The 67828-nt window shown below is 34.2% G+C and overlaps 7 protein-coding genes and 1 long non-coding RNA gene across 8 annotated transcripts; 6 read left to right on the forward strand and 2 right to left on the reverse strand.

Moving 5' to 3' along the window:
- The first annotated feature begins 860 nt into the window (after positions 1-860).
- On the forward strand, positions 861-9209 carry LOC108197172 (protein REDUCED WALL ACETYLATION 3). Its single transcript, XM_017364707.2, has 17 exons — positions 861-1210; positions 1300-1354; positions 3680-3771; positions 4429-4566; positions 4662-4718; positions 4794-4866; positions 5297-5455; positions 6172-6321; positions 6418-6673; positions 7222-7337; positions 7415-7501; positions 7585-7673; positions 7806-7868; positions 8020-8076; positions 8267-8363; positions 8454-8613; positions 8781-9209. The coding sequence occupies exons 2-16, from the start codon at positions 1322-1324 to the stop codon at positions 8607-8609; spliced, it is 1623 nt and encodes a 540-aa protein (XP_017220196.1). The 5' UTR covers positions 861-1210; positions 1300-1321; the 3' UTR covers positions 8610-8613; positions 8781-9209.
- Positions 9210-10197: 988 nt separating this feature from the next.
- Positions 10198-13913, reverse strand: LOC108198821 (DNA-directed RNA polymerase V subunit 5A). Its single transcript, XM_017366598.2, has 4 exons — positions 13535-13913; positions 12010-12186; positions 10857-10970; positions 10198-10667 (listed from the first exon to the last, which is right to left on the reverse strand). The coding sequence occupies exons 1-4, from the start codon at positions 13814-13816 to the stop codon at positions 10539-10541; spliced, it is 702 nt and encodes a 233-aa protein (XP_017222087.1). The 5' UTR covers positions 13817-13913; the 3' UTR covers positions 10198-10538.
- Positions 13914-16766: 2853 nt separating this feature from the next.
- Positions 16767-17560, forward strand: LOC108198269 (blue copper protein-like). The gene is made up of 2 exons (XM_017366032.2): positions 16767-16938; positions 17337-17560. Exons 1-2 carry the CDS (start codon positions 16767-16769, stop codon positions 17558-17560), a joined length of 396 nt encoding a protein of 131 aa, XP_017221521.1.
- A 2586-nt stretch (positions 17561-20146) lies between these two features.
- Positions 20147-29660, forward strand: LOC108199624 (probable starch synthase 4, chloroplastic/amyloplastic). Its single transcript, XM_017367530.2, has 16 exons — positions 20147-20483; positions 21525-21891; positions 22181-22262; positions 22369-23422; positions 23502-23553; positions 24903-25025; positions 25116-25191; positions 25264-25448; positions 25549-25743; positions 25837-25908; positions 26429-26638; positions 27179-27304; positions 27406-27555; positions 27673-27734; positions 27849-27924; positions 28965-29660. Exons 1-16 carry the CDS (start codon positions 20362-20364, stop codon positions 29139-29141), a joined length of 3129 nt encoding a protein of 1042 aa, XP_017223019.2. The 5' UTR covers positions 20147-20361; the 3' UTR covers positions 29142-29660.
- Positions 29661-30652: 992 nt separating this feature from the next.
- Positions 30653-36737, forward strand: LOC108197355 (chlorophyll a-b binding protein, chloroplastic). Its single transcript, XM_017364943.2, has 3 exons — positions 30653-31515; positions 31787-31796; positions 36221-36737. Exons 1-3 carry the CDS (start codon positions 30725-30727, stop codon positions 36620-36622), a joined length of 1203 nt encoding a protein of 400 aa, XP_017220432.2. The 5' UTR covers positions 30653-30724; the 3' UTR covers positions 36623-36737.
- Positions 33672-34702, reverse strand: LOC108197448 (chlorophyll a-b binding protein, chloroplastic). Its single transcript, XM_017365073.2, has one exon. The coding sequence runs from the start codon at positions 34575-34577 to the stop codon at positions 33783-33785; it is 795 nt and encodes a 264-aa protein (XP_017220562.1). The 5' UTR covers positions 34578-34702; the 3' UTR covers positions 33672-33782.
- A 1567-nt stretch (positions 36738-38304) lies between the features above and the next one.
- LOC108197830 (mitochondrial ATP-independent inner membrane protease subunit 1a) lies at positions 38305-43019 on the forward strand. Its single transcript, XM_017365539.2, has 5 exons — positions 38305-38490; positions 38586-38810; positions 38978-39088; positions 40455-40521; positions 42667-43019. Exons 1-4 carry the CDS (start codon positions 38374-38376, stop codon positions 40500-40502), a joined length of 501 nt encoding a protein of 166 aa, XP_017221028.1. The 5' UTR covers positions 38305-38373; the 3' UTR covers positions 40503-40521; positions 42667-43019.
- A 15756-nt stretch (positions 43020-58775) lies between these two features.
- Positions 58776-60459, forward strand: LOC135148382 (uncharacterized). Its single transcript, XR_010286548.1, has 3 exons — positions 58776-58905; positions 59412-59464; positions 60203-60459. It is a non-coding gene; the product is annotated as an uncharacterized LOC135148382 (long non-coding RNA).
- The last annotated feature ends 7369 nt before the right edge of the window (positions 60460-67828 follow it).

The following is a 67828-nucleotide window of genomic DNA, read 5'->3' on the forward strand; positions in this document are numbered from 1 at the left end:
AGCTCGAACACAAAAAATTGTTCGTTAAGTAAACGAGCTCGAGCCGAGCTTTTAGTATGTTCGGCTCGAGCTCGGCTCGAGCTCGGCTCGAGCTCGTTCGGCTCGAGTTCGGCTCGTTAAAGCTCGAAAAAATGTAATATTTTCGGGTTTTTTTTATAATTTATATATGTTATTGGACTCAGAATTCAACATAATATATATATATTTTAGTGATGTAAACAAAATTTTAGGAAATAATAATTTTATTTGGTTTTTAACAGGCAAGTAGAAGTTTGACTAGTACCGCTAACTAGTTTTTAATCCTAATTTAGTGTTTCAATATTTTAAAAAATATTTTTTACCGATCCAACTGTATGGATGTTAACATATATACATTTTAGTGATATAAACAAAGTTTCAAAAAAAATGAAATTATTAGGTTAGCTATTTTAAGAGTCAACTAGCGGTTTGTCCTTATTTTTTTTCTGGCTCGGCTCGACTCGACTCGACTCGGCTCGACTCGTATTTGTTCGCGAACAAGCTCGTGTTCGGCTCGTTAGTTAACGAGCCGAGCTTGAACACAATTTTTGTTCGATTAAAAAGCTCGGCTCGGCTCGGCTCGTCAGAAAAAAAATTAAAGCTCGGCTCGGTTCGGTCAAAACTCGGCTCGGCTCGGTTCGTGAACAGCTCTAAATTTTGCTAAACAAACTTGAACTCCAAGATCAAAGAGAGAAACCCAAATAGTAAACTTTCAATTCACTTAAAATCTGACCTCTTCTCTTATAAAAATAATAAAAAGAAAATCTGGCCTCTTAACAAAACACGAAAGCAATGCTGCATCAAACTTATAAAAACCAAACCCACAACCACCATTAACGGTTGGTTCCAATAACTCCAAACATATACATACACGCTCTTGTATGTATACATTCACATAGAGTACACAATATAATTTCACATCTCTTTCCAAGTAGGAAGGAGTGTTAGCAATTCTCGAAGCAAACGATCTCACATCATCCTCCTCCTTGCTTCAGATCTCTCCTTTCTTCTATTTAATCACAAACAGGGAGAGAGAGAGATATAGAGAGAGACAGCGAGCGAGAGAGAGTAAGAGAGAGAGAGGAGACAGAGAGAGAGAGGGAGAGAGAGACAGCGAGAGAGTAGATGCGATTTCTGTTTAGGTGTATATACGTGCATATATACATACAGATACTACAGGAATCTCATTAAGGTACACTCTGTTCTACTTTTATACGTATTAGTATGAGTTTAATTGATGAAATGTGACCTAATTTAGCTGAATTGATTTGTTATGGTTAGCGTTCGCAGTTTCGTAGCAGAAATGGTGGTTCCTGGACCTGTTACGGCTGGACAGGTATGGATACTACTGCAATTATTGAGAACTATTGAAATTGAATTAATTTTAGGTGCTCCAGTTGATGTTAGACATGTGATCATGATTCAGTGATGTTCAGAATGTGTTGTGGTTGCTTAGATTTGAGTTGCATTAGAGTGATTTTACGGAAAATTAGTTATTTGAAATGTTTTATATTTGTGCATGATGTTCAATTTGAAAGTCCTAATTGATGTTAAAGTGATTATTTACTTGTGTTATTATAGTCCTGCTACATTGTTTATTTTATATCTGCATCTTATTTTGTATGTTTTATTTGGTTAAAGTAATTGAGTGATGCAAGGGATATATGTTAGCATATGTGTATATTTCAAGGGTGCACATATGTTTCTTTTGTAGTACGTTGGGGTCTACAGTGATGGCGTCATCTACAGTTTTACTTGCATTTGGTTATCTCTTTTCTGGAAGTAAATTCAAAAAAATGAATTATCTGCAGTTACATGGCTGAATAACTGGCTCTTTTTGATCTGCAATGATAACAATGACAAGCCTAGTATTGAGTTTAGTTGAGCGAATCAGGTTGAGTTCTATTAAAATAATAAAGTATGTCCTTGGGATCTCTAAGACTCTAACTTATGTAATTGCATGTAAGGTTTTCCTTCTTTTTTGCAACTGTTAGTTATCATAAGGCCATCTTTTGAAGTCTGGCTTTGTTCATGAACTAATGTTGTGTTTGGTTGGGGTTGGAGAGAATGGAATGGAAGAAAGTTTTGAAAAATTTTTGAGGGAGTGCAAAATTGCTATGATGAGATTTGAGAAGAGATTGAGGATGAGAGAGAATGAAAAATTCCATCTCAAATTGAAGGTGTAATATCTAGCACATGATGTAAGGAATGGAATGGAGGAAGGAATGAAATTTCTTAAAAATTGTCTATAATATAGTTCATTTTTCATTCCATTCCTTCCGGAATCATTCACCCCAACCAAACACAACATAAGTTAAATATGCACTTTGTATTAGAGAGTGGCAATCTGTATGCTTGCCTAAGATATAGTAGCAGATCAGAGCAGTTTAAATAAAGTCTAGGGTTTAGGATATTTATCATGAATATTTCAAAGTGACCTGATATATAATGATAATATGCGTGTACTATATAATTATAGTAATTTGGAATTAGTAGAAGACAATATGATTATTGACACTCTTGTAAACACAATATTTGGGTGGTCCAAATACATGACAAATATTAGAAATTATATTTCTTGATGACTTCAAGGTACAATTGGCTTCCTAGTTATTATTCCAGCATTAGCTCATAATTCCTGTAATTCCTAAACTGAAAGAGAAACATTATTATGTCCACCACATCCTCTAAAAAAATAATCAAAAATTCCATTAAATTCTCCCATTCAAATCCGTAACTGACACACAAATTAATTATTTAAGATTTTGTAACTGATTAATTATTAATTTTGTTGATGATTCTGTTGTCTAACATATCTTTGTGTATATTATCTCACCATTCTACTGTCTTCTCTTTTAGGAATATCAACAAAAATAGTAACCCATAATCAAAATATACATATATACATAAGCAGTGCATTGGAACAATCTTTATTTGCTGTCTTTCACAATTTATTTTTGAGTTTGAAGTGTTATATGTGAATAATCAAATCCATTTTCACTTGCATTGAGGGATTCTTCATATGAAGCTGGTTAATTTAATAGTCTTTACTAATAAAAAAGAGGATTAAAGCCTATAGCATATATGGGAAAAGAACATGATATATGCGATATGGTGGATAATGCCTATGTTAATAACAAGTTTAGCAGTTATCTTCTCAGAGCTGGGACTTAAAGCATATCCAGCAGTGGTGCTAAATATTTTTAAATTAGGAAATCAAAAAATGATTTTTTGATATTAAAGTGGAACTTGTAGTCCAACATAGTTTATAAATGACACCACATAGAAATTCAAATTTAACTATATAACAATTACCTAACTTCAAAATGCCCAATTATGTTTGTCACTATTATTTTAATAATCCAATTATTTACATTATTCACTTGCATGCTTATGCGGCAATTATAGCAACATATGTACTTGGTTTTGTATTTAGCACCAAGTATAGCATTTTGTTATTCACATACATGTCTAGCATTACGGTGGAGTAGAGTTTTTTTTCTTTAAGTGCTAGCATTAAGTTAAGCAACACCATTAGCTTGCTCTTAAATGCTGAATGTTGAATATTATGGTTATTGTTGTGTTCGAAATTTTGGTTTCCTAGTTTCTCTACCTTTGATTTCTTTGTTAGTTTAGTAAAGCTTGCACCAATACTGTGCAGGTGTCATTCTTGCTGGGAATCATCCCAATTTTTATTGCATGGATATATTCTGAATGGTTGGAGTACAGGAGGTCTTCATTTATATCAAAAGTGTAAGTGCCCTTTACAAACGCGAGATGCATGGACCTTGATATGAAACCTCTGTTTTTTTAGCAGAATGCTTTCATCTCGTCTCTCTCTCTATATATGCTCTAAGTTTACAAATACTTTTTTTGCCAACCTACGGTGTACAAATATTATACACTACAATATGGTCACCAGATATTTACTTTTATGTGCTAATATCATAATTTGAGTGACTTAGCTATAAGAAAGAAAGGTCTGGTGTTCGAAGCCTGCTGTGTAGCTTACTAAGTAAGACATGCGGGTTTTAGTGCTGAATGGCTGAAGTGCAAACTTGCATGCCAATAATCTTAATTTAAACATGTTGATGTTAATAATATTAAATCCGTAAAATTTTCACTAAATATGACAAATTAACTACAATAAGGGAGTAGATTCTGGTGTAGCTTTTTACCAGTTTTGTTTGCCATAATCAGTAGTAGATTAAGAATATATACATGTACTATTCAGGTATAATAAAAAAATGTTTTTAGGAAAATTATCTCAGCCTTTTAAATTAAGCAAGCTATATCAGTAATACTAGTCATTTTATCATTCTACTTTATCTAGCAGTTGCCTAAAATTGTAAGTGCAAACACATATTTTGTGCTATTACTATTGAAATGACCAATTACTGTTGTGGGCAGTCATTCAGATATTAATCTTCCTGAAATGGGGAATGAAACTGTCACAGAAGATGATCGGGTGCTTTTGCTTGAGGGAGGGCTTACAAAGTCAACATCTGCAAAGCAGATGACCTCATCAACTAAAACAATATTAATTAGGTACTTCTAGTTTGAGTCTGCAGCATTTTGATGGGTTATCTTTTTCAATATGTTCCTACTAGCCTTTCTTACCTTCTGCAACATTTGACTTCCAGGTTTCTGACAATGGATGACTCTTTTTTGCTAGAGCATCGAGCATCTTTGAGAGCAATGTAGGTTGTATCAATGTTTTAATTTTGGGTGCATATAAATTGGCTGCTTCTTATGCATTTATCAACTGCTTGTAGGTCTGAATTTGGTGGAATTCTTTTCTATTTTTACATATGTGACCGCACAGATATATTTGCTGATTCAACCAAGGTATTTATATTTCTTCTAAGCTGTCTATAATAGTTTCCGACTCTCTGTGTTGAGTTGCTAATACTTTAATAGAAGTAATATATAGGGCTTCAATATGGACTACAAGTCTACAACTTTGTACATTTAATGCATACGACGCAAATATTTGAAAAATAAACTCATTTACACACAGACATCCTAGCATATTCTCAAGGTATGCCTGAATTAGTCAGTGTGCTTTATGGCTGCTATATAATACAAACCTTATGGTGTGCATCTTTATCAAATTCTAAATCGTAATATTCCTATAAGATATGCACTTATAGAATTTTTCCATGTGGTGGGAAGTCATATGCTATAGATCCTATATAAGATCATGGGCCCTATAGTATGTATCTTATTGTTATTGTGCTATATGTAACAACTTTTTTGTTTGATTTTCCTTGGACAGAGCTACAGTCGTGATCTTTTCCTTTTCCTGTTCATTCTTCTTATCATTGTATCGGCAATGACTTCTCTCAAGAAACATCAGGATAAATCATCTTTTTCTGGAAAAGCTTTACTTTACTTGAATCGGCATCAGACAGAGGAGTGGAAAGGATGGATGCAGGCATGTTTTTTAATTCCTCTTTATTACTAAACAATTACTTTCTGTACCTACTTAATTGTGATAGCATTTCTTGTCAAAATTCGTTCTACATATACACTTTCTGTTGCTTTTCTGCTTTAGTTTATATTTTTCACTTCGACTTTTTTAATACACTCTCAATTCTAGAAAAGGAATTCTATTTGACACTTTCACTTTCTTTGGTGATAGTAGTGCAGTACTGGTACAAAATTATAAAAGCTTGATACATACTTTAACTTCTTGTGACATGAATTAATACTGAAAACTTTTAATCTTTACGTTACACTTGAACAAAGTTTACTCCTGCTTAGGCAAATCTGACAATGCCACTTTCTGTTGAAGCAATGAAGTATCTCAATTTCTGCATTCAAAGACTGGACGTTTAACTAAGCATATATCAGAAAATCAAATAATATATAGGTCTTTTTGGAGGATAAGTATTTGCATTCCAGTATATGCTTATCCAAACACCCTCTATGTGCCCACATACAACACCCTTTATAAGGTGTTTTCCTCTTGCTTGTCCCATATGTGTAAATATATGGATAATTCCTCATCTCCTTTGACTATTATTGTAGACTATTATAGCAGAATGTTAAAATTATAGTCTGCACAAACTATACTTCTTCCCAATACTCATATACATACTGCACAAATATGCAATTCTTGAGGTGCGAGTGTTGCTGTGTTTTTAACAGGTTCTCTTTTTGATGTATCATTACTTTGCTGCAACTGAGATATACAATGCGATACGTATGTTTATTGCTGCATATGTCTGGATGACTGGGTTTGGAAACTTCTCCTATTACTACATCCGGAAAGATTTCAGTGTTGCACGATTTGCTCAGGTAACATGTATTATCTAACTACTAAAGAATATCGTAATGTACTTAAGTTTATTTAGTCTGCATGGATGTCCCTAATACCTATATTCCTCTGTGCAGATGATGTGGAGGCTAAATTTTTTTGTCGCATTTGCTTGTATAGTTCTTAACAATGATTATATGCTGTACTATATATGCCCAATGCACACGCTTTTTACTCTAATGGTGTATGGAGCTCTTGGAATTGGCAACAAATATAATGAGATAAGATCAGTCATGATTTTGAAGATATGCACCTGTTTTCTTCTTGTCATTTTGATCTGGGAGGTACCTGGAGTTTTTGACCTTCTCTGGTTTCCTCTGACTTTCCTCTTGGGTTAGTTCCACACCCAGCCTTGATCTTTAGTTGCTCGTTTTATATGTATATGGGATCTTACTTTAATGAAACCAGCTAAAATTAGAACTGCAAACTAGTGATTTGTGTACAATTAAACCTTGATAAATGAGTAAACGTAGGAACAGAGAATTGTATTCATATATATGCATTAATAATTCATCCAAGTTAAAAATACAGACCCCATCATATTGGTACCGGAAGAAATTAGTTGCTGGCACCGGAAAAAATCATTGTTTGTCGACCACAAAGAATACGAAGTTTGATAAAGTTGTGAACTTATTTAGTAATTGCAATTTTTTGGAGAGACGGTCCTAAATTTCTTAAAATTTGTACCTGCATTTTAAGGAGAGACGGTTCTAAATTCCTTAAAATTTTTAGTAGTAGTTTCAGCTTGATATTTGACTCGTGTTTTTGAAATCCTACTTGTTATAATGGGAATTGTAGGGGAAGAGAAATGCTTGCTATGGGATATACAATGCTTTTTAATTTTAGTTCTGCTATTTATTTCAACAATTCTTCTGTTACAGAATACAATGATCCAGCAAAACCAGATCTCCCTCGCTTACATGAATGGCACTTTCGGTCTGGACTTGATCGCTATATATGGATAATTGGCATGATATATGCCTATTGTCACCCAAATGTAATATCTTCATCCTTCAAAAGACCAAGTTATAATAACTTTAATGTGAAGTGCCGTATATGTATTTGATTTTATAGGTTGAGAAGTGGATGGAGAAATTAGAGGAGTCCGAGATAAAGCGTAGACGTACAATCAAAACATGTATAGTTACAGTCGCCCTATCCGTAAGTTGCTTGTGGTTTTTTACATAGTTGTCCTTATCCTCCACCTCACTATGTTTAAAAGTTTTAAGTAGTGAATTTTTTAGGTTGGGTATCTATGGTATGAGTATATTTACAAGCTGGACAAGGTAACATACAACAAATTCCACCCCTACACATCGTGGATTCCAATCAGGTCTGGTGTATGTCAGTTTTTACTATGAAATGTATATGTTCATGAGTATTTGCTTTTGTGTAAAACATTTCTAAACTTTTGTCTACTAGTTTTAGTATCCTTAGTTTGACCTTTATCTACTTCTATATTCAGTGTGTACATTTGCTTGAGAAATTGCACCCAGGAGATTCGGAATTTTTCATTAACTCTCTTTGCGTAAGTTCATTTCTTTTTCTGAAAAGTTCAAACCTTTACCTCTTTTCTCTTTTTGGCTGTATTAGGAACTTCAATTTTAATTAAGTGTTGCTGTTATCATAGCCTTTTCTGCTCTCTCTCTAATTTGTACAATTGTTTATGTGCAAAATAGTTGGCTTGGGAAGATCACTTTGGAAACCTATATCTCTCAATTCCACATCTGGCTGAGGTCTGTTTGTTAACACTATAAATTGCTTTAGGTAGAATTTTTTTTAAAATTTTTTTGCAAGCAAGGATTATAAATTATTAACTTTTACTTTTGGAGCTTGTTGTCAGTTCTTTGGCTTCATACTCTGATTATAAATTTGTTTATAGTGTCAATAACTAAGAGACTAAGCCCTTCCCTCACATCTGTGCAGGTCAAATATGCCTAATGGACAGCCTAAATGGCTTCTCTGTCTCATTCCAGATTATCCTATGCTCAATTTCATGCTTACAACTGCCATATATATCTTGGTGAGCAAGCATTTATGCCCCTATGAATTCAGGATTTGAAGGCGGTAATGAAGTGTTGATTTAATAGTTTTGTTTCACTTGCTTATGCAGATATCATGTCGCCTTTTTGAACTGACTAATACTCTTAAGTCGCTCTTTATACCAACAAGAGACAATCGTCAGCTGATGTATAACTTCTTTGCTGGAGCTGCAATTTCAGCCTGTTTGTACTTCATCGCATTTATTCTCGTGCAAATTATTACTTAAACCTGTAAGTCTCTTTGTCCTCTTCAACAACTTTAGCATAATAAACACATGCACTGGCACACTGAGACAGAGTCAAGACAAGAACATGCCTGTCCACATGCTTTTCCATATATAACACTATTACGGATCTCTGGTTCACTGTTATATATACAATTTTTACATCTGTGGCAGATCAACAGGCATTAGTTGTAAAAGAAGATATCTCATGGACATACAAATGGAATACAAATATACCCAAATTGATCCAGATTTTGGTTGTCTTGTTGTACTGACATGAATACATTGAGGAAAATCCTCACCCAGGGGGGGTGCTAGTCTTACAAATATATGTGCAGTTTATCCAGTTGATTTTGGCAGAGGGAAGATTCTAGGAGCAAACTTAGTCTTCCAACAGTATACACAATTTTTGTTATGAACCTGGATTCTGCACATCATATTTTTTTTTTTACTTTAATGTACTCCTCAATATTTTCTTTCAATGTCAATCATTGATTTAAAAAAAACTGCAAACTTGTTTACAAGAAATGCTAGTCTTGTTCATAGAGATGTCATTTGTGAATTTGCGATCTTCCCAATAGAAGCATTACATTCTTTTCTCTCTCTCTTTTTTTTTAATCTGGGAGTTGGATCACTGACTACAGTTGTTTTATTCTGCACAAAAATTGTGTTTTGTGACCGTATAGCTTACTGTTTCCAGTTACAGGATACTCGTGTGTTTCCAGTTAACAGGAAGTATAGAATAGAGCTGTCAACTGTAAGATCATTACCGCGAATGCCTAAATCCCTATATCATGTGGTGCAGTAAACTTTCTGAGAATTACTAGTAGTTTCGAAAAATGGATTTTCAGTATTTACTTGAACCTGTCAACTTCAACACCAAAAACAGGTAGCCTCGTATCAACAACAAAAATGAAACATGTTCTAGTGTATGCTATAGGGCAAAGGCCCATGTCAGAAATTTTTTATACAAGTCAATGACTAGAGGTGATCGGTTCATAAAAAACATTTTTTTATTAGTTCAATTATCAGTACAAATTACAGATTAAACACAATTCACGCTCAAGTAACCAATTATTGTGTGTAGTTGAAGGAAAATACATGCATTTGAGAAGGTTCTTAAATTTATTTTCAAAATTTAGGTTTTCCACAGCCAAGTAACCAACTATGTCCAATAATAAAATGGACATGTGTGAACAATATCCTTTTTTAGGATAAGAGTCCATTTCTTTAGAATAAATATGCGGCTCAATTTAATTTTGACTTAAAATCAAAAAATGTCCCTTTCTTAATATAATAAAGCCGAAATTATGTCAAAGTTAAAAAATTATGTTATTTTCTTTGGGTCTGCCGATTGTTCTAAGGGCATCTCCAACCATCACTCTAAATTTCATATTTCTTCCCTTTTAACTTTATAAATAGAGTAATCCATCTCCAATCATCCATTACTTTATCTTTATATATAAAATCATGCATTGATGCACTATCCTACTCTATATATGAAGTTGAATTTGAAGATAAAGCACAAATTGCTTTATTTATAAAATGAAGTAATGATTGGAGATAGAATAAAGATATAAAGTGAAAAAAGTGAAAATAAAGATGAAGATGTTTTATTTATAAAATTATGATTGGAGATGGTCTAAGAACCACACAAGTATAAAACCCCGCAATTGAACCTCTCAATCTTGTACACATAAATCCATCTAGGATGAAGTTAAAACCATATTAAAACAAGCATCTTGCAGATAGATAGATGTGATTCTGTCAACATACCAGATAACAAGTCGAAAATATCAAACAAAAACCTGGAAAGTATAAAACAGAGACCAACAGCAAACAAGCTTGTCATGAAACATGTTGAAGCTAAGATTGTTTTTGCAAAAGAGTGCATAACCATCTGAATGGTGTGCAACGACAATGAGGATGGCATCACATTACACAACGGTAAGTGACAAATGGACCAGTTGATGAAGGACCTTCATAAGTGACCTTCAGAATCTGGCCCTTCTCCAATCCGTAGTACTTCACGATTGCATCAGTCTCCAATATACGGGGCATCTACAATGTAAGTAGGAAAAAGCAACAGATATCAGAAAGAGAAAACATGAATCGTAATTTATAGCATAAATGTTGCTACTCGACGAATATACTGCTTGACCCTAGATCTGTGCAGTAGAAGCATGACATAAAGACAAATGTTTCAAATATCTTCTATTTGAGTTCAGCATAAGTTATTAAAAATATAACCTGGCTCGGTTTCACATCAAGCTTCTTCAGAAGGTCCTGCTGCTCCTGAGGAGTAAGTATTTCATGCTTTGGCAACAACAAATGCTTTGTGATGTTAACCAGCAAATCAGTAATCTGAATATATAAAAAAGAGGACTTTTAGATTGTTGCAATATATCAAATTATCTAAAATTAAGATGCAGTACTGTTCAAATCCGGACCCTGTGTCAGCTTATTAACTCTGAAAGTTTACACTTCACAACTCATAACCATAGGTTACAACACACCTGAAAAGACACTGGGACAACTTTAAAGGCTTTCATAAGGTAATTTCCGTTTCCAGCTTTGAGATCCTAAGCTTTCGAAGCTAATACCAGTGGTGTACACGTGCAGGTCGGGTTGGGTTGGACGGATTGAGAGCATTTTAGCATCCCAGCCCAATTAAATCGGTTTGAAAATTTTCAACCCAACCCGTTAAAAATAAATTCTTGACCCAGCCCTATTTATTGTAGGTCGGTTTGGATTGGGTTGGTCAGTTTCGTCAACCCGTGTACACCCCTAGCTAATACTAAGTAAGGATTAACTGCATTCATTTCAGAAAATCACTATGATTATTAAATAAACTCGCAATCAGCAAATTTAACTTGATAGATGTCAACCATATTTCATGATAAGAGCATATACACAAAATAAGGTAGAGTTACATCCACTTTGTGCTAATACCAAATCCCTGGGTAAACACTACCTGTAGTTGCAAATAGACACAAGGGTACATGGAGCATTTGAAGAATAATGTTGCTGTCAACATTTGAGTTAAAACTGCTTATCATACTCCAGTCATACATGTATGAACACTTAAGCAGCATGTTTCTCCGATTAGTTAAATACTTAAATTGATTCGAGATATATGCATATACACTATGTTTAGGGTACTAAAACTGAAAAGATGACAATTCATACATGTATGAACACTTAAGCAGCATGCCAGAGAACTAGAACATATCTTTTGAAAATAATATGCATGCCAAAAAATATATTTGAGAGGCTATAACTAGATTGTAGAGCAAACTTACAAAAAAGAACAAAATAATATAAAATTAATAACAACTCAAGTTGCAGAAAACATAAACAATATATCGAACAACAATGTAAGAACCGACAACATTAAACTCACAAGAAAAGTCTCAATCTGGAAGGATGATTCCGCAGCTAGCTTCCGAGCATGAGAGTTCATTTTGTTTTGCAAAACTAATATTATCCGGGGCCGAGAACCATCATGACTAAACTGGAGCAGAAGTGTGCTCATTGCTTGCTTTCTGATTTCATCTGTCCCACAGAAAACAACCAGAACCTAGACAGAGGAATAAAGGTAAGGGAAGCTTGGACAGTAAGCATTACAGATTTTCCCCTATTTTATTAATAACAGGGTAAACTATCACACTAAATGAAATACAAATGTGAGCACCACGAGAGGTTTTATCAGTTCTACGCCTATCTGCAGAGTGTCAATTTTACAGGTGAATTTCAAGGCAGAGAAAGCTTCCAGAATTTCTTCATCTATTAATATATTAAAACCAATGTCACAATGATATTGTAATAAAAAAGGCACCAAAAAGTATTGAAAAGAATAAAAATCAACTGACATCTTTCAACTGAAATCATACATAGATAAGTATGCACATATTCTCCCAACACCTTGTGTTGTTTGGTTGAGATAAATGAAAACCGAGGGAATGAAATTAAAACTCGAGCTATAATATAGTTAAATGTTTAAAATATCATTTCATCCACCATAATGTTCCTATAACCTTTACCTTTACCTAGAGCCCAAATTCGCTACTTTGTAAAGGAATGCTTCATTCCTTACCATCCCATTTTCTATCCAAATTTAATTCATAGAAAATTTGCATCCACTCATTTGATTTTCACTCATTCCATTTCATTCTATCCATTCATCCCAACCAAACGCAACATTAAACTTTTAACAGAAATAGTGATTTAACACAAGATAGAACTATTTTGACCCAATCGCATATTTTTATATCGAACCCCAACTCTCAGGTAACAAGGATTGTGTAATTTTACCTATCCCAAATTTTGTTCCCAAATTTTTTTCCCAAATGACCTTATAAATAGATGGTTGATTTTAATTGGATGGATTACGTGCAAAAGACCGTCTCATTATTACTAGTGTAAGTGAAACCAATCATAAATTACCGACTAGATTTGGGATAAACAAGGTAGAGTTTTTTTAAAACAAGAACAGAGGTCAAGAAAACCAAACAAATTTCTCCCATGATCCAGCTGGTTGTCTGGCTTTAAAGTCATTTTTGAGTTTAAGTTACATAAAATTTTGTTTGTTACATATATAAACTGACTTGAAGTTGTAAAAAACGTATACTTCTCCGTTTGCTGCAAGTCATAAGTTACGAGTATTTGTTTTAACTTTATCTGGGCTCAAATCACAAACATAACACTTGAATAGCTTCACAACAACAACAAAATGTTTTCTCCTGAAACTCAACTATATCAATATTAACAACCCATGAATGTACAAAACTAACACACAGAAACCCTAATAAGTACTACTATCCTTGTGTTTAGAAACAACTCCTCCTAAACAAAAACAAAAACACAAAAATAATAAACACCAAAAACCCACATACATAACTGTAAAAAAAGTGTGTGTGTGTTTATACCTTTTGAGAAGGGCTGGAGACGCGAGAAGCAGAGAAGCGCAGCCGATCAAGCAAGTTCTGGGACAAGGACTCACCAAACTTAGTACGAAACTCAGCGAGTGACATCTCAATCTCACCATCGTCAACGCCATAGCCTCTGTCCCTAAGCATTTCAAGAACTGTACGGCGAGCTAGATACAAACGGTGTGTCTCTGCAGTCCCTGTATCTATATATTTGGCTACGCAGTGCTTCAGCTCTGATTCTGGTACCTCAACGACGTAGCCTAACCCTGCCCTAGCCATCTCTCCCGCTCTCTCAGATAGTAATTATCTCTCTCCTCTCTCCCTCTCTCCCTCTCTCTCAGTAATAATCTCTCTACCTCTCTCTCTCAGTAATTATCTCTCTCCCTCTCTCCCTCCCTCCCTCCCTCTCTCTCAGTAATTATCTCTCTCTGTGTTTATGTTTGTATTTATGTGTGTGAGGGGAGAAAAGGAAAGAGAAGATGAAACGTGCGAGGAGATCACTACAGTTATTTGCCGTTATTGGTACTATGTAGTACTGTCTTTTTTGTTTGTTTCTGTTCCCACGCGCTTCACCATGTAGGTGGTGTACGCGCGCTACCTTCTTATGGGAATTGACAGTTGTCATGGAGATTTCGTGCTTCATTTGTTTTACTTGGAACAAATTTGGGAGCTGTAACTTTTTTACCTTTTAGAACTGATCTCCGACGGATTGTTTGGTAAATTGAATATGGAGATATTAATGTATGAAGAGTTTACTATCTGTCATTAATCGTAATCTTTCGGGTTTGGTATGAAAATTAGATTGAATGCTCATATTATTTGATTCGTTTGGGTAAATTATCGTTTAAAACGAAGAATTATAATATTGATGATAAATCATGGGAATTGATAAATAAGCTCCTAACTTTACTATTTAAGCTTCAGTTCAATTTTTTCATTTATCCAAATCACATTATCACGACTAATATGGATGAAACATGTGGAGAAGACATGGGTAAATATGGTATATATTTTGGATTTGGAGTTTAAATAGTAAAATGTGGAGCTTATTTATCAATTACCTAAATAATTTAAATTTACAAGTTAAGAAGTATTTAGATAATTAGTAAGTTAGTAGAGTGTTTGGTACTTTAATCTTATACGTCCAAGACACGTGATAATAAAATAAGTTAAAACTATTAATATCCATTCTTTTGTGAAAATAAAATTGTCCCAGATTATTACTTTTAATGAAAAGATGATACAAAGCACACGTGAAAAAGAATTGTGTTTAGATACGCTACAACAATTTTGCGCATTTGCGATGGGCAAACTCATGACAGAAAATGCGGAAAATGCGGAGGCGTTTAATTCGATAAAAATCTAAACGTTGTATGAAATATCATAAACATATGACAAACATAAAGCTATCCTCCTTCCAAATGATCTATCAAATAAAAATTGATATAATATGTTGTAAGTTAGCCGTTGTAAAATAATTTTTTAAAAAATATGTTTACGTCATAAGTTAAGTGTCGCAAGTTTAATATATGCAAATTATTTACTGTGCATAAAAAAGTATAGGCATCATTTTTGAAATTCGATTTAAACTAAATTCAACGAGTTATAAATTATAAAGTGTAGGCACCATTTTAGAAACAATGCAACAACTTTGATCACCAATTTATAAATATGAAATTATAATCACCATCTAAAAACTAGGTGCGGACTATGACCACCGCGTCTTCCTCCAAAGTATAACTTGATACAAACAGCACCAGACAAGTGTCCGAATCCATTATTCTCAGGGTTCCTCGATTCATATAGAAATCCAGGGTTGATATGGTATAACCCGGGTTGGCCAAGCCCGGGTCCACACAAGGATCCCGATCCCCGGAAAGCTATCAGCTACAGCAGACGACCGCTCAGCCCTACCATGGTACACCTCCCGAGTGGGACCCCGACCCGGGTCCCGTCCAAATATACCCCTTAACTAGGGTCCACACGAAGTCAAACTGACAACTGCACAACTACAGACTGACATAACGAAGACAAAACATAACGATCAACTACTGGCAATAGAGACAAGCAAAGGAACATTCAAAAAGACTATTCTCACGCTGACACCTGGACACGTGTAGGGGATCGAACTACACGTGTAGGACCAGGATCCAGGTACGCGCCCTTAAACCCTAATCCTTGGCCTATAAATAGACCAAGGATCAAGAGGCTTAAGGGTTACATTCTCTCTACACTCATATTTTGCACACACTTAAGCACTCAACAAACACACAAACACAAAGCCACCAACCACCAGCAACCACCGTAGACCACCCTTCCACACACATAGATAACACATTTTCTAGTCTTAATCCTTCCAAAACCTACGCTTATTCTCACGTCGGAGGCGCCGCGGGGCCAAAACCCCCCTCCGGTGTTGTTTTGTAGGCGCCCTTCTAGCAGCTACACTGCAGAACCACCATCCACGGCGGAGGAAGGTCTAGACCGGGATCTGGCGTTATCAAGGGTCACACCATTGATGATCAAGCATAGCTTATTACTTCTATCAACCTCAAGCTGAGCTACAAGAGTGGAAATTAAGGAGATAGAATTACACACTATAACAACTTCTCTCTCGTAAAATATGTGAAGATACTTTGCATGTTGTCATGTTGAGAGTGGAAGAGTACTAGTTAAGAAAGCACCTTCCCATCTTAAAAGTAATTATATATATATAAATATGAAATTGTACACCAAGAAACTAAAGTAATGCCTATATCGAGATTGTGGAGAATTAAATACAAGATTAAGTAGTGTTTCTTCATAGCACTTCACTCTGCAGTCTGCACAAGGTTATATCCCTGGTTTTTGGAATTTATTTTTTATTTCAAATTACGTACCCAACATCAAAGTGACTACTGTTTTGAGACGGAAGGGATGGATTCTAGCTCTTTCAGGAAGAATTTACGCGCAAAAAGAAGAAGCTGCTGAAAATTACTTCATAGTTGTTGATATTACACCCCATGAGGGACATATATATTTTAAAAAACTATACTAGCAGAACTCATTAATCTAATAAGAAATTTAGAATAGTCACAACATGTGTTAAGCGCGCATTACTCAATGAATTGATAGATAAATTCTTTTGACTGGCACCTGTTTCAACTATTCTCTATGCTACATAATACTAAAGTACCAGATCTTCAGTTCTGGATCATCTTTAGCCATCTATCTTTCCGAATCGACTATAATGGCAAGCTCTGCTGCTAGACTTGCGGTCTTTTTCTTAATACTACTAGCTGATGCTGTCGTCCCGAGTTTGGGCTCAAGCTATGTTGTTGGAGATGTATCAGGTTGGGCACTGAATGTTGATTATAGTTTATGGACCTATGGCAAAACCTTCAATGTTGGAGACAACCTTGGTAAGTACATTCACTAATTAGTTCCTGTCGTCTCTGCTTACAAGTAAAAGGTGTGCTCATACGATTACTTTAGACAATTATTCCAATTATAAATCAAGATTTGAAACTATAAGGGCTAATTGGATATTTCTAATCTCCATTTTAAGAAAGTACTCTTTGAATCATCGTATTTCACACATCGTCATAATACTCAAAATATGACTTGTCAATATGGGACTTGTACCCATATTTTCCAACAGTATGCTTAGACGTATAAAGTTAATTTGTTTATTCAATTACTTTATACAGTTATTCCAATTACAAATCAAGATTTGTAACTAAAAGAGCTAATTGGAATTTTCTAATCTTCATAATATTACATTAATTTTTTTTTTCTTTTTGTATTCTGATCGTCGTAGTCTTCTACTATGGAAGCGGCCATACTGTAGATAGAGTGAATGCACGAGATTACAGCTCCTGCTCAGTTGAAAATCCGATCACTACATCTGACACGGGATCAACAACCATCACTCTGGATTCTCCGGGCTATTATTACTTCATCTGTGGTGCAATTGGTCATTGCAGTAGCGGGATGAAGCTCGCTGTTGCTGTTGCAGCTAGCACAGTTAGTGTCTCTATCTAATTCATCACGAAATGTCTATGATTTATCCAATGGAAGCTTTCTAAAGTTCTGTAGTGTGGCCAGGAAAGATGCAGTGCTTTATTCCCCCTTTCCAGTTATTTGAACTTCATTACATTTTCAAGGATTTATGTGATTCATCATATATAATTTGATCTCTACTCAGGAATTCGCAACCCTGAACTTCATAACTCAGATAATATGCATCATTTGACAACAATTTAGTCCAAGTATAGCGGTAATACAGTTACTCCCTCCGTCTCGGCAGTTCTTTACATTACTTTTTGGTACACATTTTGAGACTTCTATAAAGTATAGTTCTATAATATTTTTAAAATTTTTTCCCCTCAATAAAAGTTTGACGTTTAAACTTTTATTAAAAAAAATAATTTAAAAATTGTTACGAAGTTATACATTTTAGAAGCCTCAAAATGCCTACAAATTATAGTGAACGTAAACAACCTTGGGACGGGAGTAAAAATTTAGTTAATATGTATATTTTTCAGATGTTTAGCAACACAACACACACAGTGAGCTGGCTGTTGTCGGTATATAACTGAATCTTTATCGGGCAGCTTGCAGAACATGTTAAAGCTTTATATTACCCATGTTGCTTAATAACTCTGGAGTAGTAAACATTCAAAAGCTCACGGGGACAACTATGATCACCTGATTCAGCGGATCACGTACCAATTTCTCTAAACCACATGCACATAAAAAACTTCCTCGATATAACAAAGTGCGATATATATACGGTTCAAATGATATTCTATTAAAGTATTTATCATACAGATTCTATTGCATCTGCAGCTTGTACCAATTTATATTGATTAGAAAATAACCTGCAGTTGGTCAAAAAGTTTATATGTTTGTCTGAATATTGTGAAGTTTTAACTTTAGAAATTTTATATTTGACCATGAATAAATTTAGAGTCACGGTCGGTGGAGACAATTTTTTGTGTGAGAACAGTCAACATTTATGTTTAGCTGGATACAACATTCAAAAAATGAAAATTTTTCAAAACAATTATTTTGCACTTTCTAATAAGTGTCTCATTATTCTCACATACAAAATGTTCTCACTTGAATCATTACCGATAAATTTATTATTATTATTTTCTGATAAAATGGATGAACTTAGTTTTGGAAAATGAATACATAATTAAATAGTTGAGAACTTAATATATATAAATTTGATAATCTTATTTTAACATATATAATATTCAACATGACCTTTTTTTCTTCGGGTTAATATTGTTTCCTATTCCATTTACACCTCGTATTGATCCTATTTTGAAAATTTCGGAGTGGCAATGATGAACAGGGTGACAACTCTTAAATGAATTCATGTGAAATTGTGAATAGAAACTACAATGTCCTTCAAATTGTTGAGTGAGCAATCAAGCTATGATTAATCATCTGGTTTTCCGGAATGATCAAGCTATATGTTTAATGAGGAAGTATAGATGATATGAGCTAAATAAAGAAGTATTCTGTTCAAGTCCACATAAAGAACTTAGTAAGCCTAGTTTCTGAATAATTTAGCTGGGAACTGCAGAGGATGTACAGCACGTTTTCTGAACTTTTACTTTCTGCAAGTATATTTTTGTCCTAACAAGTATCGGGGACAGTTTTTGCTTATAGTGTTATTATTACATTGCTGTTTATGGCTGATTATGGATTCCATAAATAGCTGAAACTGATAAAAATTTCTTCAGTTCTGGCAACTTACTATTGACCGCAATCAGCAAGCTATGTTGTTTGTGCTTTGGTATTTCTCTCGGGAATTTTTAACCTCTGCCTCCAAGTCGGAACCTCCTGAAATTGTCACCTGAACTTCTTATATAAAATATTATACACTAAACAAACATATTTACGGAGTGTGGTGGTTGGCTGAGATCAAAGTGATAGTTGATTGCTCTACTCTCGATCTATCCCTTCAAAGGATATGATGTTTGGACATTATTTCTTAAAAATGTGACAAATGGAGAATTCCCAAATAGTTCATTTTTAAAAGATGGCCCCATTTCACATTCTAAAATACTATTTTACCTTGTGTTAAAATTTAACACTTAAAAACTCAATGTCACCTAGTATTTTCATATTACTTTTAAAAAAAACTGAAAACATATCTTAAATTATGTTTTCACTTTTTAGCTCAAAACACAATTTCAAATTTGGTTTTTCGTTCAAAATGTACTTTTAAATTGAATTGAATTGAAAGAAAGAATAGAAAAAAATATTACACGATCTAGCGTTTTGAATGAAAAATCTAATCATAAAATTAATAAGTATTTTGGAGTGATATTTGCAGCCGTTTTAGGATATGATGGGATATTATTTCTCAAAAAAAAATAAAAAAAGGGGCTTTTTTTTAGTATATAATAGGTGCTTTTATTTCAATTATCTACATCTATTTTTTACTAAACACCACAGAGTTGGCTCATATAGTAAACTTTAAAAAAGAAAAAGTAAAAAATGGCACATATAAAATAAAAATTACTAAAATGCATGATGTCGTAATGGTGCAGAAACTTTATGAAACACCTGCACGCAGACGATAATAACCAGAGAAGAAATATTCGAAGCCCCCGAAGAAAGATAAAATCCCCCACTTTAATTTAACAACACTCAAAACTCCCCTCCCAAGAACTCTACACATGAAGCTCGCTTGCTTCTTAACCGTTTAGTCACCATAATTAAACCATTTCAACTCATCTGCTCTGCTGCACACAAAAAGAGATAAAAATAACACACACTAACACACACACTGAAGGTGAAATAGAGCAGAGCTCGGTGCTCTAATGGCGACGGAGCTATCGACTAGCTTTCTCTGCCAAGGATGGATAAGACCGAAGCATTTGAGTGTACGGCTCTATCCCGTGCCTTCTCGCCGTTTGATTATGATGCGCCAATCTAATTCAGGGTAATATATGTGTACTTTGTGAAGTTGCTTTTGATTTGTTTGTGATTTGTGTGATTAGTTGCTTTGACTGTGTAGTTTTGGTTTAATTGCTGTTTTGATTGTGTGATCGGTTGTGATGATTAGCAGTAATGTGTGTTTGATTAGTGTTTGTTTTGATATTGATGTTAATGCTAAATTATTGTCACTGTTTGTATATATTCGCTCTGGTGTTTAAGTTGAGTTTGTGCTTTAATGTTTAATGCAAAATGATTATAGTGTTAGGAACAATATAATGTCTGAAGGTTGAGATTAGGAAGTCGACTTTTACAAACAATGGCGGATAGATCAGATTAACGTTATTAAACTATGACTTATATCCTCGCGAGAACTCCTTTTCTTCTTTTCTATTTTGTAAGTGGTTAAAGGCATCTCTAAAACATATGCAATTAAACCTCCTGTTATGATAACATGTTACAAGGGCATAAAAGGAAGTACATATTAGATTAGTGGAAAAGGTGAGGTTGGAGAATTGTGAGGGTATATGAGAAGAATAGGGGAATAGATTCATTCAGGAGTATTTTGTAGTTCCTTCGGGGTATTGGGAGTCTCAAGGCTCAAGCCATCTTTGAAAGCTTTGGATAATCATTAATATTTTTTCAGTCTTGTGTTTAGTTGTCTATCAATTACTTGTTCAATAATTTTTTGGTTTCAGTTAGTAAAACCCAATTGGGGTGTCTTAGTTCTTAGCAACATGCTGGTGGATATTTTAAATTTGTTATTAACATTTACTGTATATAAGAACATAATTGAGGGTGCACGATTGGGACTCCTCAGTACTTTATATATCCTCCCCTGTGTTATAGGAAGTCTTGGCACATGCATTATAAGTGGAAGGACATGAGTTATTATGCCATCTTAGGGAGACAGAAGATGATCATATTTTCTACACGTGCTTGTATATGATAGGGTGCAACATTTATTTGATGTTTACGATAGGAAGACAGGGGACTGATAATGTAATGAGGACCAACAAAATTATAATTACTTATAAACACTGTGCAGCTCGGAACAAAAGAGACCTTACACTAAAAAAGTATTCAGAAGAAAATCTCCAAAGAATGTATCATTTGGACCAAGTGTTGCTGAAGAGAGTGATTCAGAGAACTCCAACACAGATGACATCCCAACCACGAATTTGGAGACTATGTCTGGGAAGAGTGTTGAGACAAATGGAGCAGTGAATGCAGCCGAGAACAAGTCGAGCACGAATCTGGAGACTATGGCTAGCAATAGTGTTGAGACAAATGGAGCAGCTGAGAATACCGGAAACAGCAATTTGGGCATAAATTTCAACAGTGTTGAGAAAAATGGAGAAGCTGAGAATGACAATTCGCGAAAATTAGTTCTTTCAAAGCAGAATCAATCAATGGTATGGTGCAAGTATACATACGTATGAGTATAGTGTGTGCATTCATCGTCCAATATTTATACTTCCATTGAACTTACAATATATTTACACATATTTAAAACCTTACTTTGATTTCTCAAGATTTAATGATAAATGAGATTTTTTTTGTATTATTCCACGAAAAGTTCCATCATATACTTAATTGGATGATTCTATTCCTAATTCATGAATTTCCTTTTTCTCCCCTCATTGCAACGGAAGAAGGGAGATGATATTATCAGAATGCTAATAATTCACCTTTATTTAATAGTCCTTGAATGCCGACGGGGGATTGGTAAATTCAAATGTCCATATTCAGGATTTGATAGCAATGATAAGACATGCAGAGAAGAGTATGACATCCTTCTCTTTACATCTTTAAATTTACTTGGGTTTTAATTCTAGAATAATTCGCATATGTGAATTTCATATTGTTGCAATTTACTGATTATATGACAGACGTACATCTTCTCAACCAAGCTCGAATATGTGCCCTAGAGGATCTTGAGAAGATTCTTAGTGAGAAGAAGACTTTACAAGGGGAAATCAACTCTTTGGAAATGAGACTAGCAGAAACTGATGCCAGGATTAGGGTAGCTTCACAAGAAAGGTTACATGTGGAACTTCTTGAAGATCAGTTAGAAAAGTTGCAAGCAGAACTTTCTAGAAGGGGTGGCACTCTTGAAAATGTACATGACATTATTCCAAATGACGACATCATTCAGTCTCTTAGTGAGGAGGTAAATCTGTTGAGGACTGAAAATATCTCGCTAAAGGAAGACTTGAAAGTTCTGAAAGCAGAGCTTACTGACATGAAGGGAACAGGTGAAAGAGTGTTATTAATGGAGAAAGAACGTACCTACTTGGAATCATCTGTGAAAGAGTTGGAACGTAAAATTACTGTTTCACAGGAAGATGTTTCAAAACTTTCTACATTAAAGTCAGAATGCAAGAGTCTATGGGAGAGAGTAGAACATCTGCAATCACTGCTGGACAAGGCAGCAAAACAGGCCGATCAAGCTACTTTAGTTTTACAGGAAAATCAAGTGTTGCGGAACAAGATTGAAGGGATGGAAGAATCTCTTGAAGAGGCAAATGTGTATAAAATATCATCAGAGAAGCTGGAAGAATATAATGTTTTAATGCAACAGAAGATAAAACACCTGGATGAACGTCTTCAAAGATCTGATGAGGAAATTCATTCTTATATACAGTTATATCAGGAATCTGTGAATGAATTTCAGGACACTCTTACTATTTTGAGAGAAGAAAGCAAGAAAAGCAAATTGGCTGAGCCTGCTAATGACATGCCTCGTAAATTTTGGAGCCATATGTTGCTTATGATTGATTCATGGTATTTTGAGAAAAAAATTGAATCCGAGAATGCAAGCCTATTGAGAGAGATGATTTGGAAGAGGGATGGACGGATTCGTGATGCGTACATGGAGTGCAAAGAAAAGAACGAGCGTGAAACTATTAGAACATTTCTTGGACTAATATCATCAGTGGATCGGTGTGTATTATCCTTTACTGGATTTTAGTTTGTGAAGCTAGCAAATTCTAAATTTGTGTTTTTTTTTTTTGATTTCTAGTCCTGGACTGCATGTTGTTCACATTGCAGCGGAGATGGCACCAGTTGCTAAGGTGAACTGTATGCTCTTTAATAATACTTATATCTTCTTTCTTGTTTTTAAATTTTTTTTTTTATCAACTTTGTGGACAATAATGAGGGGATCCTTACTTGATCTTGGTATATTAAGAGTGTTAAGCATAATCAGATATATCTTTAACATAAATAGTTCGACTTTTTCACAACTCACAAAGTACTTTGTATATCCGCCCTTCTCAGGATGGCTTAGGTAAGCAGCAATTATAGCAGATTCAGTAAGTGTGCTAATAATAGTCCTTTTATTACTATTTAGGAGCATTAATTATCGCCAGGGTCTTCAGCATAGCTTCAGAAGTGTAGCCCTTTATACGGCTATTTTTAGTTCACTTACTGTACTATCTCCTCAATTTCAAGAACCAGTAGAGCTTTGCATTGTGCTAAGATATCATGTGTATTATAGCTGAAAATTTTCCTCAATTGGACTAACTTTTTATGGTGAAAGACTGTTATGTGTTATCTATCATGGTATTATGGACATGATTGACATTGTTGCCTCTTCGTGATTTTCGGTTATAATTCATTATATGTCTGAACACAGAAAGTAGAAACTAATTATAATAATGTAGCCTTTATGAATAAAATGCGCAAGAGTAAATATAAGCAATATTTAGTGCAGACTTCACTTACTACTGAATCTAATAGGATACAACTGGTTCAGATCATGCAGTTTTCAATATATCTTTGAGTAATTCGGTTGGATTTCTAATTTTCTATAGAATTCTAGATAATAACATGTAGTGAATGAATGAGTTATACTTAAGGTCATCAGTGTTGCGCAGTCTCAACTCTCAAGTCCCTTCTTTTTAATAAGTCATTACTAAATCTAATACTGAATTTTTTGATCTGAGAATCACTTTGTAAATTGTATTCAGTAAAAAACCACTCCCGCAAAGAAATGAGAGAGACGGAGTGAGTAGTTTTCATGTTTAGCTATTATATTTGATTTTATCCTATATTTCAGTTACATGTCATATGAATTCAAGACATCTATTTATTGACACTATTAAGATTTTAATTTGACTTTCTATGCATGCTTATATCTATAATCCTTATCACTGATTTTCTTGACATTAACATATGTGCAAGTTATTTGAGGAATTGTATATATAGTATAATAGTACACCATCTAGCATCATTCTTTTTCTCAAAAAAAAAACACATTGTTCAGACTTTATGGAGTTGAGAAGATGTGTATCACTATAAAAAAAGTTTCTTGTATATACCTTCAAAATATATTATCGAAATCCATCGAAGAATGTTGTCTATTGTTTGATTTTATACAGGCAAAGACGAATCTGACTTGATTTCACGGCTGTTGTTGAAGGTTGGTGGCCTTGGGGATGTCTTGACGGGTCTTAGCAAAGCACTACAACAGAAGGGGCACCTTGTAGAAGTTATTCTTCCAAAATATGATTGCATGCAATATGAGCATGTTGAAGACTTGAGGGCAAGTTCATTGTTTTGATCACAGCTTTCATCCTTAAAGATCATCAATTCAGAAAACATTTATATCTAATAATGTACTAATCTTTTCCAGGGCTTAGAGATGATGTTCGAGTCGTATTTTGAAGGGAGGATGTTTAAAAATAAAGTCTGGGTTGGCACTGTGGAAGGTCGAGTGCTTTTTTGTTACAGGGCATTTTTTTAATTAACTTTTTTCCTAGTACTGAACTATTATTTTGTAGGCCTTCCTGTCTATTTCATTGAACCTCACCATCCGGGCAATTTTTTCTGGAGAGGACAGTTGTATGGGGAACACGATGATTTCAGGCGTTTCTCTTACTTTAGCAGAGCAGCACTTGAGCTGTTGCTTCAACTGGGCAAGAGACCGGACATTATTCACTGCCATGATTGGCAAACATCTTTTGTGGTACAAATGTTTAGACCTCAGTTTTCATTGGTCCTTTTGTGGTGTCCAGATTTATATCTTTACCGTTTATTTTCTGCTATCTTTTCAAATTTTGTTTAAGGCTCCACTTTACTGGGATATATATGCACCAAAAGGTCTAAATTCAGCCAGAATCTGTTTTACATGCCACAATTTCGAGTATCAAGGGACTGCACCAGCTTCAGAATTAGCTTTATGCGGGCTAGATGTTAGCCACTTAAACAGGCCAGATAGGATGCAGGACCATTCAGCACATGATAGGATTAATCCCCTTAAGGTAATGGGACCTCATTCATTAATGGCCAAATTGATTTTTTATGCTTTAAGTATCCATTTGACTGGTATATAAGGAGATTTTAATATCTTTTAGGGTGCTATCGTGTACTCCAATATTGTAACGACAGTGTCACCAACCTATGCACAAGAGGTACGGACTGCAGAGGTATGTGTGATAATTTCTCTCAAGAGGTCATGCTTTATTGTTACAGCTTGTTGCCATGTAAAATGATACAGAAAGTGTGTATAAACAAGTTAAAGTTATAAAAGTCTTGATTGAGGAAAGACGTTGCACGGTTGTATTTATGGCTTTCAGTGTGTGTATAGATTAAATTATGCTGTGTTTGTTGAACACACTGAACAGACTAATATAACATTTGATGCTCAATATCTGCACATAAGACTTTCTGTCTTACACTGCTACTACATGCTAGATTGCCTAAACCCTGTTTGAGATGACCAGTAATTGTTGATAGATCAAAAATTCACTTCTATTAAAAAACATTCAATAAATCTGGTGCTGTAGTTATTATAGTTAAGCTAAATAATTAGAACAGGTCATAAGCATCAGGATCGTCACTGCGTGGTTTGACCTGGATTTCGAATTAGCTTTTGCCTATATTATTTATATTCTGTCAGATAAGGTGACTCCTCATGAAAGCTTTTGTATTTTGTTCATTAAACAGGGAGGAAAAGGCTTGCATTCAACCCTTAATTCACATTCTAAAAAGTTTGTTGGAATTCTAAATGGAATTGATACTGATACATGGAATCCAGCAACTGATATCTATCTTAAAGTTCAATACAGTGCCAATGATCTTCAGGGTAAAAGCGACAACAAGGAAGCTTTAAGAAGGCAACTTGGGCTTTCCTCTGCTGATGTCTGGCGACCATTGGTAAAATTTGTCTATCTATTTTGATGCACTTATCTAAATAACTCAAAAACTACATTACTTAGATATTCATTATGTGTGATCTCTTTCTTTTGAGACTATAGTGTTGTGGCAAGTCAAGGTAATATTATCGTATTTAATTGCAAGCTATATTCATTGCATTTTGCACTAAAATTCCACTCTGTCCATATTACTTGAATCATTTTGGATAAGTTACAGTCCAGAATTTTGCTTGTTAGCTTCTAAATATGGTAAATCATTTATGGAAATTGATTGCATGGCAAAACTAGACGAGTTTTGTCTTTGCTTTGTTTGGCACATGGAGTTGATGTATATGAAGTTGTAATTTACTTGTCCTGCGAGTTTTGTCCTAGTAAAGACAATAACACAATTTTTGATGTATGTCAGAAATTTGAACAAACTTTTTCACTGGATAGTTTTAATAAAAATTTTGTTGGTTCTGTTGTTTTCAGTGCATTATCTATATAAATTAAAATCTCTTTGGAGAATGTTACCTAATATAATTAATTTTCTTCTATGCAGGTTGGTTGTGTCACAAGATTGGTTCCGCAAAAGGGTGTGCATCTCATAAGACATGCAATATACCGAACACTGGAGCTGGGAGGACAATTTGTACTTCTTGGTTCAAGCCCAGTTCCTCATATCCAGGTAAGTTTCTGTTCACCTTTGTAGCATCAGCACTTCGGGTTTTAGTCCGCGTTTATACTAATAAGTTGTTTTTTCTGTTTATAAAATTGCTATATTTGCAGAAAGAATTTGAGGAGATTGCAAATCATTTTCAAAGTCATGAACATGTGAGGTTATTATTGAAGTATGATGAGTCTCTTTCCCATTTGATCTATGCAGCATCAGACATGCTAATCATTCCATCCATCTTTGAGCCTTGCGGGCTTACACAGGTAATGATTATGTTAAATTTCATCAGTGACCTGAGAAATAATCATCTCGAATCATAACAAAAATATTATGGTTCTTTTGTAGATAGATATCTTACAGGAATTAATATATGTTTGCAGATGATAGCGATGAAATATGGTTCAGTTCCGGTAGTTAGAAAAACCGGAGGCCTAAATGACAGGTGACTTGATTCTGCTTGACTATCAAATTTTGGACTACTTGTTATCGGTAATCTGCCTTGAGAATATCTGTGCTAATTTTCTATTTCTCAATTGTTTCTTTTTTTGGTGTGAAGTGTATTTGACATTGATGACGACAGTATTCCAGTTCACTTCAGAAATGGTTATACATTTTTTACAGCTGATGAACAGGTATATAATTGTGTGGCCAAATACTATTTTGAAATATAATTTACAGCGCATATTATACAAGATAGGGTCGCGCTCAAGAGAGAACCGGTCCTTAAAATAGAACCATAGAACCACTGAGGTTCTGCTACAGAACCCTAAATTTTAATTAGATTTTTAAGATCTAAATCTAAATACATGTTTTTTTCATGTATTTTCTTCGTTGTGTGTGTTCAAAAATAATTTTAAAACATAATACATAAATATTGACATTTTTTGCATGTGAAGTTCTGCTGCAGAATCCTAGCTAATACCAGAAATAAGGTAATGGTTCTATGGGTTTTCTCTCTAATGGTTCTCTCTTGAATATGACCCTATACAGATATTTAAGTTTTAGTTTTTTGCTTTCTATTAGATTAAACATGATTATTCGCTAATCATTTCAAGGCTAGGAACTTCTAATTGCCTTATGACTAAGTTTGTTCTTGTTCAGTTTTTGCTTTCTATCGCCCATGCAATAATAGTAATATAAGTTTTTGCTTTGTATCACCTATGTTTTTCAGGCTGATCCTCTTATATTAAGTAGTTTCCCACAGTTTGCAACATTTATATTACTAGTGCACCCTCGTATTGTTAGTGTTTGATCAGGACTGAAATATAAACGAATTCACTTGAAAATCTGAAGCTTTCTTATATGCAAATTCAGTGAGCTAATGCTGTGCAGAAGCTTGTACAAAATCATACCTTCGTTAGTAAGTTGTCTTTGTTAACATTGTTAACTTGACAACCTTAAGCTCCAAACTCTAAATAAATTTGGAGTACCTGACGATATCTCTTTGTTATATATATTGATGTTATACCTTAATATTGAATGTTCATTCAGGCAAGTCCTTTACCTTTTTATCTCTCTATTAACATTATCTACTCTTACCTTAATCTCGCAAGTTTATACAAATTGTTCACCTATTACAGAGTTTAAAGTGAAAAGGCAAATATTATTTTTCTACTCGTGATTGTACGTGTAACTATTCTTTGATGATTGTATGTGTAACTATTCTTTGCAGGGATTTAATAGTGCTTTGGACCGAGCAATTTACCACTACAAGAATGATAGTGACAGTTGGCAACAACTTGTGCAAAAAAACATGAACATAGATTTCAGTTGGGACTCATCAGCATTACAATATGAGGAATTATATCTTAAATCTGTGGCCAGGGCAAAAGCGGCTAATCGTTCTTAAGATATTGTTTAAATTCCCAAGGTTTCTGCATGAGATTCATGTCAGCAACTCAATCTGTCCAAAGCCAGTTTTTCAGGAGCTTTGCATTTTAAACTGACTAGAATGGGTCTCCGAGTGAACTGATGTCCTGTTTAATATGTACATGATTCGCACTTGACAAGAAACAGGCCAAGTTGGAAAGTATTCTTGAATTCTAGGCCATATGAATAATGTGAAGCTGTTAGGAGGTTATATTACTGACAAAGTATGCGAAGTATGCTTGCAGTGGCGGGAAAAGGACGGCTGTTGAAGCTGGTCAGAGATTCTTTTGGCACCTTTTTTTGATTTTCAATTGATAGAGCATATCCAATCATTTATTTATTAATCTTTGTATATCTGTATATGCTGATAGACTGACTGCTAGTGATTTATACTGCTCTTGCAAGGTAATTTGGCTCGACCAAAAATACTATACAGGTACTGTACATGTAGATCCCAAATCTTTGATGTATACAAGTTCAGAAGAGTTTTCATATGTAATTGGACTGCTGATGTTGCTTTTTGTGAAGATCTCCAACAGATTTATTTAAAACATATGAGCTTCAAAGATGATGAAATGAGAATAATTTGCTAGATGCAAAACACACATTCCTATGACCGTTTTATAATTGCTATGATTCAAAATTTTCAGTGAGTCTTTAGAAGATTTGAATTTTAACTGTTTCCTTCTGCAATTCCTGGAGTCATGAAACTGCTGTAAAATTACTGAGGACAACTGGAAACTGTAGAGCAAGTCTGAGCCTTGAGCTCAGCAAAAGCTTCGCAAGACCTGATAGAAGTGGCAGGAGATGAGTTTCGACAAATTGATTATGGACGCATTAGGTGTCATAATGTATGGGAACTAACTTAATGGCCCAGATTAACTAGGACCACTTTGTTGTTTGCTTGTAAAGAAATTTCTTTCCAGTGAAATCTCCTATCTTGAGTTCCTTCACTCCCTTCCCCTTGGTAATATATCATTCCTGGGAAAAGTATAATTTACTAATCTAAATGCTGCATTCTGATGCGTTAGAGTTGCTAACACTGCGATGATCTACTAATGCAAACGCTAGATTCTGATGCAATAGTGTTACTATCACTGCGACGTTACATCCGCAGCTAGAAACATCATGTCAAAATTTAAAGCCTAAAATCATGATGTTAATAAAAGTGAAGAGATATTAGACACAGGCAATAGGCTCACATTGCAGCCTGTCAAATTCTTTCAGCAGTAACAATAACATAACCAAAAGAAGTTGTCTTAAGATGATGTCCCTACTTGATTATTGACATCTTGTGATGATATCTCAAACTAGTGGATGTAGCAGATGATGACCCTACTTGATCACTAGCATCTTGTGGTAAAATCTCAAACTAGTGGATCTCAGAGAGGAGGAACATGGATAAAATCTTGACAACCAATGAGAGCATAGATAATGATATTACAAGATAACTAGTAGGTTGTGTCTGGGCTCATATAAGTAATAACAGACCCTCACCATTCTTCCATCACCAACACTGCCTACAAACATAAACAAAGCTTTCTCTTCTTCATTTACAGTACAATGGCTGCTTCATCAATGGCCCTCTCTTCTCCTTCATTTGCTGGAAAGGCTGTTCAAGTAGCTCCCTCTTCATCAGAGCTCTTTGGAAATGGGAGAGTTTCCATGAGGAAGTCTGTCAAGGCCCCGGTGTCTAACAGCCCATGGTACGGTCCAGACCGTGTTAAGTACTTGGGGCCATTCTCCGGTGAGGCTCCATCTTACCTCACTGGTGAATTTCCAGGTGACTATGGTTGGGACACTGCTGGGCTTTCAGCTGATCCCGAGACTTTTGCCAAGAACCGGGAGCTTGAAGTGATCCACTCCAGATGGGCCATGCTTGGAGCTCTCGGGTGTGTCTTCCCAGAGCTCTTGGCACGTAATGGTGTCAAGTTCGGTGAGGCTGTGTGGTTCAAAGCTGGATCACAGATCTTCAGTGAGGGTGGACTTGACTACTTGGGAAACCCAAGCTTGGTCCATGCTCAGAGCATCTTGGCCATCTGGGCTACCCAAGTCATCTTGATGGGGGCCGTTGAGGGTTACCGTGTTGCTGGAGGACCTCTAGGAGAAATTGTTGACCCCCTTTACCCCGGAGGAAGCTTTGACCCATTAGGCCTTGCAGAAGATCCTGAGGCATTTGCAGAGCTTAAGGTGAAGGAACTGAAGAATGGAAGACTAGCCATGTTCTCGATGTTTGGATTCTTTGTACAAGCTATTGTGACAGGAAAGGGACCATTAGAGAACTTAGCTGACCACCTTGCAGACCCTGTAAACAACAATGCCTGGGCCTTTGCCACCAACTTTGTTCCCGGAAAGTGAGAGATAGTCTTTTGCAGTTGTAATTGTAATGTAGTTTAAGAATTCTGTGTGGTGTAAATTGGTACGATCTCTTAATGGCAAAATAATGATTTTTAATTTGCTTCTAAGTTCTAATGCTGCTAATCTGCAATGTTTTTTTTCTTCTTTTACTTTCTTAAGTCTTCTGTCTTTTACATTTCAACTTCTTCATATATCTGACTTGTTAATTTTGTATGAGATTCCAAAATTAATATGAGCTGGGATTTGAAAATTGTATGCAATATATAGTCTTAAATTTGTGCGTAATGTTCTCCAAGGGTTAGACGACTCCCATTGCATATGAGGCCTGACAAAGCTTCAGTGATAATTTGAGAATGTTTATGTTGTAGCAGTGATATAAAACTTCATAATTTTAAGCACAAAAAGAGTTAGACAATGGTTTGAAGTAAAAAGAGTTTTCCTTTATGAGAGTGCTTATAGCCGATCGTTTATGTAGAAAAAAATATTTAGCAAAGTAGGATATCTTCCCCCTGTTTTGTATTCAATAAAACTCTACAATGCCAGATGGTTATGTATAGCTTTTGGTACATCTGTTAAAAAAGATATAACTACTTCCAAATAGATTTTTCACACTCTCATATATTACATTTACTTTCTAAACATTCTTGCAACACACTTGATACAGTCATCATTGTATAACAACAATTGTATTTAAATGTATCAGTAGCTAAACACAATTACTTTCGTTCTTTCTATCTGTTTAGATGGAATCCTCCGTAAGAATCAAGGAAATGATTATAGAAGAGGATGATTAAGGTAGAATTATTGACAGGGGTTTCAGAAGAAATAACTTGAAGAGGAAGTTGTGATGGAGCTGTTTGGATAAATTATTCCTCAAGTGGTCTTTCACTATGATTATGCTTTGCATGATATTTGTTTAATGATTGTGCTATATTTTATTATGCTCTTTTCGAAGAATAGAATAGCAGAACTCAAAAGAAACTAGGCAGAGATCTCTTTTGCTTACAAGTCTCCTGCATCAGCACGGTTCGAGTAAAGTTCCAGTATAAGCAGGGCTATCCCTATTTATTGTTGGATTTTCAAATTCTGTACTAGCAATGAATATTTCACCAGTAACAGTGAATTTCCAGTAGACGTCTTTTGTTGTCACACAAGTATTGTTCTACAAAGATAATATGTGACAGTTCCATCTTCTCTGGAGATTATATGCGTCGACTGACAAGTCAAATATGATTCTAAACACGACATCTAATCCAACTACAATAATTGTTGAGCATCCCTGAAATTCACGATCACAGGATTTACACTGTAATTACCTCTCAATATATTGTTCCACAGTTTTTCCAGTTTCAAGGTTTTCCTGCATGTTTCCAAATTCTGAACCAAGTGATCCATACACTGTCAGGAAGTAGGGAAGTGCAGTAATACCATATCCACCATACTTGTATTCTCTGTTGTAGTGATAACAAATATAAAAATTGATATCTCATTCCGCTTCAAAATTGCTTTTCAATAAAACCATCAACTCACTAGTACTAGAACAGTTCTATAAAGAGTTGTCACTTGTTCTTATGTTATTGCGTTATAGATTTTATTTGTCTAGTGTTTTATAAATACATTCGTGATACATATGCTTTAGAGGCAAAGCACAAGACTGAATTTACAATAGTAGAATAGGCGACAAGACTGTTTCAGAGAGAAAAAACAAAATGAATTAATAGGATTGTGCAGTTTTTCAATAAAACACAGAGTGAAGATCAGCTAAGGAAGCATCAAGTTAGGTAAAAGGCATCAGATAGGAAATTTCCAAAAAGGGCATCAGATTTGAGTAACAGAAGTGTAGAAAACCAGTAAAACAGATAGCCCTTGTTTACTTTAATATGTTTAGGAATATAGTTTATTGCAAAATGTAGGCCAGCCATTGAACTCTTTATGATTTTCTTATTTCGCTTATCAGTAAGCTCAGATATGTGAATGAAACTGATTACCTGCGAAAATTGGGAATAACGACTGATGTTTAACATAAAAATGCAGTTCATTTCTTTTGTTCAAGTAATTTTACTATCTGCTTTTCTACCACGTATGTATTGTTCGCCAGAAAAGGCCTCAAAGAACAAAATAGCATAATAAACAGCTAGGCATATCAGCAAAATCAGTAAAAACCACCTTGGAAATTAGACCTTTTGGACTGAAAAATGAGATCAATTTACATTGCACACTCTACTCATAACATAAATATTACAAACTGAATAAACTATGTCTCTCACTTTCCGGGGACAAAGTTAGTGGCAAAAGCCCAGGCATTGTTGTTTACAGGGTCTGCAAGGTGGTCAGCTAAGTTCTCTAATGGTCCCTTTCCTGTCACAATAGCTTGTACAAAGAAACCAAACATCGAGAACATGGCTAGTCTTCCATTCTTCAGTTCCTTCACTTTGAGCTCTGCAAATGCCTCTGGATCTTCAGCAAGTCCCAATGGGTCAAAGCTTCCTCCAGGGTAAAGTGGGTCGACGATTTCACCAAGAGGTCCTCCAGCAACACGGTAGCCCTCAACGGCCCCCATCAAGATAACTTGGGTAGCCCAAATAGCCAAGATGCTCTGAGCATGTACCAAACTTGGGTTTCCCAGGTAGTCAAGTCCGCCTTCACTGAAGATCTGCGATCCAGCCTTGAACCACACGGCCTCACCAAACTTGACACCATTACGAGCCAAGAGCTCTGGGAACACACACCCAAGGGCTCCAAGCATGGCCCATCTGGAGTGGATCACTTCGAGTTCACGGTTCTTGGCAAAAGTCTCGGGGTCAGCTGAGAGCCCAGCAGTGTCCCAACCGTAGTCACCTGGAAATTCACCAGTGAGGTAAGATGGGGCCTCACCGGAGAAAGGGCCTAAGTACTTGACACGGTCTGGACCATACCATGGGCTGTTAGACACTGGTGCCTTGACAGACTTTCTCATGGAAATCCTTCCATTTCCAAAGAGCTCAGATGAAGATGGAGCTACTTTGACTGCCTTTCCGGCCAAAGCTGGCGAAGAGAGGGCCATTGTTGAAGCAGCCATTGCAGAATCAAAGTAAAAACTATTAGAAGAAATATAGACAAGTAAGTTGTTTGTGAGTTTGTGCTGAATAGGTTGGAATAAGGAGTATATACAAGTGTAAAGGACTATGAGTGTTTATCTTTGGAGATCTCTTAGTCTTGTTTCATTGGTTCATCATATTCTAATAACACAATTATTTTCTCATCCAATTGGCAACCTCTCTACCCCAAAGTAGTCATGGATGTATTAGGTGTCACTCTGTGCAGCGACATATCTACTTGACAATAAGTTGTTAGAGAGAACCAATTCTTGATCGCCACGAGTACAATGTGATAATGTTATATCTGTATCACATGCCTTGGCTAATAGAAGTTGTATAACCGTTGAAGGATCAAGACTGTCTGCATATATGTCAATGCAAATGAATATGATTTATGACAAAATTAAGTTAATAAAATTCGTTAACAAGTTTTTCAGAGGCTTAGCAGTCAGGATAGCCACTGGTGGTAATTTGTTAACAGTGTGTGACAAAAGATATGCTCTGCCTACTGTAGAGTGTAGACTGCTATATCTTGTGGCTGAATTTTTCCTACACAAAGTGCCAAAGAGTGATAATTCAGTTATAGCCAAGAAAGAATAACGTCGAGTTTTACTAGTTCCTGCTGGATCACTTACTTATTAGATTTATAAACTTAGAAAAATGATGGTGATATTTTGTTAAAATGTAATCTTTAGTAGTTAATCAAATGTATGTGTTTCTTAAGTAGACATTCTGACGCAGTTGTGGTGAACGTTTAGTATATACGCTCCATAGTGTTTACAATCCTTTACACTCTAAGCAATCTGTACTCCAATGCAGTGAGATGTAATGAAATAATTATGATAAATCTCAACTGAAGTAATGCATTTCATTTTTTGAATATAACAAGTAATTAACGAATACACAGGTGGTCGAGTTTGCTCATGCAGTCTGTGACTTGATATGGAGTAATCTGGAAATGACAACTAATAAGCCCAAATCAAGAAATTGTTGCAGATGGCTCATTATTGAGTTCCACCAACTAGATATACGAAACTGGTGGTTCGCAGAAACACAAAGAGCCACAAGATCTTATCTTCCAATCAAAACACAGATAAGGATATTGCAAGATCACTGATAGGCTATCTCCAGGGCAGTATAAATACTTACATAGCCAAACAATTCTTTCTTCACCAATACTACCAACAAACATCACCCACAAAGCTTCCTCAGCTTCTACATTTTCAATACAATGGCTGCTTCATCAATGGCCCTCTCTTCTCCTTCATTTGCAGGAAAGGCTGTTCAAGTAGCTCCATCTTCATCAGAGCTCTTTGGAAATGGAAGGGTTTCTATGAGGAAGTCTGTCAAGGCCCCGGTGTCTAACAGCCCATGGTACGGTCCAGACCGTGTCAAGTACTTAGGCCCTTTTTCTGGTGAAGCGCCGTCTTACCTCACTGGTGAATTTCCAGGTGACTATGGTTGGGACACAGCTGGGCTTTCAGCTGATCCCGAGACTTTTGCCAAGAACCGGGAGCTTGAAGTGATCCACTCCAGATGGGCCATGCTTGGGGCTCTCGGGTGTGTCTTCCCAGAGCTCTTGGCGCGTAATGGCGTCAAGTTCGGTGAGGCTGTGTGGTTCAAGGCTGGATCACAAATCTTCAGTGAGGGTGGACTTGACTACTTGGGCAACCCAAGTTTAGTCCATGCTCAGAGCATCTTGGCCATCTGGGCTACCCAAGTCATCTTGATGGGGGCCGTTGAGGGTTACCGTGTTGCTGGAGGACCTCTAGGAGAAATTGTTGACCCCCTTTACCCCGGAGGAAGCTTTGACCCATTAGGCCTTGCAGAAGATCCTGAGGCATTTGCAGAGCTTAAGGTGAAGGAACTGAAGAATGGAAGACTAGCCATGTTCTCGATGTTTGGTTTCTTTGTACAAGCTATTGTGACAGGAAAGGGACCATTAGAGAACTTAGCTGACCACCTTGCAGACCCTGTAAACAACAATGCTTGGGCCTTCGCCACCAACTTTGTCCCCGGAAAGTGAAAGAGTGTTTCAATTTTTTTCACCTGTAAAATAGTAACTGTAATTAGCTTGTGTGATGTAAATCAGTCTCAAACTTTTACTTTCTAATGCGGAGAAAGGTCTGATTTTCAACCAATCCTCAAAGAGATGGTCCTAAAAAATATAACGGATTATATATCATTTTTACATAGAGATAAAATAGAAGTTGAAGCATTGTATTATAAAAATGTACAATTAGCAATTGTAGCCACGTGGTGAGCTACTGAAGTTGCAAACCATTTGATAAACGAAAGGCGGATAATTAAGTTCATGAAGCAATACTTTGCAATCTGATATCATTAAACCTGGAGGAGAAATCATAATTTTGTTAGTTCAGAATGGCTTGAATGACTAACAAGCAATCAGACTCAATTATGAAGCGAACCGGCCATTATTTTCCCAAATCTAAGGCCTTCTTAAATCCAAGTGCATTGGCTAGGTATGGAACAGAACTTCCAATCTACTCAAACTCAGACCCAGCAAAAGACTTCATTTATCTTAATTTTTCCAACAGGTGGTGTTGTCCAATGCTCCGTCAGCTCAATTCACCATCAGTTCAGAATCTTGGAAATGAAAGGAAACGAAAGTATATTAGTTTGAAATTGTGAAACATGACTGTCAAAGTTAGAACAATGCAGGTCAGAGATTGAACTCAAAAACTAATTATAGACTATTTTTAAAATATCCAAGTTAAGAAACAAAGTTGTAGGTACTGGTTTGTTTTCAGTACTTCTCTCCAGCACCCTCTCCATTGCGAAATGCTTCATGCTTACCTGCAGTTGATGCGCATAGAATTTCTACATTGAAAAACAAATTGTATTTATAAATATTTCCATCCATTTTGCCAATCTGCAGTCAATAATTTAGTTAATGGTATATGGAGTTTATGGTTCAGCAGTGGCTAGAAAAGAATACTCTGTTGTTTATCAGGTGTCCATAGAATTTATCTCTTTTCTCTTTTTGCATCAGTCTTAGTACTTAGGTTTCTGAGCATCATCTGCTATATGATTATCTAAACACTGCTTAGCCTATTAAATTAATCTGAAGCCGATCAAAAACAATTAATGATATTGCATTATCATCAACTACGTGCAGAAATCTAGTTATGGTAAATTTTGGGAATAGAATGATCGTGAAGCAGAAACCTGAAACTGACAGACCTCAGAACCAGTGGATACTAAAATCTTTTGCAAGAAATGGTTCATACTTCTTACAGACTTGAAGTTTTACTAGCATAATTATCAAACATACCATTCCATAATTTGTAATACATACCTGCATATATAATTGAGTCTTTGCTTCACATATCAAGCTCTAATACATCTTGCATCCAATGCAACATCATTAACCCAAGTTTTCCTACTTACTCAACTAAAGATTATCTAATCTAATGAAATAATGACCCTTCCCAATACTTGGATCAAAAATGAGAATTTTATTATATTAAAAACTTCCATCAAACATCTCACGTTTTTTCATAACATTAAATTTACTTTTAGAGTTTTGTCCGACATAATCTTTTTTGCTACAAAATAATAATTAATTGATTAAAAATAATAAATAAATAATAGATTCAACAGAATGCATAATTTTAAGCAAATATGCATAATAAACTTAATGAAAAAATTAAATAAATTATTTAAACATAATTATAAGACATCCTAATAACTCTTTCCCACAAGGAGGCTGGGACATAACATTGTGTTCTTGTGAGAACAAACACAATAACAGACATGAACAGCAAGCTGTGGAGTGACTTAGTTAAGGAAGCATTTGACAAAACATTAATAGTCACTAAATTTTTCTGTGCTCTTCATCTCACTACCACCTACGTTTTCACCCCTGCTTATGTATGTATCCTCTGTATCTATCTTTGTTACACAAATTCTTCATTACAACTCAGTGTTTATCTAATAATATGCTTAATCTTTTGTGGGTTCCGCAGGTTTTTGGTCCTAGTATGCTTCCCACTTTCAATATCAGTGGTGATTATGTGTTGGCTGAGAAAATCTCAACGAGGTTGGGGAAAGTGGGTCGAAACGACATCGTTTTGATTAGGTCGCCTGAAGATCCTAGAAAGATTGTTACTAAACGTATTGTGGGTGTGGAAGGTGATGATGTTAGATACAGCCTCAATCCTGAGAGGGATGATACATTCGAGACTATAGTTGTATGATCACTTGAATTTCTTGATTTTGGGTTTTTAATGTGTTTGCTGTTTTGATTTTTCGATTAGGTTTGTTTTTTGGGAATAAAGTTGTTTTTCTTGATTTGGGCTTATTGGGATTTTAGTGTATGTGATTTTTTGATTTGTAAAATCTTGATTTTTTTGTGTAGGTGCCTAAAGGGCATGTTTGGATTGAGGGCGATAACAAGTACATGTCCAGGGATTCGAAGAACTTTGGTCCTGTTCCTTATGGAATGATCCAAGGCAGAATTTTTTGGAAAGTGAGTGCTTTTTTTGATGTTTATATTTATGTTTCCCAAGTAATTAGGATGTTCAATGTTGGCTGTGTTTTTGAAATTTCCTGTTTAATGGCTCTTGGCTGCTTTCTTTTAACTTCTGCTTGCTGCCATATCTTTCATTAGGAGCTTTGCCAAGCAACTTTATAATCTAATATTACCGGGTTTCTGGTTGTGTATGTAATTGAAATAGTGTGTTGTCCTTTTTCAGTTGTTTCCTAATTAATAACTACTTCTGAGATATTGAAATATAATGGGTGGATTTTGCATGACCGGAGTCCTTAATTCCAACCTATAGTCTATTTTGTTATTACATGCTAATAAATCTAGTTTCCATACATGATTTCTCAGTGCTACAATCTGAGCTATCTTATACTAAGATAAATATGGATGATATCAATTGTAAAGTTTCAATCAAGTGACTGCCTCCTGCAGATAACTAACAAACTTCTATGAATATAAAATATATACTTCTTTTATTATAAAAGGCTATGATAATTTGGTATTTATACAAAGAACAGAAAGTCTGTCAAAAAGAGATATTTGAAGCAAAGACTATTACTTGGTATAAGTTTCTTGTGTAATTTAAAGTCTGAAACTATTTTAGCTCACTAGACACCTATGGGAGACCACATACTTGAGTTGGTATTTGGTAAGATGATCCAATTTATAATTTTGATACCTTTTTTTGAGTTTAACATTGTACTTTTTTTCACAAATATCACGGCCTTTGTGAAATAACCACTGGGATGTGTCAGACATTGTCACTTCTACCAAGTAATAACCACTGATTTTGAGATACTAAAAATATTATGATTTGATTTTACATGACAGGACTCCTGAATGCCAACCAATGGTCCCTTTTGTTAATTACAGACCAATAAATTTAGTTTCCATTCTTGATCCTGTAGTGCTACAGTCTGAGCTATCTTACTAAGATAAATTTGGGTGATATTAAATTGTAAATTTCAATCAAGTGACTGCCTCCTGCTAGATATAATAACACACTTTTATGTAAATGAAATAATTCATCTTTATTATAAATAGCTATGATCATTTGGTATTATACAAAGAACAGAAAGCCTGTCAAAGAGAGACATTTAAAGCAAAGACTATTGCTAGGTATAATTTCCTGTCTAACTGAATGCCTGAAACTGTTTTATCTGAATTATTTCACTTGACACCTATATGAGACCATGTACTTGACTCAGTGAATTGATCGAAGTCATAGTTTTGATACTTTCGTTGAGTTTAACTTGAATTATTGTTCACAAGTTTCATGGTTTTTGTATAATTCTGATTTTAATATAATTGCAACCCTCATCTCCAAACTAAACTTTTCAACACTTAGGTATGGCCTTTTGAATCTTTTGGATCAGTGGAAAGGAGAACTATATGAGGCGATTTAATATATGAAGGTATGTCATTAGCGCTTCACAGTGTTAATTATGAATGATCTTGTATTACTTGTCAAGAAAAATTAGAATTAGCATGAAATGGGATCATATGTTTTCTAGTTGTATATTCTTTTGGTAAAATTTTGGAACTTTTATTTACATATATATACATGGATTTTTGTTAGCTTCTTTGTGTCTTATTGAAAGTATCATCCTTTTGCTCATTATTGTACGACCTTATCAACATGGAACCAACTGTAATTTTGTTGAATTATTTTAAATGTAGGGAGTTCTTCCCTGATTACAACTTGCAAGATAAATTTAAGAGATAAAATGCGGGAAGTGTAGTGTAGGGAAATGGGAATTGCTTTTCAAGAATGCATATATGTTATTATAGATGAATACCCGGATGCCATTTTATATTTACTAATGTGTACTAAAATATAACTGCAAGCCAGATATTGCATTTCCTAGTAACCTGTAGCTCCCATGTACCAGCAACTTTTCTTCTATATTCAAAAAAAAAAATCTCAATATTTTATTTTCATTCTCATATTAATTGGAGAGATAAATCCACATGCTATATCATGTCTGATCACTAGATAGTATTACTATATTATGACCAACTCTATAGGTTAACGAATAAAAGGCTTAATTCTGAAGATTTACTAATATATAAAGTGGGCTTGGGAGTTGGGATGTGAGGAGTATCATGCACCCTTCTTCTGACAATCTGTAGGTTTGACAGGACTAAGTTCTGCTAAGTTAATTTCTACTCCACTTCATCATAATTTACATTTCAGTGCAGTTGCTTAAGATTCATGGTAGTCATGAACATAGTTACACGGATCGTGGATCGATCCGGTACGCGGTACGAGTTCGGGTATGCGGAATGTGAGTTTGGATGAATCGGGTACGAGGAGCCGTGAATCGGGTTCGCGGGTCGAATTAAGGATCCCATATATATATATATATATATATATATATATATATATATATATATATATATATATATATATATATATATATATATATTATGACTATTATTTTAGCTTTTTATATTTATTATGTTTAATTCTTATTAAATTAACATCATCAAAAGTATAAAAATTTATTTATTTTATATTATAAAGTAATATTTATATTTATTAAGAATTTCACTAGAATATCAATCAATCAAAATTTATATATTTTTATATATAATTTGAAATTAGTTCAAATTGAATAATAATCAAATGAAATAAAAATAGGTAAGATAAATAATAGTGAATCACCACAATTATAATTTGATTTCAATAAATTCTTTTCTAATAAAAATTATGCTAGTTGATTTCGTGTTTTTTTTATACAAATTGGTGTAAAGATGATAGTTTTTGAATTTTGAATGTTATTCAATTATTAAAATTAAAGTGCAAATATAACTTTTTTTTCACAAATTTGATAAAAGTAGTAATATTTAAACAATTATTGTGTTCGATGGACATTAAAGATTTTAATTAAAAAAACATTAATAAAAAGCGCAAAAGGAGATTATTATTAGTCACTACGTACAACTGTACAACTCTCTGATGCCCAAGACTTTATCACATCGGTATCCGCGCGCGTCATCTTCTCCCCACTGTCTTCTTCCCTACTTCATCTTCTCCATATACTTTCTTCAATTTTTGAAGCAAACAATTTTACATACATATATTCACATTTATACATATCACAAGCACCGCTACTCACCTCTATCTTCCTACTTTCATCCTCGTTTTATAGTTGTCGGTAAGTAATTAGAGTTTTCCGGAAATGAAGAACTGGAACGCGATCCCGGGCATTCCGGGTCGACTTCGACCCGCGTTCCGGAACGAGCGTACCAGTTCACGGTTCCCGAGGTCGACCCGTGAACCGGGTAACTATGGTCATGAAAATATGGGTTTAAATAGTATACTTCTATCTTATTGGAGCTGGCAATAGACAGTCCCCTTTGCAGATTAAATGCCAACTTCATCCAAAATTATTAAATATGTTCAGTCAAAAATTTATGTTCATTCGCATTCAGTTACTTGTTTGATTTTACTATGTTAATTTATAAAAATATGCGTAGAAACAATTTTTCAAAGCTCTTATTACTTTAATTTTCTTTTATTTGTGTACTTGAATTTCTGGTCTCTGGTTGAACAGGGATAAACATGTTGGTCTGTGACGGAACAGGAATAACCATGCAGGCCTAATTTACTAAAATTGTAGACATTTTACGGTCGGGGACAATTTTGTAGCTTAAGATTAGTTTTGATACTCATAAAAATCATACAGTTGCTCAAAAGTCTAGGGTGCCTGATTTTATTTCCGGTGCACTTGGTGAATGAAGAATTTTGTTGCAAGTTCCATCGGTAAAAAAGTGTAGATTACTTTATTACCATTGTTGGTAACTTCTGATACACAGATAGGTGATTTGCGTGTTTCCGAATAGTGATGATATTCAAATTGTTTCTCTTTCTTATACAAGTTCATATATCAGCTCTGTTTTGTGTTCATGTCACCAAATTTAGTAATATATCACCAGTAATTTACACTGGAATTTAAAGGCACTATTTTCCTTGACAATGCAAGTCACCAGATATGCAGAAAAAATGACAAAAATATCATAATTTTAAGTATTTGTACAAGAATATTATTTTCCAAATTTATGGTCAAAAATATCATTCTATTTCCCCTTTTGAAAAATGGGTAACGAAATTTATTCATATTTGATGTCTATAATTTTTTGACGGGGATAATTGATGATAAAACCATGAAGTGTAGTTTAAGGTGTGAGGTGCGGTGCTGTATATGACAAGAATTTTAAAATTAAAAAAAAATGAAATTTATTCGGTTAATTAACCATTTATCCTGAAAGTGTAACATTCTTGGAGAAAAATTTATCCTGAATGTACAACATGATATTTACGTTAATAAAAGTGATAAAACAAGGTAATTTTGGCTTCATGCGATCAGATCACCAACTTGTTTTCCATTTCTTCATCCTTTCATCACTTCTGGACAGAAAACAGATGGATCCTGAACTTTGGGGGGTGGGGTGTTAAACAAACATCAAATATATATATAAAAATAATGTCAAAGGTGTGATATAAATTGAATGGATAGTGCACGTAATCAATCAAGACCAATATGCTTCCAAGTCTAGATTATGAAAGGCTTATAAATGATTTTGCAATAGAATGAACAACTTTTCAAAAGTGATATATTGAGGAATCTGAATTATGAATTGCTCGATATACCCCTCTCAGTTGTAGTGCCTCAAAATTAAATTAAAGATAATTTATATGACTCTAAACCCATTCTTAAATCCTTTTTAGAATACTTATTTATTAGATTATTTTTCTTATGTAATCGGTCTTTCTGACGAATCTTATGCTTCTTTCAATAAAATAATAGGGCACAATTTTGTTCCACAGATGACCTACAAACAACAAGAATCCCAAGTATTATTGTTTATATTGCTACCGCTAAACATTTTCTTGTTCCTATTAACAAAACATCCACTTTTTCTTCGCTCTTTTGAGACTGGTACAGAAGGGCTAGATCCCGAGTGTTGAGTGCCTTTTTGATGTTGTTTACCTTAGTTACTATGGGGTTTTGGGCAAGGCGTAGCCAGAATACATGGCAGGGGTCGAAAAGTAATTTCATAAAAAAATTCGGTCTTTCTAATGTGTGTGCTAAGAGTGCAAAAGGTGTGTGTTTGGCTAGTGCCACTTCTGGTTTCTTTCGATAAGAAGCCGGCTTCTACTTTTCTTGACTCGTTTGTGTAAAAAGCCATAAGCACTTATAAAAAGCTGAAAATGTTAGTTTTTGTTTCCGCACTTCTACTTCTTCCTCAAACATTTTAATCACTTATGGTCTTATAAGTCTTAATTAACTTCTCACTTCGTGAAAATAGTTTTTTTTTTATTGGTGGAATTGGTGTGAAAACAAGAAGCCTATTAACATTTATTATTATCCACCAATCAAAATTTATTATATTCTCGTAAAAATTAGTGCCTATTGTGTGCTTTTGGGCACACGATAGAAAATATGATTTCATTTTTTTAGTATATATATGTACTTTTGGATCAAATGTTTTATGTTTGGGGGTCAAAAAAAATATTTTTTAAGGGTTAAAAATTAAATTTTATATAATATATAGAAGAGGATATTAGAGAGTGAGGGGGTGCAACTAACCCCCTGTGGTGAACGTAGCTACGCCCCTGGACTTTGGGGGAAGACTTACGTGGTTTTGGTGTGGGATGCTTGTTTAATCTTTGTATTCATCTGGTTCCTTATTTACCTGGGTGCACGGTGTTTTTAAAAGCTTTTTGTCGAATTGGCTTTTATTTTAATAATTTGTGTTGGACGCTTGGGATTTAGAAATCTCGTCTCCTAGTCTATATATACTTACTACATACATGTATCAATCTCATTATTTATCAAATATTTAATTAAAAAATAAAATTTCGTCAATTTCCTTCAAGAAATCATTGAAAAATAATCATATATCCAAACTGGTGGTAGAACCATCTTTGTCCTAAATGCTTCTGTAATAGAATCAAATTAAAAAACAAAATTTTACTTAAATTATTTGTGCATGTTATGAATATTTAATATTTTATATTGGAATCAAATAATAGTAGCGCTGTCCCTTTGATGTGCTACCATCCAAATTCATAATGCCTCGCCTCGCCCTCAATCTGCTACTAAAAGATATAGGCCAGTTTGTGACCATTGTCACCGTCATGGTCGCACAAAGGACCAGCGCTATCATTTCCACATATTTCTTGACCATCCTCGCCACATATTCAGAACAAGTCTTCAACAGTCCACTTTGATTGTAGTTCCGATTCAACTTCTGTAGTCGTTGTCCAAAGAGTATTGGTTCAATTAATCTCGATCTTTTAATTAATGATAAGGTCTCTAATATCACTCCTGAGAAAATGACTCCAAATATCATTTGGCAATCCAAAACACTAGATCGTGTATCGTTCATCCATCTTTCACTTCTTAACGGCAGATCGTGTAGCGTTTTGCAGTCTTAAACGCTATTTCATGTAGTATTTCACTCTAAAACACCAAATCGTGTTACGTTTTGTAGTGATTTTAGACCTCATTGCAGCATGATATAGCGTTTTCTTGTGAGAATCAAAACACTGGATTATCCGGTGTTAATAAGTAATATTGCGGATCATTTTTCACAACTCTAGTATTTCGGGGATTACTTGAAATAGTTATGATATATGAGACCTTTTCTCTGGTCGAAACAACTTCTATGCTTCCTGATTTTCAAATACTCATCAGTCACTACCTCATGTTATTACTCCCTCTTTCACGCCAAAGTAATATGATTGCATCATGGCCTTACTAAACATTCAGATCAATGAGGAAGAATCTTCGGTTAGATAACTCTTCTTCAATTTTTATAAATCCGTAGTTTATTGATTCTGGAACAACCCATCATATATGTTGTGATTTATTTATATTCGAATATGTTATTCCCCAATAACAACTACATCTAGCTGATGGTTCTTATTCAAATCTTACTCACATCGAAGATGTTGGCTTCTCGTCTGATTTTATTTTATCAGATGTATATCATATCTCTACCTTCAGTTTTAATCTGATCTCCGTTACATAATTAACAAACATTTATATTGTATTACTCAATCTCATCTATTCATGTTTATTCCAGGTGCCCATTTCAAATAAAATTATCTTTATGGGCTTGTATCGACTCCGAAAACGGTGACATGAGTCATCCCCATGTTGTTGTTTCTTGGAGAGGTCCTTATTGATGGTTGATATGTTTAACCTTTTGCTTGTGTATGAATATGTGTTGTTTGTGTATGAATATTTGTTGGATTTTTTTGATGAAAATTATGACATTGCAGATTGATTTATTTGGTTGGATTTTTATATTAGTTAAAATGTTTGTTATAGTAGTAAACGATATTAAATAAGGAATGGATGCGTGGACAGATTTTGGACATATTTTGAATGCTATAAAATGACAAGAATATAGAAAATACAGCACATAAAATATAAATTCAAATATACAACGGATATTTATATTGTAAGTTCTAGTTATGATGGATGTTCATCACAAATGTAGTTATATACGACGGAAGTTTCTGTCATAAATTAGCTATCTTATGATGAGTTATGCATCGTAAGTGAAGCTATTATTACAGGAAGTTATGGGGGCCACCAGGTTAAACTTGCAACACTTTATCGTACTTGCAATGAATGTTGAAAATTGTGACGGTTTTCAAACTTACTATTCGAGAAAAAATGACGGAATATTTTTGTCATAAATTGAAAACTTGCGATGGATTGAAGGCTAAATTTCCATCGTAAAAAGGCTTATTTTTTGTAATGCCTGCAATAAATAAATGAAAGTAGAATATAAAGTTTGATAAAAAAAATTCGTGTTTATTGACTAAACGGTTGTGAATGACTTGACAATTTCAAGTTGAGTCGGCCAATCTGATATATATTTTACGTTCATAGGAGTGCGTCTATGTTTCCACTTTAGGAATATGATCTTTTCAGGTATTTCTAATAATATTAAGTCTATTCTTATTCTTTATGGATTAACAAAGGGCCTGTTGTTTCGGTGCAGGTAATGCGGGCTACAAATTAAGGCAAACTCTGAATATCAGATATGACCTCAAAATAAGGTCAAAGTCGACCAGTAAGGTAGGGGATAAGCTTCATCGCCTAGGGTGTCTACTTCGGGTCATATAGTTTCTTTGTTAGGCTTAAAGATATCTTCAAGATGCTCGACATTTGACTAGTGAGGCTGGGGATAAGTTTTATTGCCTAGGGTGTCTACTACAGGTCATATAGTTCTTTGTTGCGCTTAAAGATATCTTCAAGATGCTCGACTGTTGAAGGTGGGGTTCTTCGTGATGGTAGCCCAATACTTTCTATGTTTGTTCTTCTGTATAATCAGTTTTATATTTTATTTCTCTTCCAAAATTATTTAAATCACATTCTCGCGCACTTCTATCAATGATATTATAGGGGCCGTTTGGCTAAGCTTAAAAGAAGTGACTTATTGCTTAAAATAAAGAAGTGAATTAGTAGTGAGAAGTTGGTTCGGACTTATAAACTATTAGAAGTGTTTGGATACCGTGACTTATAATTTTTTAAGTGTTTGGATAGCTTAACTTATAAGTTGGTATAGTTTCGTAATTTTGTTATATATTATTTGATATTTACGAAATACATTGAGTAAAGTTAGATGAAAATATTAGATTAGATTAATATTTATATCATATAAAAAAATTGAATTTTGGTTTGCTTTGTCTCACATTTTGTTATAAGTTTCATTTATTTATTTCTTAAGATTATATTAAAAATATAATATAGGAATGAATGAAAAGATTTAACCAAATTTAAATAAGTGAAATTATGATTTGAAATTATATATTGTAACAGACTAAAATGTCTCAAATTTAAATATTTAAGTGATATATAAGTGTGTTTAACAATTTATATAAATATTAATATATAATATTAATATATTTGAGTATTTATTAAAATGAGGACAAAAGCTTAATCTTTATATTCAATGGATGGAGTCACGGAGATAACATGATGTGATAACAGCAATAAAAAATAAAAAGCAGGAGGAATCGAAAGAAAAAGAAGCTGATAGGCAAAAAAAGCGAGGTTTCAGAGCTTCTTTTCTTTGACTTCTTATACCATTTATAAGTGCTTCAAACCAATACCCAAAGGCACAGAAAAAACAAGAAGTGGGCTTCTAGGCTTTTAAGCCCAGAAGCCCTCCTCTCAAACACCCACTATATCAATGACATGAGTAGAAGAATCATAAAAAGTACTATCATAATTATCACTTGATACTTTATGAATATTGATGCATAATTAATGATCTTAATATGATAGGCATGAGGGTACAGGTTCCTCTTTATACACACATTTATACATATTAGAAAAGATCAACTTAAATTTTCAATGCAAATTATTTTAAAAAAGATTATTGAAGAACTTAAGTCAAGTGAATTTGTAATAATGATGTTTGTACGTTTTTAAGAATATAAAAATTAGTAATATTAGTCAGTAAGAAAATTTTAAATATGTGAATTATTATATATGTGTATTATAATATTGTATTTAATTCATTAAATTAGAGAAGTTATTATTCATAATAATATTTAATTTGATTTATTATTCTATAAAAAGTTATTATCTGTTTTACATATTTAAGAACTCATTATAAATTTATGGCTACAAATTATATATTTTATATTTGTTTAGACAGAGCCGGCCTGGGAGGCTAGGACTATGCTGTTGCGGCACTTGAATGTGGGCATCAAAAAGTATAAATTTTAGAAGACATATTACTACAATAATTATGGCTATTTATCATAGAAAACTTACGACGAAAAAGGCGGAGGCGCATAACTAATTACGACGGAATGACTCAACCGTCATATGTAATACCACAAATATACGACAAACACCAGTCTCACGTATTATAAGATGCGCATAAAAAGAATTTGACACTAACTAATTAATAGCAATAATATTCTCCCGCGTCGTCGCAAGTTCCCGTCGTAAGATAGCTACAAATCTTTTTCTATCGTAAACTCAAAGCATAATCATAAACATATACTACACAACTTACAACTTACAATGGTAATTCCGTCATAACTTTAATTGTTTATACTACATATGACGGACATTTTTGTCACATATTGTGGTTGATAAGTTGATTTGTGGGATCCACGTGGCAAACATATGACGGAATATTTCGTCGAATATTACAATAAAAAATAAGATCGTTGGATCCACGTCGCTAAACTAACGACGGTTTATCCGTCGTAAGTATACTAGGCTCACATTTAACATGCGACAAATATTTTTGTCATATATTGTGGTTGATAACTTGAGCAGTGGGGTTCACTTGGGTGAACTTGCAATGGTATTGAAATTTGTGACACAACTTAAATTACCGACCATTTTTTAAATTTAAGACGCCAGGAAAAACGATGAAAAACTTTTGTCGTAAATGGTATCAATTATTACGACGAAAAGACAGAAAATTTCTTACCTTGTGGCTTATGGTGTTTTTGTTGAGTTCTATTATTTTCAGTTATAAGTAGTAAGTTTTTGCATCGTCGCATTTTTGATATCCCACTAAACTTCCAAGATATATGACCTACGGAAAATAGGCTAATCCAACCCAATCTTTATTGCAGAATAGAAATGGTGACCGATTTATCTACAACTATTTCAACGTGTTAATAATTTGAGTATAAAATTGTGATTTAGTTTTCGGCAATAAATAACAATTATTTTCAACCTCGGGAGTTCCAATATCACAATCAACATGTCGCATAGGTTTGTCTGGTTCTTCCTCTTCATCTCAGCCTCACAATACTTGCCATTATTTCCTGAAATCTCTCTCTTCCCCACAGGAGCTTCTGTAACGTGAAGAAGTGAACTGAGTCCCGACAGCATTTCCTTGGCCTTATCCAGGGTGCTTACTGGACTATATATGTGGAACACAGTTAGATCATGGTTTTGTGGCTGTTGGATTTGGTACAGAAGATGGTAAACATTATTGGATGGTCAAGCTGGGGCGACAACGGGGACATTAGATTAAAGCACAACCCCTAACCAGTACTAATACCCTATAAAGAAACCCTAACCAGGTTTCCATGATTACTACTGTTTGTCCTAGGTCAACTAAGTACATGCTGCTGTGTCTCAAAATTTGGCAACAATTGGAATGCTGTCCATTTGAGTCAGCCAACTCCCGTGAAGAGTTTCTTATTTGCGACGATAATAATGCCAAAACATGCCTACTTCAACATAGCTTTGATCTTCTGAATTTTGTTTACTTATTAAGTTTGCTATATAGGTTTGCTAATGTTATTTTTCTATCTTCAAGAGAGCAAAACAGCCCCATTTGAAAGCTTTCATGCCTATTCCTGCAATTCGCGAATAGACTTCAATGAGAGCTGGCAGGAGGAAGTGTATTGGCGCCTGTGTAATGAACCTTAGGCATCGCAGGATGACAGGACATTGATTAAATACATGTGTCCTTGTGTGTTTAATTTACTGATATAAATTTTCTAGAAGTCTTCCTTCTCTAGAATTACTAAATAAATGATCCAGAAAGACTTGATAGAAATGATTCACCATATCATTTCGTCTCAAGTTGTGAAATCTATATAATTTATCATTGGTTTTTTAGTTTCATGGAGTGCCAAACGAAAACCAGCTGTTTTACATTCAAGCTGTAGTTTGAGTATCATGCTCCTAAACTCTCACAGCAGCTTGACAACATATGGCCCCCAAAATGTCTGATCGCAGCAGCAACCTCTATTAGCTTCACTGCTCATAACATCGTCTTCAAGAGAGCGAAGTCCTTAGCTCAGCCAATCGAAGTACCTTTTTTGAATTAAAAAGAAAGTGAGTTCTACAGATCAATTGATTCATGAAACAATTATATATACATACACACACATATATTATATAAAGTTCAGAAACTGATGAAAAGAACAAAATTCATATATGATCTTACCTTCACGATCCAGCAAGGTAACAAAGTAATGCCACAAGCTATGGCTGATGAATCATCGCCCGTGATCAGATGGACCAATAGGTAACCACTTTGTAGCATTGTTAGTACTTGTGACACCTTGTACGATATCTCCTCAGTAGCATACAATGCAATGAACAACAACTCAGAAATTACGAACATGAGATAATAGTAAGCTCCAAGTGCCTTGGGGTGTTTCATCACGCCCTCGTGTACCAAATCTGTCAAAACGCCTAGCATAATAGTAACCCCATGCCACTCGTGGATTCTAATTAGAAACTTGGTTATTGCCCCTCTGCGAGCCAACACTTCCATAATAAGCATAACAGTAGAAGCAAAACACAGTACTGCCACATCCTTACACTCATACTTTGAAGATATTCCGCAAAGCCAGTAATAGACAATCGGTACTAACTTAAACATTTGCATCCTGAAATAAAAAGGAAATGTATATGACACTTAATAGTATACATGAGTCTATGTAATTATCCAGTGACCAGGTGACATATTATAGTACAATAGTATATTTCTAGCCCGGCTCGTATATCATATGCAATAGTTAACATCCATATCTGCTTCTCTTTATAAAAAAAATTAACAAACGTTGAAAAGTAGTTGGCATTAGGGGAAAAATATAAATAATGGCTAATTCAGATGGACAAATAGATTATTTCATAAGCATCTGATGAACCAACAAAATTCCTACAAGAGAAAATAATCTAATTCAACTCAGTTCAACAAGTGAATTTAAATTAGCTAATAATTATAAGGAACAAGAATATTACAGAAAACTTTATGTTAATTAGGAATAAACTGATAAAAGGGCACAAAAAGCACAGCTGCTTATAACCATCAAAACTTCTCTAGATATGAGAATTTGTTAACTTAACTGAACACTTAAAAACAACAAAATTCTCAAATGACTATCAATTAAACACAACAGATAGTACTGTAGTATATAACTTCTGCAACACTGATAGTTTGTGCCTTAGTAAAGACTAGAGGATGACAAATTTGTGATTTATTAATAGATAATGTTATAATTAGGTAACTACTGAAATACATAATGCCATATTGTTTATCCAGTAAACTGCTCTTTAATATTCAGGATACTTATTTCTATGCATACTATCAAATTACCGAAATGGCCTATAATAACTATTAAATACACCTACTGATTGGAGTGTGAATTAATTAACAATTTTGGGCTGCTTTAAATTCGAAGTTCGAATAGCTTGCACACAGCTTAGAAAATTCTACATTGCAGTTGCTTGTTACTTTATTTGGCAAGAGATGATAGAAGGATATTTCAAGCTACTAGCCATACAATGCGTCAGCTGGCTGTTTTGATCAAAGAAGTTGTCCATGAGCGGTTTACTACTAGCCTGAGGGTGAAGGATATATAGAATTAAACCTGATCCCAACTTTCTTCCATTCTTGTATTAGTTTCGGTTTTGCATATATATATAGTTCAGACTTATCTCTTCCTTGACTGGAGTAGTTCCATTGTAATTGTTTTCCTTTTTGGCTTCATTTTTAGCTCAATGAGTAGGCTGTTCCTATCGTAATGCCCTAGGGTATGCCCTACTATACTTTTTGACTTGTTGAGTTTATACAATTATTACTTTACAAAAAAAAAAAAGAGACTCTCGTGTATTTCTATTCATAATTTGATCTGAATTGAGTATATATTTCCGATGATCAGTAATTTAGTGGACGAAATCACCTTTCCTAATTTAAAACAATCATTTGAATAACAGGAATAAGAAGCAAAATTTTTGCCATTTCTCTAAACTACTTGATTTCTAAGAAACAAGATACTGCCTACCCCCAAGCGGAAAAGTAAAAATAGATACAGAAGTACCATAACACTTAATCTGAAAGCTTCAAGTATGTGAGTGTGGTGTGCCTAGCTATCTCGTCAACTAATACAATGTGCTGAAGTTGCCACGAGTTTTCTTTTCAAAATTATAACCATAGTGTATTAACAGTTCAAATATGCTCCACGAACCATATTTCTTAAACACGTTAAATTCCTATAACGTATAAAACCAAGAACAGACATTCATAAACCAACGTAAAATAAAGCCAAACTTTATAAGGTGCAACCTGTACCCGAAACATCAAAACATTTACGAAGCAGGAACAAGATAGAAAAACACGAACGAGCACAAACGCAATTAATTTAATAAAAATTCTAATCAAATCCCTCCATAAGCATCAAATTTTTGCACACTCGGAAGTCGGAACCACAATTCCGGTAATTTCACAATGCAAATCACAACAATCAACTCACAGTCATGTTAATCAGCAATAACATCACAGATTATCAAAAAATTGAACCAAAAACGCTACTAATAAACATTGATTACACTATTTAACGGATATCACTATTATCAAATAATAACTGCATCATACATTGATATATATACATGCATCTATGATTTAGAGAGCTGATCACGAAGCGATTGAGAGAGAAAGGGTGCAAAAAATAGAGATTATGAAGAAACTCGGAGTTTTATAAGTGAAGAAACAAAAGTACCTCGAAGAAGCGGTGGTAATTAGACGGTGATCGGGCGAAAATACTACAAATGAGCTCTCTCCCTGTCTCTCTCTCTCGCTGTCTCTCTCTCTCTCTGAGCTTTTGTTTCCCGCGCGATGACTGAAAGAGTGATATGTAAATGGTGAATTAAGTTGGATATTGATATTTATTACAAAATGGTAAAAATCTTGTTGGGATATGTAATAATGTTATCCATTTCTAATATCTATATCTGTAGATAATATCTAAAAGATTATGGTCAAAATATAATATCCGAGAAGAATGTGGATATCACAAGAAAATATCTATTAAAACTCACTCGCAAAGATATTAATAAATTAAATACATTTTACTTTTTATATATTTTAATAGATTATTATTATAAGCAATTTAAAATTTTGATTAACATCTCGAGTTATCAATATAATTTGAAAACTCAAAGTCTTAGATCGAACTAAATATACAGCAACTAACAGTTTTTCAGGAACTTTTATATGGCCCGTCTAATTTACTACTCCCTCCGTCCCCCCTGAGTAGTATACATTCGGGGACGGGGACGCGGCACGGACTTTAATGCTCTTATAAAATGTAGTTGTGCAATCTATTTTTAAAATTTTTCTTTTCTGAATTAAAGTTTGGATGTTATATTTTTATACAGAAAAAGAAAATCTCAAAAATAAGTTCCAGAACTATATTTTATAAGAGCATTGAAATGCGTGTCGAGCAGTGAAAAAGAAACGTATAGAATTAAATGGGACAGAGGGAGTAAATATTCAACACAATTAAGGGTGTATTCAATTGTGATTTTAAAGAAACTTTTTTTCATTTATAAAATCTGAGGAACATTCAACTCGGATTTTAAAAATACAAACGAATCTTGAGGTATTAAATTGGGGATTTTAAATTATGCTACAAAATCTGGTGGTATATTCAGTTAGAATTTTAATTATACTTTAAATTCTGATGGTATTCAATTGAAATTATTTAATATCCATTAAAATCTGATGGTATTCAAATACTTATGAATTTTATTAGATTTCATAAAATGATGGATTTTATGTGGGATTGTTCAATGTATTTTATGTTTTTTGAAATCTCACGAAAATCCATGAGATTTAGAAATATTGTGTTTAAATCCTAAATAATCTATAACAACTCTGCGACATATGACATTTTATCAATGATCTGCACAAAATCAAAATCGGATACAATCCATTAAAATCCCAGTTGAATACATCCTGATCGCTTACCAAATATGTAAACATAATTAGTGTATTTTTTCACGTACTGAACTTGTACTAATATATTTTTAATTTTAACTAATATTAACCTTTTTAAATAACTCTTTCTTCTTTCTTCATTATGTGCTACATACATTTTAAAAGTTTTTAGTATTTAGAGGACTTTCCATTCATTATGGGATTAATCAGGATTCTAAAATTTAACTGGACTTAATACAATTATGAACACTATTCATTTGAAATGGGTTGGATCCATTTTAAAAACTTGCAATAAAATCTTTTATAATGTCCAACTAAAATTAGTTTATTCTAAAAAATCACATCAATACAATTTTCTTTTACGGTCAACATATTTTGAATCGGAATGTTATTATGTTCTCCTGCATTATAAGACATTGTCGAAATTGTGTTATCCAGATTATATTTTTAAATTTTTCGTGTTTAATTTTAATATTTTCTTTCCATTTCGCTATATATTGATATTATGTAGCTCAATGAACAACTCAGGTATAAAAAATAATCATTGTGTTGATATTCTCACCTCCCATAAATATCATCTATCGATATATCCATATATCGTTTGAATTCTTTATACTTATTAATTTTAAGATTAAAAATGGATGCTCTCTAATTGTTGTTTTCTTCTTCCTGCAAAATAATTAGACTACTAATTCTAAACCAATCTATTATTTGTAAAAAAATGATGTAGTTCATTATTGAATTGTGGATTCAAAGTGTCGAGCATGTAACGCCGCTCAACACTTATAACCATACAGGAAAGATTTACAATATTGGACAAATGTAATAGTATGGGTACTTGTGTTAGTGAATGTTCAGAATTTTCAAGAAAAAAAGAACAACAAAGCTGTATTATTGTAATGATTTTGTTCAGTGTTAGCCCATTACAATGGAATGACCTTTGGATGATCAAATACATATATGTGTATAAGTGTACGTTTAGACAGTTAATATAAAAGGTATGTCTTGATCACAAATGAAGATAATAAGACATTAAAAAGGTAGGGCTTGTATAATTAGTATGATACGACTTTTTTAACAAGTATGGTAAGTCTTGGTGACTAAGTTTGAGATTGTTATATACACATTAGTCATATTATTTTTAATGTACAAGCTCAATATGTAGATATGGCTTGAAGAACGGATTCTTGAGTATTGTTAGGCTTGAATATCATAGTTTGATTGATTGTATTATTGATAACTGTTTAATTCATACATTGATTTTTCGGGTTATATATTTGTGTACGTGTGCGCTATGAATTAGAAGGTGGATCTCATATTTTTATCCCTACCAAGTTCTAAATCCTAAAAACCTTGGTATCAAATTGTCAAGTGAATTATTATATATGTTGTAAACTAAGTGTAGTCACTCATTAGCAACAAGTATGACATGCCTAGCTACTTTACTAAACCTAATTTCTTTTTTGGTTATATGTATGGCACCAACCTACTTCAAGTAAGCTAATCTATCGTTGTTTACATTAAGTATTGTGTCCAAACAGTAATATTGATTCTCTATATATCGTCATCGATAACCTTCTTTTTTTATGTTCAAGAACACAAGAAATTTCTCGCTTCACGAAGCTTTTTACCTCTAATGTTAAGTATTAGAATCCGTAAATCTTTTTTGTAATTACAGCTGTAATTACAGAAAAGATTTACGGATTCTAATACTTAACATTATAGGTAAAAAGATTTACCTCTAATATTGTATCTGAATCGTGTTGGATTAGAAACCTATTGTTGGAGTTGCATTGTCCTGTAACACAAGCTACATTAGTGTACTGTGACAATATTAGTGCAGTGTATTTGTCAGGAAATCCGGTTCAGCATCAACGTACTAAACATATTGAAATGGATATTCATTTCGTACGTGAGAAAGTTGCTCGTGGACAAGTACGAGTCTTACATGTTCCTTCGCGCTATGAAATTGCTGATATTTTTACCAAGGAGTTGCCTCTACATCTCTGTGATGACTTTCGAGATAATCTCAACGTACGGGAACCTATTGTTTCAACTACGAGGGTGTATTAGAATCCGTAAATCTTTTTTATAATTACAGCTGTGTAGATTTGTATGATCCCTGTGATATGGCTGTGATATGGCCATCTTATTTGTAGCCTTAATTTTAGCATAGTGTAGCTATGTTGTGCCATAATTACAGCTTGGCAATCTTGTATATATTGATAACAGAAGTAATGAAAGGCACAGCAAATATTTCTTTCATTAAGAATTTGATGTAAGCATCTAGTGCTGTTGTTAAATACAATACTAGAATTCTATGGTTGATGATATGAATTTTGGTACGAATTTCAGTATATGAGAGCACCACATTTTACCAATACTTAAATGTTAATAAAATAATCACAATTCTTTTGTATATAAGGATGTTGGTGAAAATGATTCCCAATTTGTCTCTATATTTCATTATATATATTTTCATAAATGTTGTTGTAATCGATGCTTGATCATTAACTATTGTCATTTGTTTCAGCACATCAATGAGAATATTTGATTAGCAATAAGGAGGATAAAATGAATAATACTCATGATTAAACATGTTTTAATAAGTAAGTTTAGCGAATTTGAACATAACTATTGAAGTTGATTTAAATAAAAAAAAATTTAAAAAAATTTGGGAAGCATGTATAGACCACAACAAATCAAGGATGTGTAATGAAGAAAAAAATAATAAATCTTTGAGAAAAAGCCAACCAACCTGCTCTCTCTGTTGTAAGAATGGTCAGATAAAAATCCTTAAACAACAATCACCTCTTTTTTTGACATCTATGTTTTCTAGAAAAGGAAGAAGTCTTCTCTTTTTAAACGGAACATAAGGACAATAATTTCATATTTCAATTTACATCTATTGGTGAAAAAAAATGAACGTAAATTAACAATAGTTAAGTCTCTTATTATTTTACACTAAATTGCCATAATTATCATTTGATAAGAAGTTTTAAACCGAAGGATGGAGAAACAACACAAAAAATGAGATTAATAATCGAATATATGTGTGTGGTTCTTTTAGACAAATCTTCTGGATCCAAAATTTGTTCAAGATATATTACAGATGTTGGATGTAAATAATAAATTAACATAGGGCTTTCGTATGTCACGAGATCGTTTTTAGTGTAGGAGAACCAATATTCAGATTAGTCAATTGCAGCTAATCGGATAAATCATGAAAATAATAGCTTAAAGCAGAGTAATTAATCTTGTAATAGCTATGAGTTAAACTGATCCTTCAATTGCTTCAGGGAGTTGCCAACAATATTTCCGACCAAAGTGCAACATATATATATATATATATATATATATATATATATATATATATATATATATATATATTGATAGAGCCAGCTTAGAATTAGCTAATCCGGTCAGATAAGTATGTATATGAGTGCTAAACAATGAGTACTGACAACAAAATATTAACGCAGTTAGCTAGTACTCCCTCCTTCCCTAAATACTTTTCCCGTTTGTCTGTATCACGTTTGCCAATACTCACTTTTAATCATTAATATCTTGAATTTAATATTGGTATTAAATATAAAAACTTCATCGTATTAAAGTACTCATAAATACGAATCCAACAAGATCACTCATGACTATATATATTTTATCTTATAGATTAGACGTAAATTAGTAATTTGTCTCGTGTTATGAACAGTGCCGACATTTCAAACGAGCAATGTTTTTAGAGACGGAGGGAGTAGTAAACACATTTCTTGTTTTTGGTCTTACAACTGCAAATTCAATTCTACTTGAACATAATATGCACATGAGTATAATCTTATTCCAGGGATACATGATTCACCAGGTTGTTAATGTTTTATGCCCGCAAGAGTTCGTTAACAATGGCGTTAATCTAGAGTTCAGTATGCATATATGATGAAATAAGCTCTATCCAATACATTTTATTTTCTCTTTCTAGGTGCATGGTGAAACAAAATGTCAAGCTAGCCCGCTAGAAAAAACTGTTGAAAGTAAAGAGCCCTGCGCTACTCTGGCTTGTAATTACTCTTGTACTATTTGATAAAATGATGACTTGGCTATTGCTATATTAGTCTTGTCGTTGATGGGTGCCTAGTCTGATCCAATTATAAGAGCAAAAATTATATAAACTTAAACATTCAAACTGGACAGACAAAAGCAAGATAGAAATTTGCAGGTAAATCAGCTTAATCTGTTTTCTAGAAGTTTAGTTGAAGAGCTAAATAGCAAGTTGAACACGTCAAATTAGGTGTGCATAACAAATAACAATTTCCAGGTGCATCGAATCATAAGATTACATAAATGCATAAAAGAGAGTGTGAGGGAGGGAGGGATTTAGTGAGTTAACCTGTTAGTGACTTGTTTGATATGAATGCATATGTACAATTCATTTACTGCTTATGATTCTGTACAATTCAATGTCCACATTTTATATCTTCTTGCACTTGTCAGTCAATTCATGAATTTTTGTCAATATTATATCTAATGGTTAATGATTTATAAATTATAACTATCTTGTCTACAGGTTAAATCTCATATTGCCAGATGACATTCTTCCAATTTTTTAGATGAGCTTCTGTAAGTGTTCTAATTGCTATCTTCATTATGATCTATTTGATATTCTACTATTCTTGCTTCCACTGCTATTTGAATGAATTTTATATCCATGTATCTGAGCAAGAGGGTTTTGATTCTACAGATATGCTTGGAAATTTATTGTTAATGAATCTCAACTTCAACTTATAAAGTAAAAATAAGGATAGGAGCTGCTCTATGCTTGTTATATATGGAAATTGATAGGATTTGGTTTAATTTATTAAATCTAGAATTTAGACTTAACAGCAAATCAGATAATGATGAGCTCAGGTGGTGAGTGGCCGACCTGCAATGATTAACAGTGACCAGTTAAGCTATGTAGCGAGGTTGTATTAAGACTCTGAGACGCGTTGTTAAGTCCACTGCATTGTTTGGAAAGATGGTAGCACAGTGAAGGATTGTGCATGTGAGAGTGCAAGCAAGTGTTTAATTTGAAAACCAAAATAGATCATCCTAAATGACATGTACTACGTGATTGGATAATATTTTTTTCGTTTATGTTTTAGATTTTAAATCTTTACCCAAATTTTGTAATTTTCTGCTAAAATCTCTTACTTTACTGGTATTCTTTGCCATCCTTATCTCTAATCTTCCTTCTGATTTTCTTCTCTTATTCTTTCTGTGTGCTCTGTCATTGTGCTTGATGTTTTCATATAAGAAACACAGAAATTAACAACTAATTGTTTGTCTGCTGAAATTGTGGCTTGTTTGATGTTCCAGGGTTTGTATTCCCGTTTTCTGCGGAGATGAATGCTGTGAGTAAGCGGAAAAATGCGGAGGAAAAAGCAGCTTCTAATGGTGATCCCGTCAAACATGTAGAACAAGTTGAGGCGAGGCGCCTTTGTTGATGTTTTCTCAACAGGAACTTGTTTATTACAAAAACTACTGTAGACCAGACCTATTCAATGACATTTTTTAATGTAATACATAGTCTTGTAATATGTTTTTATTCATAAAATTGAATTTTTCTAGTGTAATCTGAGCCTATTTTTATAATTTGCCTATATTTTAAAGTATTTTTTTTTATAAAAAAAACCTAAGGCGTCGACGTTATTGTTAGCCGACGCAATAGGACTATACCTACAGCGTCGGCGTTACTGTTAGCCGACGTAATAGGATTATACCTACAGCGTCGGCATTACTGAAAACCGACGCTTATTCATATACCTATAGCGTCGGCAGTTTAGTTAACCGATGCTGATGCTTATACCTATAGCGTCGGCGTTTCAGGTAACTGACGCTTATGCCCATACCAACAGCGTCGGTGTTTCAGATAACCGACGCTTTTGCCTATACCTATAGTGTCGGCGTTTTAGATAACCGACGCTTATGACTGTTTTAAGTGTCGCCTAAATAACCGACGCAACAGGTCCATACCTTTAGTGTCGCCTGCATATACTACGCCACTTGACCGACGCTAAAAGTATATTTTGACCGACGCTATAGGCCTTTTTTGTACTAGTGAATTGAGTTCATGTAGTATCTTCTGAAGTTGCATCTTGTAGGGCTAATCAGGTTGGATCATTAAATGAGGTGGTTATTTTAATTGTTGTCGATAGTGATGATACATGCCCATTCTGAGATATTATTATGGAAATAAAGCCAAGATTTCTGAAAAGAGTATTTCAAATGTGTAAACACTTTATACAGCTATTATATTCATTACTCTTTTTATACGATGTAAATGATTTTCAATGGAAAAATTCATGCGAAAAAAAAAACAAAATACATTTTCAGGCATCTGATGGTTAGCATCTAAGATGAAACGTAGCATACATCTATAATTACATTGAGGGAATTTTATATTTGTAGATTAATAAAATGTCCTTATGCTGGTAAAACCTCTCGAATATGTGATCAGTTCATCTGTCTTGTAAAATTCACTCACCTTCTGTAGTATTATTTTTCACTAATTTAAGAATGAACCTTCACCTTGTTGGTCGTTTATGCCTATAATATTTGATAATTGTTTTTGTCGTAATTAAATAATATAGATTGTACCGGATTATAGAACATCAATATATTATACACTCAGATTGTTAAAATCCATTGGTGACTGCTTACAAAAAGGTGATACGAATTCAAGTACTGTTGAGAAAAATATGATCCTCCCAACTACACATATAAATTTACAAAGATGTACAAATTAATATTTTAAAGATTTATTGACTATAGAGCTATTAGTCATCTGCTTACATTAAAAATGTATTAAAAATTTTGCCTAAGCACCTAATTTAACTGCATAGGTTTAAAACTTAAAACATGATCAATCACAAGAAAAACACTGAATATCTTAGAGTGCTTTTCATAATTCTCTAATTTTCTTGTTTATCATTGTTTAGTGATTAATATGTTAATAATGAGATCTGTCGATATACGTACTATCGGATGTTTACTAAAATTAACATAATTTGTTTGCAAAATTGAAATTGAATTTGTGAAACAATGTGATGTTTGGTGGTACCTATGTTTCATATCATAATGACGGAGAAACGTATCTTATAAATCTTATGAAGGTCGAAACATATCCATTATATATAAAAGCTAATTCATTGGCACGATATACTTTTTTCTAGATTAGTTAAATATTCTGATTTGCCAACCAAGTATAAGCAAACTATAATTTGACATGTACGAGATTATTTTTGATGCGACCCAAAGATATAGCTCAATTCTCGGAGACCGTGCTGCAAAAAGATTAAATTGAAAAATAGTTACAAAACTTATTGCAAAGAGGGATTATATCACTATTGAGATTTATGCCATACGTGTTGTCATCAATCATATTCACTAAACTAAGATCGTTAAAAGATTGTTTTCGTAATTTTCAGTGTTTCCGAGTATAATGCTAAAGAAATCACTCATAAAAGTGCAACTTAGGAGTGATAATGTTTTAATGAATGGTAACCTTTATTTTGCATATCATGGTAAAATACATCATATTTTATATTAAAAAAAAATAATCCCCGTCCCAAAAAGTCCCATAACGTTTATTTAATTTATCTTTTTTTAATAAGATTTTTTTAGTTTATTTTTTTTAATAAAAATTTAAACGTCAAACTTTTATTCATGAAAAAAAAAATTAAAAAATATATATTATGAAACTATACTTCATAGGAGCCTCAAAATGCATGACAAAATTAACATAAAAAACCTGTTGGGACAGAGGGATTTACTATTATGAAATTATAAAGTGGTAATGTATTTATAAATATAATGAACTAAAAAAAATACATGACATGAAAATAAAAATCATATATTATAATTGATCATTTTAAGAAATAATATTATATTATCTCAATAAAAATACGAATACTTGTATTGGGGTTCATATTTCATCCGGATTTAATATTTCTTTCGGATTTTGTCATTTATCAAATGTGAGTGAGACATTTATTATATTATGAATACTTATATTCGGGATCATATTTCATCCAGATTTAATATTTCTTTCAAATTTTGCTATTTATCAAATGTGTGTAGAATGCACTCTAATCACAAGCCGCTCTTCATATTCTCTGAAATAGTTGTAAATTCTCCCAAGCCTTTCAAGATGTTCAACTGTTACCTTACTGATAAGCTAATAGCAGAGGTTCAAGACATATCTAGAGAAGAGGATGTATGGAGTCAATTGAACATCCAGCAAGTATGTTGAAATAATCTTAAACTTATAATTTTAATTATTCGTTTAGTTTTTAATATTAGCACCTGTTAGCCACGTCTATGCAGTAAACCAAGTGTTTAGTTTGTTTCAGGTTGTTTAGGTGAGTCATGGTGCAGTTAGGAGTGTGTTGGAGTAATTCCTATGTTTGTTTTAAAGTTTAAACCAACGAAATAATACTTACTGCTTTTCTTAAGTTCCAAAGAAAAACAAGCTTGTCTATTCTATGAATATTAGGACTTTTATTTTCAACAAAGTATTGAAGAGGATCAAAACCATAGTTAAGACTAACTCACGAGGTTGAAGGGAAGATATGGAGGATGAGATAAAAAAAAGTTGGAAAGAAAGCTGGATGAAATGGATAACAGATTGGAGAATGAAAATGATCAGATAGAGCTGCAAAGTAAGCTAAGAAAATTGTATGAAACTAGAGACTCAATGTTGAGTCAAAAAGCGAAAATGTGTTGGATGAAATTGGGGGATGGAAACACTAGGTTTTATCATCAAGCAATTCTAAAAAGGAAAAGCATGAACAACATCAAAAAACTACTATGGGAAAATAACTGGTTAACTTCACTGGTGGACATCAAGCAGACATTCTTCAGGCATTATTCAGGTTTCTTCAGGGATCAAGGGAACAGCATAATTGAGTTTGGCTCACTACCACTCACGCAGATAACGGAACAGGGCAAGAATAGCTTGATAAGGGAAGTTTCCAGGCAAGAAGTTGAGGCAGCTCTTAATAGTATGGCAGGTGACAAATCCCCAGGCCCAGATGGTCTGAATGCTAGAAGCATTAAATTTTTGTGGCCTCTAATTAGAGTGAAGATTGAGGCTTTTATCAGGAAGTTTCTTGAGTCAGGGACTCTCCGAGCAGGTGTAAACTCTTTTATTTCTCTCATACCAAAGATGCAAGAACCTAAGTCAGTTAAGGATTTTAGGCCTATTAGCCTAATAAATACAACTTTTAAAATCCTTACGAAGTTACTGGCTGTGAGATTATCAAACCACATGCCGTCACTGATAAGTGATAACCAGTCTGGCTTCATCAAAAGGCGGCAGGCAACGGAGAGTATCTTAGTGGTAAAAGAGATAGTGCATTCCTTGCAAAAGGAGAGGAAAAAAGGATTAATCCTCAAGTTAGATTTTGAAAAAGCGTTTGATACTGTTAATTGGAAGTTTCTACTATCAGTCATGAGAAGCATGAATTTTGCAAAGAAATGGATTAAATGGATACAAGCAATTCTAACTTCTGCCAGAGTTTCTATTTTGGTGAATGGAGAGCCAACCAGAGAATTCATCCCAGCAAGAGGACTAAGGCAGGGTGACCCCTTGTCACCATTGCTATATATAATATAGTGGGTGAAGTTCTTAGCTCAATGCTAAAGGTGGCAGCATGTCAAGGTATCTTTAAAGGGATACAATTGAGGAATTCATCGCAACAGCTAACACATCTTCAATTCGTGGATGACACAATAATTTTTGTGGAAGACTCTATTGAATCGATACAGGGAGTTAAGAGAGTACTGCAATGTTTTCAATTAATTTCAGGACTCAAAATAAATTTTGAAAAAAGTGAGATTTTGGCGCATAAATTGTGTAGAGATACTCAGCTTGAAGGTGCCAAAGTGCTTGGGTGTCAAGTTGGCACATGGCCCACATGAAGTATCTAGGAATACCAATAGGATTTTCATGCAAGAGAAAGGTATTTTGGGAGCCTCTAGTTAAAAATTTTAAAAGGAGGCTTGCTCAATGGAAGGCAGACTGGCTTAATCAAGCAGGAAGGACCATATTGGTGAAATCAGTTTTGGATATATAACTTGCATGTATACTGGCTTAATCTGCACAAGATCCCTCCATCAATATGTCAACGACTGGAAAGAATTACAAGGGATTTTCTCTGGGGGCATATTGGAGACAGGGAAGGTGTGCAAAGGAAAATGCACCTAACAAAGTGGAGTAACATTTGCAAACCAAAGGATCAAGGTGGACTTGGTTTAGTGCCAATCAAGTTGAAAAATCAAGCGCTTCTAGGTAAATGGTCATACAGATGGGAGAAAGAGAGGCACGGAAACTGGAATGTTTGGATCAGAAATAAATACAACTGTAACAAATCTGATAGCTTGGGAGAAGGCCTGAAAGATAAAAAAAATGTCAGATAGTCTAGAAGCCATGGTGAGCGAAGCAAGTCAAGGGATTTTTCAACAGAATTATTAAGTCCAGAAATTACACATGGAAGGTTGGAAATGGAAGGCAAATTCTGTTTTGGGAGGACTGTTGGGCAAAGGATATCCCAATTATGATCAAGTTCAGAAAATTATATAGGATATCGAATCTAAAGGAATGGACGCTGGAATCTTTTGTAAGTATATGGAGGAGTTCCCCAGTGCAGGGTTTGAATCTTTGGTCAAGAACCCCAAGGGAATGGGAACTGGAGGAGATAAGCAAGTTGGGACAGATAATAGCAAAAATCAGCTTCTCCTCTGTAGAAGATACTCTTGTATGGAAAATGACTAATGGGAACTATTCGGTCAAACAAGTAATTCTTAAATTGACACCATCTGTAGAGAGATGTAAATGATCTTTTATCTGGAAATTGAGGGTCCCCAACAAAATAAAACTCTTCTTATGGAAAGTGCACATGTGCATACTTCCAACTAAAGGTTTTTTTGCAAGAAGAGGAGTGAAAATAAAAGAAGATGACTCATGTATATTCTGCAACAATTCAGATGAAACAGGTTTCCACATTTTTCAAGAGTGTCACTTCGCAGTCTCCATATGGAGTATGGTATGCTCATGGTGGCAACTGCAGACAGGAAATATAAGATTAAATTTGATGGAAAGCATCTGGAAATCTACAAAGTCTTTAAGCTTAAAGAAGGCCAGAACTGCATGGAAAGTTGTTATCAGTGCTACTATTTGGGTAATCTGGTTGACTTGTAATAATGCAATTTTTAACAAAAAACTGCAGAGCACCACAAGTGTCCAAGCACTGATTAAACAACAGTCGAAGGAATGGTGCATTGCCATGAATTTGATCTTGGTGGACTCAATCTGCTGGTGGAATGCTAATCCAATGGGAGCCCTAACCCACTCGGGTTCAATACAATCCAAGGCTCTCTTGCAGGTAGACTATGAGTTAGTAGGTTTTATTGATGGATCATGGAAACTGAGTCAAGGTAGAGTATGTGCTGGAATAGGAGGAACTATACAAAAGCCTAATGGGAGTTCAATATTCACATTCCCAGGTCCTTGTCAAACATCAAATCCATCAGAGGTGGAATGGAAAGCCATGTCTTATTTACTACATAGTTTCTTCCAGTCAAGTTGGAGAAACTATTCTTTAATAATCTATTCAGATTGTAAAATAGTTTTAAGCAGTTCTTAGAATTATTCTCGGGGGACCCTCAAGCTGAAAATAGTGATTTGGCAAAAGTATTGAAAGGGAAAAAGATAATAGTTAAGCATATCTCTAGAGACCTCAATGCATTGGTTGATTTTTTTGCCAAATCAGGTGCTAGAAAAGGCATTATGGCTTTTTTTTAGACACAATCCTGAAAAGGCAAAAAAGGAGAATTATCATCATTTAGTCTGGATACGTGCAGAAGCATTTTGCCACTGTCAGTAGTAATATCTCTCTCTCAACTGCATCGAGAATAGATGAGTTGCAATCCTCACCCAATCAACTCACAGGCATGCATGCACCCTGGTTGCATGCGCACAGGGGGTTTTGCTATATATCTAGCCTTACGCCAGAGTTTTCTTGCATTCTCTACATTCACTTCTTTCTTGGCTTAACCAAACACATACCACTCTCTCTAGTTTACCAGTTGTTTTCTCCGCTATGGCTGAAGTGGAAAACATTGATGTGAATGCTAGGTGGAAGATGCCACGAAAAGGCATGGTCAAAATAAATGTCCATGGCTGCTTTTTCGTGAATGCACTTCCAAATGGAAACGTTTCTGGGATCGGGGTAGTTATTCGAAATAGTAGAGGAAGAATTCTCAGGTTGTTCTGTGGTTCTTTGGGTATCCGCAACCCTAGAATCAATGAGTATCATGCTATGTTGGAAGGCTGCAAAAGAGCTTATGCAGAAAACAGGGAGCATCTTGTCCTGGAATCAGATCATCTTGATTCGTTCTGGGAGTGGCGGAACTCAATCTTGGAAGGTGCTCATCTGGAACATGCAAGCATCGTGCAGCAGTTGAACCAGCGCAGTGTGGATAGGAATTTCCACATGGAAGTAACCTTGTGTGATCCTAATGCCAATGCATTAGCCACATATTTATCGCATTACGGAGCTGAAAATTTCAAATCAATGGTGATAATGGCACAACCTTTTGGGCGTGTTTTTGAACTGTGGAGCCTCGATATGGGCTTGGGGCCTACTGATCCGCCGTTCATGGCCATTCATGAGGAAGATCTTAACCCAGAAGTTGTCAATAATGAAGTTCAGGAAGTCCCAGTGGTTGAAGATGGAGAGCACAGGAATGAGGATGAGGAGTTGGTGGAGGTGATCGAAATACTGGACTAAGTTGCATGGGGAGGCTTCGAACTAGTGGCATGCAGTATGCAGTATCCAAGAATGTTTTACCGTATATTATATAGCCTACCTAGGTCCTTTTGGGTTTGTTTCTAGCTTATGTCATGATGGAAGGTTGTTTTAATCTTGGATAGTGGAGTAG

This window comes from Daucus carota, chromosome 8 (assembly GCF_001625215.2).
Source record: "Daucus carota subsp. sativus chromosome 8, DH1 v3.0, whole genome shotgun sequence".
NCBI classification, from domain to species: Eukaryota; Viridiplantae; Streptophyta; class Magnoliopsida; order Apiales; family Apiaceae; genus Daucus; species Daucus carota.

Excerpts from the sequence above, each read along its gene's own strand:
- LOC108197172 (XM_017364707.2), top strand. The coding sequence starts at position 1,322 with ATGGTGGTTCCTGGACCTGTTACGGCTGGACAG. Across the intron at positions 5,456-6,171 it reads AGTGGAAAGGATGGATGCAG|GTTCTCTTTTTGATGTATCA; the intron begins GCATGTTTTTTA and ends TGTTTTTAACAG. Across the intron at positions 7,869-8,019 it reads TTTTCATTAACTCTCTTTGC|TTGGCTTGGGAAGATCACTT; the intron begins GTAAGTTCATTT and ends TGTGCAAAATAG.
- LOC108198821 (XM_017366598.2), bottom strand. The coding sequence starts at position 13,816 with ATGGCTAGGGCAGGGTTAGGCTACGTCGTTGAGGTACCAGAATCAGAG. Across the intron at positions 12,187-13,534 it reads TCTCCAGCCCTTCTCAAAAG|GTTCTGGTTGTTTTCTGTGG; the intron begins GTATAAACACAC and ends TCCTCTGTCTAG. Across the intron at positions 10,668-10,856 it reads TTGATGTGAAACCGAGCCAG|ATGCCCCGTATATTGGAGAC; the intron begins GTTATATTTTTA and ends CTTACATTGTAG.
- LOC108198269 (XM_017366032.2), top strand. The coding sequence starts at position 16,767 with ATGGCAAGCTCTGCTGCTAGACTTGCGGTCTTTTTCTTAATACTACTA. Across the intron at positions 16,939-17,336 it reads CAATGTTGGAGACAACCTTG|TCTTCTACTATGGAAGCGGC; the intron begins GTAAGTACATTC and ends TGATCGTCGTAG.
- LOC108199624 (XM_017367530.2), top strand. The coding sequence starts at position 20,362 with ATGGCGACGGAGCTATCGACTAGCTTTCTCTGCCAAGGATGGATAAGA. Across the intron at positions 25,744-25,836 it reads ATAGGATTAATCCCCTTAAG|GGTGCTATCGTGTACTCCAA; the intron begins GTAATGGGACCT and ends AATATCTTTTAG. Across the intron at positions 26,639-27,178 it reads CTGATGTCTGGCGACCATTG|GTTGGTTGTGTCACAAGATT; the intron begins GTAAAATTTGTC and ends TCTTCTATGCAG.
- LOC108197355 (XM_017364943.2), top strand. The coding sequence starts at position 30,725 with ATGGCTGCTTCATCAATGGCCCTCTCTTCTCCTTCATTTGCTGGAAAG.
- LOC108197448 (XM_017365073.2), bottom strand. The coding sequence starts at position 34,577 with ATGGCTGCTTCAACAATGGCCCTCTCTTCGCCAGCTTTGGCCGGAAAG.
- LOC108197830 (XM_017365539.2), top strand. The coding sequence starts at position 38,374 with ATGAACAGCAAGCTGTGGAGTGACTTAGTTAAGGAAGCATTTGACAAA. Across the intron at positions 38,491-38,585 it reads ACGTTTTCACCCCTGCTTAT|GTTTTTGGTCCTAGTATGCT; the intron begins GTATGTATCCTC and ends TGGGTTCCGCAG. Across the intron at positions 38,811-38,977 it reads ATACATTCGAGACTATAGTT|GTGCCTAAAGGGCATGTTTG; the intron begins GTATGATCACTT and ends TTTTTTGTGTAG.